A 72,089-nucleotide genomic window follows, 5' to 3' on the forward strand; every position below is an offset into this window, starting at 1 on the left:
TACAACTTTTTAGTAACTCCTATATGTCGAAATCTCCAGCTAAAAGAATCACAAATATCATACAAACATGAATCACAGATAAAACATACACGTAATAGGTATACATGCATGAAAAAGCCAACCAGTAAGGCGAACATGTAACAAGAATACATGTGAATATGAACAGGAATCAAAAATATCATACGAACATGAATCATAGATAAAACATACACGTAACAAGAATACATGCATGATAAAGCCAACCAGTAAGGCAAACATGTAACAGGAATACATGTGAATGTGAACAGGAATCACAAATATCATACGAACTTGAATTGCAGATAAAACATTCACGTAACAAGAATACATGTATGATAAGGCTAACCAGTAAGACAAGCAGGTAACAAGAATACATGTGAATGTGAATAGGAATCACAAATATCATACGAACATGAATCATAGATAAAACATACACGTTATAGGAATACATGCATGATAAAGCAAACCAGCAAGGCAAACAAGTAACATGAATACATGTGAATGTGAACAGGAATCACAAATATCATACGAGCACGAATCGCATATAAAACATACGCGTAACAGAAATACATGCATGATAAAGCCAACCGGTAAGAAAAACATGTAACAGGAATACATGTGAATGTGAACAAGAATCACAAATATCATACGAACATGAATCGTAGATAAAACATACACGTAACAGTAATACATGCATGATAAAGCCAACCGGTAAGGAAAACATGTAAGAGGAATACATGTGAATGTGAACAGGAATCACAAATATCATACAAACATGAATCGCAGATAAAACCTACACGTAACAGGAATACATGTATGATAAAGCCAACCGGTAAGGTAAACACGTAATAGGAATACGTGTGAAGTGTGTGAACATGAATCACAAATATAATGCGAACAAGCATCGCAAACAACATGCATAACAGATAACGTACAACAAGCAGGTACATCATAATAGCACACAATAACACACAATCGAGCACTGCTCGTAAAGCTTTAGCCAACGAGGCATGTCCTCTGAGGCAAACAAGCTATCATGGGAAGAAAAAGGGGATAGTAACATGTGCGTTCGTGCGCAAAGCATCAGCGTCGGGAAACGCGAGTTAGACAAAGCATGGGGATCTAATTGCTAGATCCTTGTCCACTTAATAGACTCGATAACAAGATCGGGGGGACAGTTCAAAAGCAACGGCGTCACGCGCTAATTGAACAACTCGATGAACTGGTGGGGGTCGATTGTGGACCCTTCCCACTTGCGTTCTCATGAGGACTTAATGATTTACCTTCAATGAGGTCTTATTGCATCATTGACTTCCTGCAACCACAAATATAAACATACAAAAACAAAACCTCCTTTGAGGACTTTCCAGCATCGCCTGCCAAGTGACATAGTCTCCCAATCCTACTTCTCATGTTATTGAAAAGAAAAAGATGAATGTCTACCCTATTTCTCATGGAAATAGATGATGCGAGAATGAGAATAAAAGGGAACAAGAATCGGTACCAAACGGATAGTAATTCGTAGAATACGCAAGCGGCAATAAAGAAACCGGAAAACTTCGCGTTGGTCACATTCTATAGATATTTAGGAGGTGCTTCCATACATGCAAGCAGCTCGAAGAATTTTTATTTGATTTTTTAATGTCTTTGTTACACTCTATAGATGCTTCCATGTTTACTTGTTTCCATGTCACACTCTATATATAATTGAGAATGCATTAGTGGTATCTACGCATATCTTATTTTTATCACATAATTGTAATAAAATTTCCATATCTACAACATAAAAAAATTAATTTTTTTTTTTTAGAAAAAACCTACTGGATTACTTTATACCAAGTTATCATGTTCACAATCTAGTATAGAAAATACAAACCGAAGAACACGCGAATAAGTTTTTCGAGAACAAAAAAATACAAACTAGAAAACATAGTAACAAGTTCTCTGGTAAAGAAAAAAATATACTGGATTACTTTAAGCAGAGTTCTCCAACAAACATATATGTGGTGCAAAGTTCTTCAAAATTTAGAAGACTTGAGGGAATGATAAAAGTAAAATTTTAAATTATTTGAGATGTCATCACAAGAAAAAGAAAGGTTGCGACGATTTTTTTTTGCAGTTATGGTGGTTCAAACAGCCGCATTATCTGGGTAGCGATGGTTATTGTTTCGCCTCAAAATCGTGTGTCGTCAGTCTGAACTGCGACAATGAAAAAACCACCACTCCAACCCTCGTTACTATTTGCTATGATTATATAATTTCCTTAAATCATTATCTGCGGCAATTTCTAACTGTCCTGAATTTTGTTAAGTGTTTCGTTTTCAATACTGATTGCAACGGTTTCGAACAGTTGTGAATTTGAAATTGTGACTGTTCTAACCGTCACAAATTGTTTTATAAATTCTTAACAAATTGTTTGGCCACATTTTATAGTATCACTAATCATTTAGTTTTATATATAGTTTTAGCGACGGTTGAACTATTATTAATTAAGATTTTTTCTCCGATATACATCTTGATTTGCAGCCCAAAAGGATAATCAATCATAAACTTAAAACAAGAAAAATTCTTGCACTTTCCATCAATGCAAGGTTCTCCACAAAAGTGTGTGTATATATATATATATATATATATATATATATATATATATATATATATATATATATATATATATATATATATATATATATATATATATATAATATATATATATATAAAAGATCATATTTCACCTTGGCCATTAAATGTATGATGTTAAATTTTGCTAACTGTGTCCATACAATACTCTCAAAGACAGAAACTCACATGTTTTAGTTTAGACATTAACATATACTTACCTAAAACTAGTAACTCAAGAACTCAGTGTCATTTCCCATGGCCTCTAAAATCTTACAAGGAAGGCATACTATAATGTCCATACTTCCCTCATCAGCCCCAGCAAACACACTAATCTTTCCATTGTCTTTATTCGCACCGCCATTTCGAACACCAACCGGCTTTCCCCAACCAAAATCATTACCATAAACATCAAACCTCGGAGAATTTGTTGTTGTCATGTAATAATACCTACGGGCCAACTCACCACCCGTAAGAAACTTTGGTTTTTTCAACCATCGCTCATAACTGTTTTTTATTTTCTCATCATCAGAATATAGAGAAATCGATTTGTTCATCTTCAAAACAACCTTTCCAATACCACTATCAAGAATTTCTTCTGCTTTCATTGTAAACGCACAAACCAAAATTGCGTTTCCGAAATATTCATCTTCAAGCGGAGGAATCATCTTTGCTCTAACCCCAATCAGCAAAAAATATAGAACCTCTTGTTGAGGATCAAGCCTTTCGCAACGAACCACGGAACGTAAAACATGAGATAGTACCGCTTGAAGCGAAGAGATTGTAATATTCTCAGTTTCAGTTTCGATGTTCGCTTTGGATTTCAGTTCCGCGATTTTCTCCTTTGTGAAATGGAAAACTCTTTCAGCTAAGTTGTTGGGTTTGGAGGTTTCGGTTAATTGATCAGTTGTGAAAGGGAAACGTATGGGAAGTTGATGAATGTCGTTCGGAAACCAGCGTTTAAGTGAAGGGAGTTTGTTTAAAGAATCACCTCGTGAGATTTGAGACCAAGAATTGACGAAATGCCAAAACGACTTACCGTCTATTACTGCGTGGTTGATTGTGATGCCAATGAATAAGCCGTCAAGTAACTCGGTTACTTGGACGGCAAGAATTGTGTGGGAAGTGGATTCGCAGTTTTTGACGCCGTTGAGTGGGAAGAAAGAGTAGACAATGGGAGGTACAATATAGTTTTCGGGTTGAAGGATGTCAGAAACAGTAGTGTTTTGTGCTGTGGCGTGGACGAAGAGTGCGCCAACGTTGTTGAAAATGACGTGACATGACGATGATGATGAGGAGGGGTTGTTGTTTTCTTCTTCTTCTTGGTGTTGAGTGATTACAAGACGACCGGCGAGGGGCGGGAAGAAGGGAAGAGTGGAGGAGAGAGTTTGTTTCAAATGATGGATTTGGTTTTTTAACGAAGATGGGTCAATATTGGGTTGGTGTTGGAAAATAAGGCCTTTTTGGTTGGTTTCAATGGGGAGGAATTGGAGATCCCATGGTGTTAAGTCTATTTTTTGAAAATCGGTTGAGTTGCCATTTGGTGCTTGGATTGTACTTGTGGAGATCACTTTGATTGAATCATCCATGGTTCTATTGAAAATTTTGGTGAGAGCTTCGTTGCAATATGTTATGAAACGTGTGGGAGTAGGAAGATGAGTTTGTGGATCATTGTAAGATGAAGCATTAATATAGGAACACTTAAAATTTGGATAGGTTTCCTTTAATAGAAAATTTGAGGGGACAGTTAGTTAGTTAGCAAAGAAAAATATGAGTAGATGAAAAAGCAAATCGAGCTAGGATCCTCCAATTTCATAAATAGATAAGCTATGCCTATGCTATCTTGAAACCATTTTTAGAAATTTTGAGGAGAAAGTTAGCAAAATGAGTTGTTGAAAAAGTAAATTGAGTTAGGAATCCTCCAATTTCAAGATAAATAGATAGGTTATGCCTATGCTATGTTGACATTTTTTTAGAAACTTTGAGGAGAAAGTTAGCAAAGAAAAATATGAGTTATTTGAAAAAGTAAATTGAGTTAGGATCCTTCAATTTCAAAATAAATAGATGAGCTATGCTATGCTAACACATTTTTTAACATCAATATTTCCATCTTACATTATTCTTCGTATTGTACGATATATAATGTTTACTTAAATCTTTTATTTAAAATAAAAATATATATTTTATAAAAAATATTTTTTAAAATTTATATCTAATATAAATATAAAATTGTATCATTAATAAATTTCATCATTGTACTAATCACATACATATAATATTATTAAATATTATTTTATTTATAATTTATTAACCTATTAATCAATAAAATAGAAAATTAATTCGCTGCAATAAAACAACAATGCATTCACATAGTGGAAATATTAATGTCTGTTGGATAAAAAAATCTAATGACCTAAAAGATTAAAAAAAATATTTAGTTTTATTATTCTAAATACTAAATTAAAATATGAACCGTCGAATTTTTATCGAACGATTACTAATATTCTAAATGCGCGAACGCATAATTGTAATAACTGCAAGCAAACTTGGTCGTATACGAAATCGAATTCAATAAAATATATAAAGTTAGTCATTTTCAAAAATTGTAAAATATATGAATCAACTTTATTTTACTATTTAAGTTTTTCTATATGTTGGAGAACTCATTAACCAAATTATGAATTGTATTTATCAAACTTACATGTATTGGTATTTAGACCCGTGCGAGGCACGGGTTAAATGCTTTATAATATTTAAAAAAACACTTATAATTTAAATTTATTATTTATTATTATTTATTAAAAATTTATTGAACTAATATAAAATTTATAGTAAGTAAATATTTTGAAAATTATAATAATAATTATATTATTATACAAATATTAATGCTTTAGAAAATTAGTATTTACATGTGTTAAAAGACGAAAGAAAATTAGTAAGACAGAATTTACACGTGTTAAGTTAAATATTTTATTATATTATATTATAATATTTGATTGTTATAACTGGAAAACAATCTGATATAATTTCAAAAAAGTTTATTTATTATTTTTTTTAAAAGAAAACAAAAGACCAAATACATATCTATTATGGTATTTTTTTTAGGGTTAAATACTATTTACCCCCCTGCCAAATTAGCGAGATTCGGTTTTCCCCCTTATTAAAAAAAATTTTAGCCTTTGCCCCTTAGAAAACAAGAGTCTGTTTTTGGACACCCCCTATCACCTGTTTGGCTGGCTGTGCTGGGAGAATCTTGCTGACTGGGCGCCATAATCCTTGTTTGGCTGACTGTGCATATGACGTGGCAGCTGGCTTTGAGAAGCTTGGAAAAATGCAAATTAATAAGTTTAATAAATTTTATAAATTATATAATTATAATACTTTATAGTTTTTAATAAATTTTTTTTGGAGTAAAATAATAATTTTATTTCCAAAACAGTGTGGTTACAACCGATCAAAGATGATCCAGGTATCAACAAATATCAAAACACCTAAACAACCAGTAAACTATCTAATTTCAAAAGTTCCTAGGTGAATATGGCTTTTCACACATTTGGCAGACTGTGCCCGTAAGGCCACAGCAGATTGAATTTGGGGAACAAGATCTCGAGTAGGTGGGATTTGATCAAAACAAAGAGCATTTCTTGTTTGCCATATGTGATAAATTGCTTCAGTAGCAGCCATGCGTAACAAAACTCTTCTCCATCCTTTCTTTTTAGTTTCCATACTGAGCCAAAAACTTTCTTGTCTCCAATTTCCAGCCTGCCTTCGATAGCCTAACCAGTTCAGAATGCAGCACCATATCTGGGCCGTGTATCTACATTGAAAAAATAAATGCATCATAGTTTCCTGTTCACCACAGAAAACACAAACCCCATCAGTGATGATATTAATCTTTGCAAGTCTGTCTTTAGTAGGTAGTCGTTCCCAGAGGGCCAGCCAAGTGATAAAGCAAGCGCGAGGTCGGGCAAAATTCTTATAAAACATTACTTTCCATCTCATATCAGTATTGCTACCATGGATTTCAGCATACATAGCATTAGTTTTGTACTTTTGTTCCTGAATACTCTTTGCCCAGTATTCACTAGCATTAGCAGTCTCTCTAAGTTTGATGATGCTCTTGATTATCCAAGAATGAGTATCTTTCACATGCCATTGCATAATGTCTTGACCCTTCAGATAATAAGTACTAAACCAGCGAATCCAGAGCTTATCAGCTTTCATCTGTAAATTCCAAAGCATTTTCAGAATGGTGGCCTTGTTCCAATCAGCTAGATAAGTGAGGTTTAGGCCTCCAGCATTCTTTGGTTGGCAAAATGCATCCCAGGCTACTAGAGATTTCCTGCCACTTGTTTTCCCCGACCATAGAAAGTTTCTACAAATACTTTCAATTCTTTTGATCACACTTTTGGGAAGTGGGAATATTTGCATCCAATATCCAGTTATGGCCATCAAGGTGCTCCTAATCAATTGATTTCTACCAGCATAGCTCAAGAGATTAGAGGACCAATGGTTAATTTTATCCACCATTCTACTAATGAGAGGCTGGCACTGGTTAATGGTAAGTCTCCTAGCTGCAAGAGGGACACCCAAGTATTTGAAGGGGAGTGTGCCAATACCATATCTGATCCCATTAGCTATGTGCTGCTGACTTTGGGTAGAAATGCCACCAAAGTAGATTTTACTCTTTGTTGGGTTTGCATTCAATCCAGTAGAGCTAGCAAATTGATCAAATCTCCTCATAAGGGCTTGGACAGATTTCTCATCACCCCTAGAGAATAAAAGCAGGTCATCAGCAAAGCATAAATTTGTGATTCCTAACTTGGCACATTTAGGGTGGAAACTATAGTCTTTGTCAGCTTTCAACTCTCCCAGAATTCTATGCAAATACTCCATAGTTAACACAAAAAGCAGGGGTGATATAGGGTCACCCTGCCTTAAACCTCGCTTAGCTTGAAGAATCCCACTTATATTACCATTGATCATGTATCTGTATGAGACGGTTCTGACAGTCAACATTACCCACTTTATGAACTGAGATGGAAAATTTAATTCAACAAGAATCTGCTCAAGAGCATCCCATTCAACCGTATCATACGCCTTCTGAATATCAATTTGCAAAGTACATCTAGGAGAGATATGTTGCCTATTGTAGCCCCTCAAGATTTCATAAGCCAACAAAATGTTATCATGGATAGTTTTTCCTGGCAAGAAGGCAGTTTGGCTATCATCCACCACATAGTTAATAACTGAGTTCAATCTCTTTGTGAGGATCTTTGAGATTACTTTGTAGATGGTTGTGCAACAGGCAATAGGGCGCATTTCCTTCATGGTCTTGGCTTCTTTAGTCTTAGGTATCAGTGTTACAACCGCGCAATTAACAGCTCGATGCATCCTATTGTTGATGAAGAAGTCCTGTACAGCTTTAATAATATCAGTCTTAATCAAATTCCAGCTAGCTTTAAAGAATCTTCTAGTGTATCCATCAATGCCAGGTGATTTGTTGTCTCCTAGGCTCTTAACAGCATTAAAAATTTCCTCTTCAGTCACAGGCCTGGTGAGTGAGTTTTGATGGTCACGAGTAAGCTGACAACCTTTCCTCAGGATTGAGATATCAACATGGGTTCTATTATGTGCAGTTTGTCCAATAAGGTTTGAATAGAAATCCAAGACCTCAGCTTCCAATTCTGCAGGCTCAGAAATAATCCTCCCAGTGGCATTTTGAAGTTGTTTAATCTGAGTTTGAGCATTTTTAGCTTTGAGTTTGGCATAGAAAAATTTGTTATTGCCATCTCCAAGCTTGATGCAATCTTCTTTCGCTCTTTGCTGTAAAATCCGTTCTTCCATGTCACTTTGTTTTAATACTTCCTCAGTCCATGTTTTAACCCTATGGCATAGATCAGGGTTGAGGGGATCAGCTCTCAGAAGGGCGTGAGCTTTGTCAAGATGTAACCGACTCTCATTCAAATTTCTAATACCTTCAGTAGTCCTCCAAGCCAGGCCTTTCATATGGTATTGTAGTCTATGCAAGTTCATCCATAAATGGTACATAGGATTGCCAGCTGCATGAGGAATCCAGTAAGTATTTACAATACTATGAAACTCAGGGTAATCAGTAACACAATTCAGAAATCTGAATCTGGCCTTCTTTTTCTCAAATGTTTGCGTGTTATCAAACTTGATCCTGAGGGGTGAGTGATCAGAAATATGAGGATTAAGTACCTCCACATGGCTCATGGGAAATTTATGGCACCAAGCACTATTAATCAACATCCTATCAATCCTCGACATAATGGGATTCAGAGTTTGTCGATTGGACCAAGTAAAGAATGCTCCTGAAGTCTCATGTTCAAACAGTCCACTACTAGCCATCATCTGTTCCATATCAATATACTCAGCAAGATGGACCTCATTCCCACCAATCCTGTCTCCAACTTTCAGAACATTGTTGAAATCACCTGCACATATCCAGGGGCCATTTATGTTCTTACTGATATTATCAATATCATTCCAAAGCTTTTGTCTATGTACAAGTTGGTTTTGAGCATAAACAATAGTTAGGTAATGAGAGAAACTCCCTGCAGCAGTCAAAACCTCAGTGTGCACAAATTGATCAGATTGTATTATAGCCTTTATAGTCCACATTCTAGGGTTCCATAGAAGCCATATTCGCCCATTACTATGATGCTCATAATTGTCAATGTAATCCCAGTCAAAACCAAGTCTCCTTCTAACCTGACTACAGTTATTAGGTCTAACACGAGTTTCCAATAAGGCTATACAAGATACCTGTTGCATTCTGAGGTGGGCTTTAACCTCCAGGCTCCTAGCAATTTTATTAAGCCCTCTTATGTTCCAACAAATCATGTAATATCAGGGGGTTGAGAACATTCCCCTATCAGCCCCTCAAATCCATTGCTGCAAGCTACTTCAACCACTTTTATCTCTTTACCTTTCCTCTTTAAGTTTGACACAACTGTCCATGGAGTCTCCACCCGAGGTTCAGCAGGGATACTTTCAATACTCTCAGCTTTCTTAGTATCTATAGGCTTTTCCTACATCACATTGACTTCTTTCTTCTGTTCCCATATTTTTTTAGTTTCCTTTGCTTTGCGAGGTATTTCCTCCTTTGCCTTGCACATATGACCAACTTTATTACAGCTCTTGCAGAATGGTGGTGTCCATTCATAATCAACCTGTTGTATCATTTTTTCACCTTGGGGGCCCCTGATCAGAATCTGGTGCTTCAATTCCTGTGTGACATCCACTTCTATCAGGACCCGAGCATATGATACTCGCAACTTCTTAGCCGTACACTCATCTGTCATTATCGGTTTCCCAATAGCACTAGCAATTTTACCAATACTTTGGGGTCCCCAAAAGTACAGGGGAAGCTGCTGGAAAATCACCCAGATTGGTAGAACCCTTAGCACATCATCTTGCAAGGTGAACTTTGGGCTCCATTCATGTAGGAGAATTGGTTTTTTGAAGATCGTATATGGGCCTCGCATCAACACAGCATCCCTATCTATTCGAGTCTTGAATCTGATAAGGAAGTATCCTTCTTCATTATAGTAAATCTCAGGGAGAGAGACAAAGTTCCACGTTGTAGCCATAAACTTTTTCACAGCATTCATCGAAAGGTCATTCCCAATAGCATACATGATCAAAGCGTTTCTCCAAAACTCCTTCTCTGAGGCCACATCTTGTTCTTCAATCTGGATCTCCATTTCCCCATCCACAACCACCGGTGCAGTGTAGGAAAGCTCAGTTCCATTTGACGGTAGTCTATTTCCCTGAATGATGTCAACCCATAGTTTTGGGGTTTCCTCTTCTTTCTTTCCCTTCGATGCTAGGTTTTCTTCTATCACAGGTTCCTCAACAATGGTCTCCAAAGTTTGTGTACCTGATGCCACTTTCCTCGTTGTATCAACAGTTCCTTTATCACTCGATGTCGGAGTTGACGAGAAAACTCTCACACTCGCCGGTGGAGTCGTTGCCGCCTTTTTCTTTGGCCGGCTGCGCCCCATCTCCGAATTCGCAAGAGAAACCAGAGACCCTAAATCCCCTTTGTCGTGGTCCCTAACCCTAAGGTTAGGAGTTTAAACCAACAGCAAAGGATCTTACGGATACCCTGTTTTCTCAATCAGAATCTCAGTTTCGCCGTGAAATGCCTGTTCGCCGGAAATCGCCTCACCGGAAATCGCCACAGCAAAAGGATTTTTTTTTTTTAATAAATTTTTTTAATTAACGTTTTAATTTAGTTTTTTAATTAACCTTTTCAATATTAACGTTTTTATTTAGTTTTTAATAAATTTTTTTAATTAACGTTTTTATTTAGTTTTTCATAAATTTTTTTAATTAACGTTTTTATTTAGTTTTTTTAATTAACGTTTTTATTTAGTTTTTTAATTCCAAAATTATTTTTAATAATTATATAATTATAAAATATTTAAATGTATTTTAATTAACGTTTCTTTATATAATTATATAATTATAAAATATTTAAATGTATTTTTTATAAATTTAAATTTCTGCTAAATTTTTTTAAATATTTTTAATAAAAATGTAAATAAAAACGTTAATAAATATATATAGATTTAATAAAAAAAATTTATAAATTTTAAAAATTTTATAAATATTAACTTTTTAACATTTTACAAATATTAATATTATTTTATAATAACTTAAAATTATTAAAAAAACGTTTATATAAATTAAAAAACCGAATAAAAATGTTTATGAAAATTATTTTAAAAAATGTTTATGTAAATTATTAAATATTACATTTATATAATTATAAAAAAACGTTAATTAAAAAAAATTATTAAAAAAACTGAATAAAAATGTTTATGAAAATTATTTAAAAAATGTTTATATAAATTATTAAATATTCATTTATTTAATTATTAAAAAAAACGTTAATTAAAAAAACTTATTAAAATGTTTTGAATAAAAATGTTTATGAAAATTATTAAAAAAATGTTTATATAAATTATTAAATATTACATTTATATAATTTAAAAAAACGTTAATTAAAAAAAATTATTAAAAAAACTGAATAAAAATGTTTATGAAAATTATTAAAAAAATGTTTATATAAATTATTAAATATTACATTTATTTAATTTTAAAAAACGTTAATTAAAAAAATTATTAAAAAATTGAATAAAAATGTTTATGAAAATTATTTAAAAAATATTTATATAAATTATATATATTACATTTATATAGAACGTTAATATGCACAGCAATAGTAAATATTACATTTATATGAATGTTAATATGCACAGCAATTATATGAATGTTAATATTACATTTATGCACAGCAATTAAAAAAAACGTTAATATGCACAGCACTAGTAAATATTATATTTATATGAATGTTAAGCTTGCAGCAATTATATAGAACTACTTGGCAACTATAATCAACATAACATGCATGGTTTGGTTGTAAGCTTGCAGCAATGTATCATTAGTAATCTGGGTTCGAATCCTAGGTTTTGCAACTTATTAATTTGCATTTTTCCAAGCTTCTCAAAGCCAGCTGCCACGTCATATGCACAGTCAGCCAAACAAGGATTATGGCGCCCGGTCAGCAAGATTCTCCTAGCACAGCCAGCCAAACAGGTGATAGGGGGTGTCCAAAAACAGAATCTTGTTTTCTAAGGGGCAAAACAGGTGATAGGGGGTGTCCAAAAACAGAATCTTGTTTTCTAAGGGGCAAAGGCTAAATTTTTTTTGAATAAGGGGGAAAACCGAATCTCGCTAATTTGGCAGGGGGGTAAATAGTATTTAACCCTTTTTTTTAATAATTAAAATTTATTAATAAAATTAAATCAAATAAATAAGAAATAAATAAAATAAAATAAAAAACTATCCTACAAAAGGGGAAGGAGCGCCCCATTTCTTAAAATATTTTTTAAAATTTGTTTAATCAATTTTTTTTAATATTTTGTTTAATAAAAACAACAAATAAACTAAAAAGGATTGAATTTTAATTTTTTTTCAAAATAATGAAATACAAAACTAACCAAAAATATTAGAAAAAGGCATCAATTTATTTATTTTATTAATGGCAAAAACAATGGCATTAATGTTGACATAAGAAGTGACAAATAGAACCAACACCACTCAACATTCCAGACTAAAAACGCTCATTAGAGTAGTCAAAAACAACCTTCAGGTTGTTCTTTCAAAGGTATTCCACAACCCCACATCACGATTTTCACAAGCGGTCATGATAACTTCGGGAAAGCGCAGTCGGGATGGTTTCGGGTAAGCAAACGATCTTGATAAGAAATTTAACTCATTTGGGATTTTGTGAGTCAAACGATTCGCTGCAGATCAATCGTTCCCAATTTATTTTTTTGAATCATTGTAAGATATATGATTATGGTAATTGTCTTAGATGGAGGATTTGTTGTACGACACATGCAATAATTTTTCGACCTGTTGATGAAACAATATATGTTGTTTATTTAAGAAATCCTCTCATTCTTCAGGTTTTAAGAAGTATGTATTTTAGTAGTTGAGAAACCCCCAAATTGAATAGATTAGGGTTTCTTTTGGATAAAATTAGGGTTTGTCCAAAAAAATAGATGTACTATATGAGTTGAGTTTCTCAAATTTGTTCATTGAAATCACAATAGGTTCAAGTACAGGGTTTTTGATTATCATTTTAGTAGTTAAATGTTAATCATGGGGAAATAATCTTTTATAACAGTTTTTAATTTTCTATCCTTGTACGATATACTTGTATTTTGCTATCCTTGCACCCCTAATAACCGTGATGTAACAATCAGGAAGGCAAAGAAAGCTGGAAAGAAATTAGCAACCAATCACGTTGCTTCTGTGAATGACAAAGATTTAAAGAAGAAAAAGGTTGCATCAGGAAAAAAGTGTTTACGCGGTGCGGATGTCAAAATCAAGTACCTGAACAACAACAAGTACTATTGTTGGATAAAGGAAATCGATTATGGACAGACTGTAGAGTAAAATGTTTTTGTAAGTATAAACGCAATTGAATGAATCGTTATAACTATCATAGTTTGAAAAAATACCATGTATTTATGTTATCTTTTATGTGTTATCTGCAGCAATTTCCACAAGAAGTAATCAAGAATTGCCTTTATGAGAGTCTCAGACGCATTGTGTTACGTGATGCCGATACAGAGGAGATATACGATTGCGAACTTCATTTTGCCCAAAAAAAGTATTCTGTCGAGAGTTTTATTCGGAAGGGATGGTATGAGCTATCGAAAGACAGATGTATCCAAAATGGAGAAAAGTTAGCAATAATCATCCAGGACCGTGCAGAGAAGAATGTTGACCCAGCATCCAAAAGGGTTTGCTTGACAGTGGTGAACCGGTCAATATTTGGTTAACAATGTTTGAAGTTTGTTGAGGGCGTAATCGTGGACCACGATGTTCTTTTAGATTAAAGTCAGTGGATTAAAATCATTTTGGGTAGTTATGTGTTTATGTTTTTGGTATAAATGGCCTAGTTGCCATTTATGACTTTTTTTTTTGTTAAATTAGAACTAAAATTCTGCTTGAACTACTTGATGTAAATGATGAAGAAATATGGTGTTATTGAGAAATCAATATAATGTTATGGATTTTTGTACTAAGGTTGTTATACCAACTTCCTTAATTATGTGTTGTATGGATATTTTTAAGTTTGTGATTGATGCAAGATTATGAGTTCAATATAAAGCATGTCTTTGAAACAAATTGAGTATAAATCTGCATTCTAATTATTGGTTCATTATAAAGCATGACTTATAAACAAATTGAGCATCATTCCTCATTCAAATCGTTAGTTCAATATGAAAATGAGTTAAAAAGAATTTTTTTAATATCAAACCTCATACTAATTGTATTTAGCATGTAGAGTCAACATCAATGTTACTTAATTAGAATTTATCATATGGGATAAAATCTTGTAAACAATGAAAATATGAGAGGATTTGGCCATAAGATTACGTGACCGTCTATTTGTTTTCTAAGCTTGTTAATGAACTGGAAACTTAGAATGGGAAGACATTTTGATTGAGCTATGTATTTGTAATACAAACAGCAGATATCATTCACAAAATTACTCGTTAAATAAAAATACCATTAAAAGATATAGAATCATTTAGTTTATTAAGAATTAAATAATATACAAAATATCACATGTTTAAGGTACCACACATGTTCAAAAAACAACTCATTTAGACACACATATAAGCAAACAGGTCAAAAGTGCTTACACGTGTGTTAAAAGTGCTTGTACGGTATGGAAAAATAAATTTTGAAGAGATGTTTCCAAAGGTTAGATATTATTAAAAAAACGCATCAGTTTAGAAAGGTAGCAGACATGTCAAAAACATTTCTTCGGCTTGTTCTCTCAAAGGTTTGGAAAAAACCCACAACAGAGTTTTCATAGGGCGAGGAAGATGTCTTCGGGATAGGGCGATCGTCATGGTTCCGGGTAAGTAAACAAACTGCATAAGAAATTTAACTCATGTTTTATTTTATCAGCTTAACGATTCTCAGATAGATAAATCTTTATCAATTTTTTTGAATCTATGGAAGATACATGATTATGGCCAATGTCTTAAATGGAGCATTTGTTGTAAGACACATGCAATAACTGTTTCCCACCTTGTTATTTATACTGGCTTGCATGGGTTTTTAATAATTTGTGTTGCATGTTTATATCTTTTGTAGATCTGGAATCCATAAGAAGCGTCATTTTGATGAGCATCAGCGTCGAGAGTTGTATGATATCTTTGTGGATTATGAGGAAGAGCGGGAGCTACGTACAAATAAGATAAGGAAAACGATGTCTTACGAAGACTTTTTCCTTCGTGTTCTGGAAGTTTCTGATGATGAAAGCAAAGATGAAGTTCTTGCCAAGGAATCCGGTATGAAGGACATGCAATCTTCTGTTGTAGAGCCAGGGAAAGGGAAAAGGATCATAAGCCCTGCTCCTTTTCACATTTAAATATCATTATCTGACACCGAAAGGTAAACTGCTTGACTCACTATTAGTACGTTATAGCGAAACGCATAGTTGAGGTATTATATCGTCTTTGTGTTGTTGTTGTAGAGAAATGCTTTGAGAGATGTACATACTATGTCAAAAGTTTCTGTTAACAATAGTTGACTATGATTTTTGTTATGAAAATGTAGTGTTGAGCAAAGGCTGGAAGAAGAAGGCAGAGTCGGTAACCCCCTGCCCGAAATGTGTGCAAGTGGACCAAATGTGTCAAGGACGCAGGGATTAATAGAAAAAACGTCTTGGTAAGATTCATTTAGATCATTAGAATGGTATACAAAAAATATTAGGAAAGTATGCAAACATTCTTTTAGTTAAGAAAAATTAGAAAGCATGTCAATTCTTAAATACTTTGTTTCACTTAATAATAAAAGGTAATATAATGTTCCTTTGTTTATTTTTTTATATCACTTATAATAATACAGAACAATACTTGATTACTGACAGAAATATAACATGCATGTTGGCTGAAAAAATTCACTCATGACTGTGTCTTCCAATTAATGGAGCAATAATTTTATGTTGTTTTGATTATATGTTAGGATTTGAAAGAGATGTCAGGATTTGAAAATTTATCTTAGATTTATATATCAATTTGTTGAGTAGTGTTAGGGGGATATTAAAAACCATGACATGGGGTGCAATTACAAAGTTCTTTGAAAAATATTTGACCAAAGGAATTTTTTTTTTTTGTGTTTGGGCAGCAATTTCCAGCTTGGGTGATAAATACTTGTTTTCAAGAGCCACGGGATTCAATTGAAGTCTATGACAGTGACAGGGATAAAAAATACACATGCAGGTTGAAGACCCATGAGGAAAGGATTGATACGTACATTTGTAAAGGTTGGTACGAATTTGCAGAAGCAAGGCGTTTGGGTCGTGGTGATGTGTTGAACTTCTCGCTTGAATACCCTCCTGCAAGCTGTTTGTCAGTGAAGAAGGCGTAATCGTGTACCATCAAGTTGTTTTAGAATAAACTAAGTGGTATAAAATCATTTTTGGTAGTTATGTGTTTGATAATGTCCATGACTCTCAATTAAGTAATATAATGCTTGTGTTTATGTATTTGTATCAATTGCCTAGTTGCAATTTATGACTTATGTTTGTTAATATGTAAGACATGTTTTATATGCGCTACTTGATGTAAAAGACGAAGAAATATGGGGTTGTTGATAAACCGTTGTTATTTTATGGTATTGTGCACTAAGTTTGACATAACAATTGCACAACTCATTTGTTTAATGGTTATGTTTCTGTTTGAAACTGGAATTTCGGTAATATCCCTCAAAGTTGCATTACAAATATGTATCGATGAATGATACCAATTTATAACAACCATATTGTTTAACTTCCACGTTTTTAATAGGTTCTTGACATTGGCAATTGAAATATTCAAATACCGAGGAAGTGGTATCATAGTAATTAACAAACTTAGTATGTTTAGTGATTCTAATTATTGTTGCAATATGTGGTATGATTTTAAAAAAACTTGAGTATGAAAATATTATACGAATCATAATTTATGTTTAAACAATGAATAAATTTATGTCCAAACAACGAATGCAAAATGAGGATTTGGCCAGAAGAGTATTATGTCATGGTTTAATTTTGTAAGTTTGTTAAACAACTGGAATATGGAAAAGCCATAATTTTTTAAGCTAAAACATAACAATCTCTTATATCCATGTAACATTCGATCACAACGAAGGCATGCTTTTCCGTTTTACGACACACCATCAATTATATAGTTTACAAATGAAGAAATTACTAATTAAATCTGACTAAACATAAATTTGTTACAATAGTTCCAAAAGTAAACTAGAGTTCAATGCATAGCACAATAATACAGCTTCAACACATTCTATATGCGCTTCGAAGTTAATCGATAGACGTTTGAATGAAATTGTAGTGTCAACCAACATCAGATGGAAATACGTTATCGATGTAGAGCTGCAAGAACATAAAGAAATAAGAATTAGCTTTTGAAAAGAATTTATATTTACACAATCAAAATTGCAGCAGCTAGAGAACTTTAAAATATAACAGTTGTAGACAAAATGGAAATATTTCAACATATTATTAACTGAATCATTTCACAATCTTACATGTTTATAAGTTGTCAAAAATCTCGCCATAAACAAAATTTGTAGTGTTCGCACACAGATTTTGTTCATCATCTAAAATAAGAATCTTCAATCCTTTTCTTGACTTTACCCTCGAAACAACCACATATAGCTGGCCATGAGTGAACACAGGGCGTTGTAAATACAAACCAACCTGAGAGAGATTGACCTTGGCTTTTATTAATTGTCATTGTGAAACACAACACAATTTGAAATTGTCTTCTCTGAAACTTAAATGGAAAACTCGGATCAGAAGGAATCAAATTCATTCTCGGAATGTAAATCTTTTCACCGATATTTTTTCCTGTAATAATAGTGGCACCAATAATATTTGGACACAATTCATTTATGAGCAACCTTGTTCCATTGCAGAGCCCATTTGATTGATCTATATTCCTCCGAAGCATAACTGGAACACCAATCTTCAACCTTAAACAGTGATTAGGCATTCCTGAACATTTCATGTCATTCAAAAATTCAGGTGTGAACCAATCAGCCTGCACTGCACTATTTTCATCAGATATAACAGTTGAGTCAGCACTCAAATAAACCTTTTCAGCACCCGGTATTAACGATAGCATAAAATTATTAACAATATCCACAGAGTCGTGAGTGGGAGAAAGTAACGCCCTCTCTTCATAGTATTTCAAATTGTTCCTGTTTTCTAAAAACTGTGGATATGTTAGTTCAACTAGAGACAATAGAGGATTATGAGAATCAGTAACCAATAAGTCGTTAGGAATATCAATTGTGCTCGCTCCACACTCATCTGAATCGTGTTTTCCATTGCCAATATCAAGCAACCAGTCTGCAAACCATTTCACTTTATTACAATCTCCACTCAAGTTTGAATTGGCCAGCCTCATGTTCTTCAACAATGTTAATACCTTGCAATATTTCCATAGTTCATATGAGTTAATTGACGCTGACACTATAACATGCCTACAACATTTTCTAACAACATGTAATATTTCTCTAAAATCTCCTCCAAAAACAACGACCTTACCACCAAATGGTTTGAATTATCTACAACCCTCATGATGTCCCTTAAAGAACGATCGACAGATTCAGCACAAAATCTATTTAGCATTGGTGCTTCATCCCATATAATAAGCCTAGCATGCAAGATTAGATTACATATGTCAGTGCGCTTTTTTATGTTGCACGTAGATGTCTCATTTGTAACTAAAGGAATACAAAACATAGAATGGGAAGTCTTTCCTCCAGGTAATAGTAAATCTATAATCCCACTTGAAGCAACATTTAAAACAATTAAACATTAGGATCTAACAGCAGCTGACAAAGTTTTCCTAATAAAAGTTGTTCCCGTGCCTCCATATCATGTAAAAAATAGAATCCTTCAAAATCAAACATCACAGAATGAACAATTTGATCATACACTGACCTTTGTTCAGTAGTTAAAGTTGACATAAAAGACATGTATCCAAAGCTCACATCATTTTTTACATCTATCTTAAACAGAAATGTTTGATCAACCAAACCACCAATCACTTTAGGCACAATGGTTGGCTATTTCTTCCTAAAAAAACAGATTTTTAAGTATTGTTACTATCAACTAATATTTTAAGTATAATAACAGTTGATAATATGTAAAAATTGTTTACTTTATAAATACTCATCCTGTCCATTTCAGCAATCAAATCAGAACATGTCATTTTGGTCAAAAAATAACAATCGCGATCAAAAAGCACGAAAGTAGCAGAATCAGTTTCATCAATTACTCTGAGTTTGACACGGAACCTACATATTTAACGAAGTGGGAAAATTAAATATTAAATATTTGTTAAATAGAGAAATTAGCCATGAATATTTGAAACAATTGAAAAAATTTACAATTAAACACCTTGGGACAATTGTCCAAATATGCTTGTTACACTTTGAGCTGAACAACCTTCTGGAATCTACAACAACACCCTTGTTGCAGACACATGCAGCATACCACCAATCATTGCCACCCATAACATGTTTGATCGTGCCTAACACAACACAAACCATATTCTGTAGACATAAAAAACAAATAACAATGTCAAATAAACCTATAATATAGTAAGCATGTAAGGAAGGACATGAATGAAATAAAAGTAAAATGCAAATTACATCTTGACAGTCTTTCAGTTCCTCTATTGTTTTGCGTTGACTCATATTTAAGAAATCTTCTTCTAAACTCATCTCAGAAGCATCCTTCATAGAACTAAATGGTTGAGTAGGCGATCCAATGTTATCACTAATAAGAAAGAAAAAAGTAATAATCAATTATCAGCATTCAGAAAATTCAGAAGACTTAATTATACAAATTGAACAGATATGTGAATCTAAAAAGTATTTTCTTCAGTTTTAAAGAATCTACCTCGGGTGTTTTTGGGTTGAACAACCGTTTGGTACAGTTCCTTGCATTCTGCATCTGGATTTTTCCATTATACAATTTGACTTTCAGAAATTGAGCAAGAACAACAACAGTGTCAGTGTTACCATATTTGAGGTATGCATCAAGTTCATCAACATATGGTCCAAACAGTGTACAGTCAAGCTTCATCCTACACGAAACCAATTAATTCAAAAGTTATTGGACTGTAACTCTAACTGCATATAAAAGTATATAAGTTTTTTATCATATAACTTACCCATCGAACTGTAACTCAATAACCTTAAACTTAGTAGTTACACCATTCCTTTCATAGACCCTTTCACGTCCAACAGCAGACAAAATGGCCACAACATCTATTACATAAATTAGACATATTAATTGAATAAGAACAAAAATTTAAAATAACAAAAAAAATAGAATATTTGTTTTGAAGTAATAAAAGTTTTACCAATCAAGTAGTCCATATCAATTTTCCCAACGATCTCTGGGAAGGACACAAATTAGTAAGGGGATACTGTTATAAGATCATCACCAATTTCTGTAACCACAGTAGAACTCTGCAAATTCAACTTGAATTGGTGTTTTGTGGTCCTATACCTCCAGTATTAACGACAATCCCAAAATATTGAAAATTATAAACAATACCCTCACGAATCTTATTCTAAAATCGAGACAGCAGAGCCTTACGAATAGAAGCTTGTATCTTGAAACCCTATAAATAATAACGAATCAAGATCAGAACAAAACAATATATAATAATATGCAAAGAAAAAAATTGCAAATCAAACAACAACAACAACCTTCTCATCCATTAGAACCATCTCCATCGCATAATACTTTTGTTTCGAATTCATGTCTGGCACAAACCACAATCGAATAACTCGAACAACAACATCCCATGATTCTTTTGCTGGTATGATTTCAGAAACAAAATCGCGTCTTGCAGCGGCCATCGTAAAATAACGGAAAAATAGTAAGGGTTCAAAAGGGATGATGAATTGGAGATGAGATAGGTCATATTTATACATGTAGAATAAGCAAGTCATACAAAAAGTTGAAAGAATAAACCTTCAAATTAACATTGATCATGCACTGATTAGATTTTGGGAGATGAGAAACCAGCATTCAAGTAATTGCATCGTGAATGGAATTGAAGATCAACCGTCGCACATTTAGGGTTGATTGACATTTTTGAGAAACCTAATTTGAAATTGGTTAAGGATCGAGAAAGATTCTTGAAAGTGTAATAAATTTGGACTGCTATTGTGTGTGAAAACTGGAAAAATTGGGAAAGGAGAAATGTATCTGAAACGACCTGTGCATTGAAAGTGAACAAAATAGGGAAAGGGTTAATGTATCCTAATTTACATTTACATTGAAGATTTATGAGATATTACGTGGAAATAAAATAAATAAAAACCAAAATTAAGTAATTAAAACAAAAATAGGAAAATTGCTTAAAATGGAAACTTTGAAAATAGCATGACACCTAGAATGATGACACTTGACAAAGTTGTCAAAGTTTTCATCTTGCTATTTTCTATTGTATGATTACCCAAAGTTGATTTATTGTGTTAGACTATTTTTTTTTTTATGTTCAAGGCAAATTATAAACTGTATTAACCAATTTAATAAACTCAATTAATTCAGTTTATTTTCGCACTTAAGAATACTTTTTAATGTCAAAATTATACATTTTAGTAAAAGTTTTTATACACCCATAATCAAAGTTGTTTTTGGTGAGAGAGAAAAAAATATAAAAAAGTCACAATTATAAATGTCACTCCGTGTATATGAATAGAGACATATGATGTAAGTGTATGATTTTGGTGTCAGATTTTTTTGTAAATAGTTATCAAAAGTTTTAATTTAAAAATTAAAATATTTTTATATTGGATTAGATTGAGAATGTATTTATCAGTCAATTATTAAATTTTATGTCATTATTTATTATTATTATTATTATTATTATTATTATTATTATTATTATCTTGAGTTGATTAACTTTTGACTCTAATAAACCTATATATTACCATATATGCATATCCTACACTAGAGTACTACAAAATTGCATTCATGAATTGGCATGAGATAGGTGTCCTCTCTAGAAATTTGATATGGAACCATATGATATGCCATTTTTAGATTAAGGCATGCCTACCCATTTTAATTTACAACCTATTACGTATTAGGTGATCTCTAAATTTATTGTGTGGTGTGAGACTAAAAGCATTTGTCATGAAATTAGACCTTTTTTTACTGTCAAAAACCTCAATGAATCATGAAGCAGTATTCTCACAATTTTGTCATCATCAATCAAGCATGGTGATTTACAATTAATTTGACTCACTATTGTCCGCTAATAATTTCTTTTCTTAATCCAGAAAAAGAAAATTGAATAAAAAAATATAAACTAAAAAAATTCAATTTTTCAAGACAATTAGTAATGTGATTTTTTTAAAATAATCACGTTTTGCAAAAAAAATTCAAATAATCATATTTTAAAATTATTTTTTAAACTAATCACTTTTCAAATAAAAAATCGTCATGTGACGCATGTTTCTATGTCATGTGAGAGAGACTGTAGACATTTTTATTACAAATTTACAGTTTTTTTTTTGGTTTATCACCACCGGTTTAGTCCGGTTCGGGGGTCACTTCTGGCATCAAGTAGTTCCACCCCCCTCCCGATCGCATACAAATTTGACTTACTATTGTCCACAAATTTACAATTAATTTGACTTTTTATTGTCCGCTTTTAATTTCTTTTTAATCCAAAAAAAATAGAATAACAAAAAAAAAATAAATAAGAAAATTCATTGCTTTCAGTAAAAACAAATATATTATGATGCCAACTTATGATAAAATATTTTAAATATACATGTATTATAAATTATTAAAATTAAATTATAATCTAATTTAATAATAGAGGACAACAAAAACCATTAAAAATGTATGAAATTTAATTCATTAATAAAAAAAACCATTTTCACATATTTATATAAAATATTTTTAATTAATTTATAAATGACAAATACTATTTTCATCATATAATTATAAACATTTATGCAATTATTTTTTAGTTTTATAAATTTTAATCAGTAACATCATACAATGTAATAAAGCAAAATGAGATTTTTGGCAATTTTGACAAGTGTCACCATTATAGAGAGTTTACTATTTTTATTATTTCTACTAGGGGTGTAATCGGATCGGTTTGGACCGGTTTTTGGTTGAAAAAAGGTCCGAACCAATGATATTTCCATCGGTTTGGTTTGGTTCGGTTTTCAACATTTTTCAAAAATGGAACCGAACCAAACTAACCGGTTTGGTTCGGTTTGGTTTGGTTTGGTTGATCGGTTTACAATATTTATTTTTTTAAATATTATATTCATCCGTATATTCTCCATTATCGTGTTTTTTGGTGTATTTTATACTATTATTTTTTTAAACATTATATTCATCTGTATATTCTCCATTATCGTATTTTTGGTGTATTTTATACTATTATTTTTTAAAATAATATGTTTCATGCTATATTTGTTCAAACAAATTACAAGTTGCTCTTATTCCATACGAAATAGTGACATCATTTCCTTTGCAAGTTTCCTATCAAATATAAAAGTTAACACTTAGTATCAGAAAGTTGAAAAGGGATTTCAAAGCTTAACATATAGAATATAACAAAACACACATTCATTAACATGTTTCACACCTCAAACACACATCAAAACTATTTTGTAACAAGATCTAAATGAGTTTTGATGAAGAAAAAGAAGAAAAAAAAGGTACAAAAATATATGAAAATTAACAAAGAGAACTTGAATACGAAGAAGACGACCATAACATATCATAATGACAGTAGTGAAAGGAACAATAGTTGTGGGCAGCAAGAGCAGCAGTTCTGTGAAAGCATAACTTTTGTGACTTATGGTTTCTATTGTCTATGCTTTAGAGTTTGATTCTAGATGCGTGTTTTGCTTAAAGGAAGGAAGTGTAAACAAAGATGGATAATAGTTGGACCGATAAAAAAATTGAGTTTAATGATGGGTAGAATAAAATATTTAAAGCGTCATTATTTCCATTGGTTCGGTTCATCGGATTGGCGGTTCCTAAAAACTAAATCCGAGAACCGAACCAAACCACATCGGTTTTTATTGGTTTGGTTCGGTTTTTAAACCAAACCAATAATAATCGGTTTAATTTTGGGTTGGTTTGGTTTGGATTGTCGGTTTAATTGGATTTTTTTGACCCGCTTACACCCCTAATTTCTACATTTGGAAATCTTACTATAATTGTTAATTTAATAATTCAATTTTTTTTAAAATTATTGTATATTCTTTTTGGTATAATCATTATTATTTATAATTAATTATCACCCTATTTAATATACAGATTTTTATAATAATTATGGACCATTTATTTTCTCAAAAATTGTTTCAACCGTGAACCAACCCATTTTCACAATTCATCAGTTCCAAAATGATAGATGTTTACGGCTAAATCAATTCAGTTATCCATTTCCAACAATTTCCATGTCTTTTGATATTTCCTTCACACATTAATCAAAATATCCATTGATTCAAACAATATTTGATGGCTTTTGGATTTTCTCATACATTAAAATACAAACTTCTTGGATTCTACCATATTCCTATATAAACCCTAGAGAGAGCCCTAATCCCATTTCAGAGTCGTTTATATATTACAGATTGGTTTTTTTCTGAAGTTCATAAACTTCTAAAGTTTTTGAACAACAAAGATAAATCTTGGTTCTTGATTATTTCTGTGTTTTAGATATCTTAGTATGCTGAGTTTTTTTTTTTGAAAATTCTGAGTTGGTTGTCTCTTTTTTTTTCTATGTTTCAGATCTGTTTATGTTATGGAATTCGTCGCTGCCGTTGCAACACTCTTTGTCGGTTTGTTTTCTTTTTGTTTACCATGATTTGATTTTGGTTACCGTTTGAGTGTAACCTGAGAGATTAATTGTGTCTTCTTTGTAGACCAGAGTTTGCGGTGGTGTCTTCGTTATTGACCGAAATTTTGCAATTGGAAGAAATTGAAAAGGTTTTGGTTGGTCAATTGTTAGTAGACGACACTTAAATTGAAATAACAGTGGAATCCAAAACATTACTGATCGGAATGTTCAGTTACCTCGACATTTTTTTAAAATATAATTCATCCTTAGCTTTATTGTCGTTACCTTGCAGATATACCTCCTTCTCAATACATTTATCATTTCAATTTTATATTAATTTTTGTAATAAAATATGGATTATTATTATTATTATCAATAATAATAATTATTAATAATAATTGTAATTATTATTAATGTTTATTATTATTAATATTTATTTTTATTTTTATTATGTTCCAATAAATATAATTAAACAATAACTTTTTTTGTGTGTCATAAAAACGTTAAAAATAATTATTTACATTGTATTAAATTGAAATAGATCTTTTGTGTCATATCTTTTTAGTGTTTTTTATTTTTTTTCTATTGACCATTACATACAAACTTAGTTTGACTGACATATCTTTTCTTTTAAACCTATAACCAAGGTATAAATTTAGAGCAATAATTAAATAATTAATTATATTTAATATCATTTTGAGAATTTGAAATTTGTTTAACATAAAGTTTACTTTGCATCAAAAATAAATTTTATCTTATTAAAAAATATATAAAATAATATATAATAATTTGTATCTATAAACTTTATTTATTTGTGATATTTTTTGATGAAAAATATATGTAATATATTAACTATAATTACAAACACTATTAAAGTGTAACAAATAATATAGAAATATTAGTTTATCAAAAAAGTTTGTATTTTTTAAAATAGAATGTTAATATTTATTCTAAATTTTTTTAAAATAGTTGATTAATACGCAAATTTATTACTATAAAATTTGATGCGGTAAAATTTTGACATTTTTATTTTTGTTTTATTGAATGAGATGATATAGTTTTATTACATAAAACATATATTATTATATATTATTATTGAATAGATTCATATTAAAACGAGTTTTAGTTAATAACTAAAATACAAATTTAGTATAGAAATATGTACATTGAAATTACACATAATTATATACCTCTATGCAAATTATATTTATACTAAAAATTGTTATAAATATTTATTTTAGACATGAGACAATTATGATGTATGAAAAACACAACTTTCTTATGAAAAACACAAATTTGTCATTCTTTTTATTCAATTTACTTTTTTATATATTAAATAAAAGATCTATTTTATATATTTTCTACGGGTCGAAACTACTTAAAATAGACATGCCCTAGGGACCGAGACTATTTAATTTGTATATTTAATTTTATTGAATTAACACAGTTTCCCTTTAAAAATTAATAAAATAATTCAACATTATACAATTAATTCATATTTGGCATGAATTGACATATTTTTATTTATTATTTTTAATAGTATATTTTTTATCTATATTTTTTAATCATTACTTTAACATAATTATTTATTATTTATAATAACGTTGCGCGACCCGCCGTCCTCCAAATAGATTTGTTGATTTCCTTCTTCTGCAAGCTTTCCCAACATCAATGCATATTTATTAAACTCTTTTATGTAATTTAAAGATTTATACTATACTTTTAATTATTATTTAATTGATAATACTCATATTTAATTTTATGTGAGATATTTAAAATATTAATTAATTAATTCAATTATATAAACAGGAATAAGTTTCAAATATTTTTATAAACATGAAAAAGTTTACTGTTGATGCAATTATTATTATAAACTGTAATAAGTTATAAATATTTTTATAAACGGAAAAAAGTCAACTCATGATACAATTATTTTTATAAACGGAAATAAGTTGCAAACATTTTTACAAATGGGAAAAAGTCAACTGTTGATACAATTATTTAACGAATTAATTTTTTTTAAAAACATACACAAATTATTAATAAATTAGAAATGACCAAATTATTTTATAATTTGCAAAAAAAATTAGTTAAATAAACTTTTTTATGTATATTATTAATAGCAATGACATTTTATCTATATAACAGTAATCTAACTATAACTAAAATTTGTAAAGTATAAGTGTTTTTAAAATGAAATTTCTTTTAGAAAACATTTAACCCGTGCCTCGCACGGGTCTAAGTACTAGTATATTTTAGTGTAAAATGTTGAGCTCACACTGAAAAGTGACATGTTTTTTCTGCATCGAATTAATAACTCATTTTTCTATGTATTTTGTTGTACTTGTATCGGTTACTTTAAATGCTAATTTAACTTCACCCGTATGAGACAACATATAATATTGAAATTGCATTGTCTTTCATTCACTAAAACTATAATAAAAAATTAAGATGAACTTGAATATGTTTAAAATTACTTTATAGAAAACATATATGTTACTCATATTAAAATCAATAGTACACTTTATAGTATTTCTAAAAGATTTGCATGGGCGGTATGGGGACCAATCCTCATTAGGCGTCTGCTCCGTAATGTATTGTCTAGGCATGATTTCCACTCATTAGATGCTTCGCTCTGATGTGGATGGTGACGTGCATGCATTCTATAATCACGTGGGGAAGTATCCGTGACCAGGCGGATTCCCTAAAAAGTAGATATCAACAAGTCTCATGGTCAAGGAGGACAGTTGTTATATCTTAGGAGCCCCTGAATCCGGGCTCATAAGCCTTTATAAATATCCCAATCTTAGGGTTGAGGAAGGACAATTTGATACACAAATAGAAAACATTTCTAGAACAGAGCTTCCCACTCTCGTGAGCTTGCTTTAACACAACAAAAATACTAAAGCCTTTGACAACCCATATCATCCTAGAGTTGCTACGCATTTGTACTTTTTAAAGCAAGTACAATGGTGTCCAATGTGGTGCCCCCGTAAAGCTAACATGTTCCATAACTTTCATCGTTACCACAACCTTAACACTCGCCAAAGTCTATGCTTATAGTCCTAACCATTTCCAATCATTGTTTCTAGAAGGGTGCAATCTACTACACAGGAGGATAATGTTGGTGGATAAATGGATCGAAATGATCTAGAGGGCGGCGAATAGACTATTCCCATAAAACCATTTTCAAAATCATTTCCTTTTACAAAATTAGAGTTTTACCAAAAGATGCACAAATTAAACGCTCTAAAAGTGTTTACATTTGATAAAGGAAAAAGAAAATACATAAAAACCATAAAGCTTCCATCTTATTCTTTTCAAAATCACCCTCCTACAACTTCCATACACTCGCCTCCGTCTTCTTCACTGTTCACACCCTTTAAATCGTAGCCCCCAACCTCAAATTTTCTGCCGTGAACACGACAACTCACCATAATTAGACATCCTAACCTCCGTCCGACCATGAAACCTTCACCGATCTACCATCTTACACCTTCATCTCACCAAAAAAACACCTCACAACACTACAAAGTTGTGATAGTCTTTGCTCCACCTTCAACTCGTAACCTGAAACCACCACCATCGAAACAACCAGTTCTGATCCAACTACACTTGCAAACAACCCACAAAATAACCTGCAATCACTATCCATCCGCATATCATGGTTGAAACACCCAACAACCGAACCATAACACCAAACACCATTTCTCCGCCAACTACACTCAAAGTTTAGAGAACCATCACTTGTAAACAACCAACAACCGGCTCACTTTTTCACCTTCACCACTCAACACCCGAAAAAACACCTACAACCAACAAAATTGAAATGTCCCTCTTCATTTTCATTCCTTTTCGACCAGATTCAACAAAGCATTGTGAGCTAGCTTGATCTCAATTTTGATTGGTATCTCATTTTTATTTCATTTGTATTGCTATTGCATTAATTTTGTTAGTTTTTGTTTGTATTCGTATCGATGGCGTTAATTTATGACTTTGTGTTGGACTTTCACTGCATGACCATTATGGTTTCTTAATATCATTTTTTGCTCGACTTCTTAAAGAGTGATTCCTAGATGAATCCACTCTAAGTTATTATTCTCATAGATTCTTAATGAGTCATCCTTTCACTCTTAAATGAATCTGAGGGGCAACCCCACACAAATTCTCTTTTTCAAAATTAGAAATGGGCTTGTATGAGGTGTTACCTTTGCTAGTCCAAAATAAATTATTCGAAAATCGTGTCTTACATTTATTCGAGGAGTAACCCATGTCATGTAACTTTTTATTTTATTTTATTTATTTATGCATTGCGCGAGATTTTACCATGGCAACGTTACTTTTTTGTGACAGGGCTTTTATCCAAACAAATAACCTTTTGTTTTATTGTAGCAAATGAGCCCATCCACCCATTTTTTTGCTGATAGCGCTCTCTTGTTCGCCAAGGCCAAAACGTGCCAAATCAAGAAAATAGTCAACCTTTTTGACCATTTTAGTCGTGCCTTAGGACTCAATATCAATAACCAATTTCCGAGCTTTATACTCCTCTAGTATCATATTATCCAAAAATCACCAACTTCTTATCTCTGGGGTCTAAAACATAATCATCCTAGACAAATACTTATGATTTCCTATTCTTAAAGGTAGAGTCAAGAGCGGTGATTTCAACTTCACCATTAAGAAGATGTAGGCTCTCTTGACTTTATAGAAAAACAAGCTCTTAAACAAGCATGGTAGGCTGACTTTTGCCTCCTCATTTCTTACTTATATCCCTTCCCACTACATGCAAAGAATATGACTTCCTCAAAGCATTTGTGACACCATTGATCATATTACATGCAATTTCATCTAGAAGGGTGACACAAGGGTAACTTGAGAATTCAATCAGTTAGAGATGGCAACACTTCTCTTCTTAGCAAATTTTTTGGGTCATGCTTCAAAGAACAAACAAGTTTTGGGTTATGGTCTTATTCAAGATGTGTGTGTCAGACACCCACATTCTCTCTCACTCTACAACTACAAGTTCCCCCACATGAAATTTCATCATCAAAGCCAATAATATTTTAAAATATTATTTTGACTTGACGCGGTAAGTACTAGTTCTTCATCCTTTTTGTTTAGTTACTGGACCTCCCTTAATTCCAATGTCTTGTATGTTCGTTTTCATGATCTTGCTATAACTATGAATTGTGTTTGCTTTACAAGCCTGTCAATTTTCAATATCTTGTACACTTAACTCCCTCATGATGTTATTACATTGATTAACAACAAAAGTATTAGCTTCAACAATGTCACGAAATACATCTTTGTTTGACATAATCACACAAATGGTAACTACACAATGAAAACGAATACTTACGAGTTCTTAACAACATAGAGGGTGCCATTAATATTTACATTACTTTCCTCTAGTGTTGGTTTTGCATTTCTAAGCTTAACCTTTTAGAAAAATAAAATTCTTGCTCTAGCTCACAACCACAACTCAATCCCTACTCTCTCCATGCTTCACCATCATAATATGGCCACCTGTTTGTTAGCTGGAGATTTCGTTTGAAGAAAATGTTCTTTGAAGAATTAGAGTTCGAAGAAGGATGGTTTCTGATGACCATTTCTGAGAATAAAAATAACTCCTGATGGCCATGATTCAAGGATGTTGTTTAAGTTGAAGTAAAGATGATGGAAATCGAAGCTGATTCGAGACAAGTTGTCTTTTAGACTTAAGCGTTTTCTCGAAATACGAAGGGTACTGAAGCTTGGCGTGTTTCGTAGCATTCTCGTTTTTGATCACGTTGCCATGTATCGAAAGAGAATTCAGGCGGGAGGATTTGAATTTCGAAATAGTCTGTGTAACCGAACAAGGACAGATGGCGCCCCAGGGATTCGAAGCGTATGCATGTGAGCAACGTGGCATTTCGTTAGTGTAGGACCGTTAGGGTCGAAATTAGTATAAATAAGGGTCTTAATATCAGGATCCAGGGTGTTCATTTTGTACAAATCACTCACAAATTATTCAAGTATCAAGTGTTAAGAGAACGAGTTCGTTGAGAAATGTACGTATGACACCACCAATTTAAATACATTTGTATTCATCTTTATGCAAGTATCTTTCCAGTATCTTTTATATTTCGTTACATTCCAGCCATTTACATTCTTGCACTTTTATCTTTCGTTTAACTTTATTTCGAAGCATCTACATTCTGCAATTTATGTTCCTGTACTTTAAGTTTCTTGCAAATTCATATTTACTTCATCTTTCGCCAAAGTTGTATTTACGTGTATAATAAGGCGATTGTCAGTCTTTACATTTCGTTTATTTATTTCTTATTTCAAAGCCAGACAACTAACAAAATATGAACCAAATTATCACAAACGACAAGCTTTTTGACTATGTCCTAGGATCAATCTAGTCGATCCTGCGAGTAACCAAAGTATATTTTTTATAGTTTGGAAGACTAGCGGTTGTTTACCGGAAATCACCGTAAACACTGTTACAATTTAGAAGATGAAATATTTCTCCATTGTGTCAAATACTACACGTCTACACCGACTCTAAAAAACACGTGGCATAATTTTGAGTTTTCGAATGCTGATTTTTTTTACAATACACAACAAAATTAATTAACTTAAAAATAACATGTCTAACACTCACTACAATAAAATTCCATTTGCATCGTTTACGAGAATATTCATTTATATTAACTTATTCCTTCTGATCATAACTATAAATAAATATTTTCTTTTTAAATTCATTTAATAATGAATGTATCTGATCTTTATACTTTCTCAATCAACAATGATAAAAGTTGCCTCACAATACATTTCACCACAAATTCAAGTTCAAAATTTTCCTAATCGATGATTACCATAAGAGTTTAAGATATAAGTAAAAAATGAACGAAAAAATAAAATAAAAGTAACAAAGTAGTTATGTGGGTTTGTTGAGTTAAATCAAATGATTAAGGTGTGAAAATGATGCAAATCAGATCCCTTTATCATCAGCTGTCACTCAACCTCATCTGTCGGTGGCAACATTTTAGTTCATTATTATAACTTCGTAGTTAAATTGTCACTCTCATCATGTCTAACTCTAATCCCATTTTTATTTTCTTTATCTATTCATTTACAGCTATACATACACATAGTAGATAACTACTAGTATAAATTAAACAAACCAAAAACATTCAATGCAGAGAGATAGAGAGAGAGAGAATAACAATTTTTTTGTTTTATTGTTGTAACTCTCTTTCTCTTTCCGTCGGTCAATTAGATTGGATCCGAATTTCGGTTATTAAGTTCTCTTTCTCAATCACAATTCATTTCTTGCTTGCAACTTAATTCTATCTATTTCTCTCACTTTCTGCTTGGAGTGATTCATCTACTTAGATCTCTTTTTTTTGAGGTAATTCTTTGTTGAAATGATGTAGAATTTGGGGATTTAGGGTTTATGCTATAGTAAGTGAAACTGAAAACATGATAATTGTGTAATTTTGAATTCAGTTTTTGAGTTTACTGTTAATAAATTGAATGGTTTATGGTTTTAGCTTAATTTGATTTGATGAACTTTTTCTTAGTGATTGATGAGAGTTGAAGAGATCTGAATTATTTTTTTTCGGTTTACGAATCGTTGAATTGAGAATGTTTACTGGATAATTGGAGAATTGGAATCTAGTGATTTGATTCAGTTTACTGTTTTGTTGTACAGATCTGAGGTTTGATTTATATATTAAAAAGAAGGAGTTGTTGCTTCTGAAGTGGATTAGGAATATTTGAAAGTGGTGAAGTGTTTGAAGTGATGTGTGTGACTTGTTGAGTTTGGATTACTATTTGATTCCTTAATTGGATCTGGGAGGAATTGAGGAGGAGACTATGATGGACTCAGAAGGGGAATCTGGGGTGAGTTTTTATTTTGATGTGTATTAATTAATCATTTGATTTCAGTTGAATAGTATAAAATGTTTGTTTGGGATGAGATCTTTGAAGGTCAGACGAGAAAAATGAATAAATTAAATGTAATCATAAGTGTTGGTGTCGGTTTCGGACACTGACACGGACACACCTTTTTTAAGAAGTGTTGATATTACATAGGATGAGATTATTATTCATTGATGCTAACTGGCAAATTTTGGTACTACTTGTGATACTCAGGATAAGGCAATGAAGGTGATGGGTAGCCAAGTCTGCCAGATATGTGGTGATAATATTGGTAGCAATGTTGAAGGCAGTCCGTTCATTGCTTGTGGTGTTTGTGCCTTCCCAGTTTGTAGGGCGTGCTATGAGTATGAAAGGAAAGATGGGAATCAGTCTTGCCCCCAGTGCAAAACTCGGTACAATAAGCACAAAGGTAAAATAAGGATAAAAATCTGTTATTTGTAATACTGTAATTTTCAGTTTTTTAGAAGTATATTGTTAAAGCTTTTATAAGACGAAAGAACACGGTTTTGGTGTACTAGACAATATGAAGTTTTCTTGGAAGTAAATTGTCCTCTTTCGTGTGATATATGAACTGAGTGAGAATGATGCTAGGTTCTTATTTTTGTGAAAATATATTCTGAATTAAGAATTGTTTCAATGAACATATTAAACCTTCTATAGCTAGGAGATGATTAAAATTAAAGTAACTTAACAAAGCCAGTAAATGAATCTGGTCCTTCACTCTCGGAATCGGATTTAATGAAGGGCAGTGTTGGTAATGGTAGGTGCAAGCTGTGGCCCTACCAATAGTAATACGTGTTATCACCTTTGACTCGAGCTAAATCATTGAAGTGTGTAGATAGTTCATAGAAGAATTTATTCGTATTTGATTTCCTATTTCAATTGCTTGTATACCTGCAAGATAAATATTATTAATGCGAACAACATATTTTCTTTGTAGTTTGTATCATGTTTTCTGTTTTCCTCTATTTTTAATGTTACTAACAATTACCATGCTTATTTAATTGATTTCAGGTAGTCCTGCAATTCTTGGAGATCGGGAAGAGGATGGTGGTGCTGATAATGATGCCAATGACTTCAAGTACAATTCAGAACCTCAGAGCCAAAAGCAAAAGATTGCAGAACGCATGTTGAGCTGGCAAATGGCGTATGGGCGAGGTGAGGAGGTCGATGCTCCAAATTATGACAAGGAAGTTTCTCACAATCACGTTCCTCGGCTAACCGGTGGACAAGAGGTTGTTCAGCTAGTTTCATCTACATTGTTTTTTCCATAATATGAACTTGAACAAATATTTCGTAACAGATTTTGAATTAAATATTCTTTGCTAAATCTTCATTTTCAGACATCTGGAGAATTATCTGCAGCCTCACCTGAGAGGATGTCTATGGCATCTCCTGGAAATCTTCGTGGGAAACGAGTTCATAATCATCTATCATATTCGTCTGATCTTAATCAATCACGTAATTCCTCTCCCTCTCAAACTATGCACATTCTTATATAGTGTCATTTCTATCTAATATTGATTTTAGGTGTTAATTTATATTCCTTGAGCAGCAAATATCAGGGTTATTGAACCAGGATTGGGAAATGTAGCATGGAAAGAAAGAGTTGATGGCTGGAAAATGAAGCACGATAATAAGAACACTATTCCAATGAGCACAGGTCAAGCTACATCTGAAAGAGGACTCGGAGATATTGATGCCAGTACTGATGTGCTTTTCGATGATTCCTTGTTGTGAGTACTTCTATTTTTCTTCATAAGAACGTGTGCTTCTTCATCTCTGTTGCAAGCCTCTTTGCTACTACCTCTGTCACGACTGATACATTAAGAGTTTATTATCCAAGTCATTGTAAAATTTTCTTTTATGGTTGTCTATTACATAATCAAATTCGTTCAATTGTGTCGCATTTTACTTTAGCACAATGCATGTGTCTTGTTTTTAAGCTTCAGTGCTAAACACCTTGTTTTGATTATGCAGGAATGATGAAGCCCGGCAACCTCTTTCGAGGAAGGTTTCAATTCCCTCTTCCAGAATAAATCCATACCGTATGGTCATTGTTCTACGGCTTATCATCCTCTGCATTTTCTTGCACTACCGAATTACAAATCCTGTACCCAATGCGTATGCATTGTGGTTAATATCAGTTATATGTGAAATTTGGTTTGCCTTTTCTTGGATATTGGATCAGTTCCCCAAATGGCTTCCTGTGAACCGTGAAACATATCTTGACAGGCTTTCATTAAGGTAGAGCCTTGATTTGTTCATAAGCTTTCTCATGTAACTTGTTAAGTTTTATAAAACCTTTTTTTGACGGAATACCCTATAAATTTATGTTATTTTAGAAACTGTCATAAGCTAGAATATCCAAACTGAGCCATAATTGACATGACTTGCAGATATGATCAGGAAGGGGAAATATCGCAGCTAGCAGCAGTTGACATTTTTGTCAGTACTGTTGATCCGTTAAAGGAGCCCCCAATTGTGACAGCCAATACTGTACTATCAATTCTTTCTGTTGACTACCCAGTGGATAAGGTCTCTTGTTATGTCTCTGATGATGGTGCTGCTATGTTGACATTTGAGGCTCTTGCCGAGACATCAGAATTTGCTAGGAAATGGGTTCCTTTCAGTAAGAAATATGCAATTGAACCGCGAGCACCTGAGTGGTACTTTTCAAAGAAAATTGACTATTTGAAAGATAAGGTCCAACCATCGTTTGTCAAAGATCGTAGAGCAATGAAGGTAAAACTGATTGAATTGCAAATCAATTATATTTATTCTTCTGTCTTGGCATGCATTTGTGTGTGATACCATAATCCATGCTTCTTAGCACTTACCAGCATCTTTTAATGGTCATTCCTCTTTGCTTCACAGAGAGAATATGAAGAATTCAAAATTCGTATCAATGGACTTGTTGCAAAAGCAACAAAAGTTCCTGAAGAAGGATGGGTGATGCAAGATGGTACTCCTTGGCCTGGAAACAACACCAGAGACCATCCAGGAATGATCCAGGTAATATACTTATTTTTCTTTTTAGTTGGTTGATTTTTCATGACAAAATCTTAAATGGCCTGCTCCTGCTTCATTCACTGCTATTTTCCCTCGATAGTTTCATCAACCTAGATTGATTAAATATTAGAGGGGTCAACCTAGGTATATTGTCGTTTCTAGTGCTTACTCTTGTCATTTTCAGTTACAAAATAGTTTACTCTTGCAAATAATACTTCATCTGCACCTATTTATAAGACCTTTTTAGGCTTTATAGTTTATACACATATTAAGAAAAGTTCGTAGTGTAACTAATTTGTATAATTTGTGTATGCCCATTAATAAATTACTCTTTGTATGTAAATGCATTCAATATTTTCATATTCGAATGCAAATTAGTAGTATTAATAAGGGATACATTTGCAAAAACAGTAATAGATGTATCTAGAAATTTGTGAAGTGTTTCTACAAGGGTCTTATAATTAGGGACAGAGGGAATATTTACTTATGCATATTTTTGACGTTTTGACAAATGGCAAGTTTGATGCAATGTGTGTTGTTGGATTTTGGTTGAGTTCGAGGAAATTTTAAGCATTTCATTTACTAAGTTTTCTTTTTCTATCTGTAGGTTTTCTTGGGCCAAAGTGGAGGACTTGATACTGATGGTAATGAACTTCCACGTCTAGTCTATGTTTCTCGTGAAAAGCGTCCAGGGTTCCAACATCACAAGAAGGCTGGTGCCATGAATGCACTTGTGAGTAAACTATAGAAAATGGTGAAATCTTATTTTTCTCTACTAGTGTACTTATCTAACCACTATCTGTTTCAGGTTCGAGTATCAGCTGTCCTTACCAATGGACCTTTCTTATTAAATCTTGATTGTGATCATTACATAAACAACAGCAAGGCCTTGAGGGAAGCTATGTGTTTTATGATGGATCCCAACCTTGGAAAAAATGTTTGCTATGTCCAATTTCCACAGAGGTTTGATGGTATTGATAGAAATGATCGATATGCCAATCGTAATACCGTTTTCTTTGATGTAAGTATCTTACAGGATATTCATCTGATATCTGTTAGGTTTTAGGTTTAAAGTGTTTTCATAATGATATTCAACTTCTTGCGGAATCGGTTACCCCCTATTGTCACGAGTCATCTATCACATGAACACCTTTATATCAAATATGTCCCCTCTTACAAGAGCCATTTGGGCTCAAAGCATGAGGAGGAGTTTCCACACCCCCAATATCACTTCTGAGCTATGGATTCGGAAAAAAAACGTGAATTTTATGCCGTCTAGAAGTACATTTCCAGAGACATTAGTGGTTTTATAGAAATGTGAGGGTGGGGAAAGTTGCTTCACAAAGCGTGGACAGTGCACAGGGGCCCATGCAATTATTTTGAGCTAATTAATATCTTTGTTTTAAAGGCTTTGAAGCATTGTCATGAACAAACTTCCCCAAAAGCTTACGTTATCAAGTGAATACAGTATACATGAATTGTTTTTTTAATAATACTTATCTTCCCCATCTTGTCTCTTTTTACAGATTAACTTGCGAGGATTGGATGGCATTCAAGGCCCTGTTTATGTGGGTACAGGATGTGTCTTCAATAGAACTGCTTTATATGGTTATGATCCTCCTATTAAACCCAAGCATAAAAAACCTGGACTTATTTCTTCACTTTGTGGTGGAGATCGAAAGGGCTCAAAATCTGGCAAGAAAGGCTCAAAAAAGAAATCTAGCAAGCATGTTGATCCAACTGTGCCCATCTTTAGTCTAGAGGATATCGAAGAAGGGGTGGAAGGTATAGTCTGCTCGTTGAATATTTACTTGCTTTCTATATGATGTTCATTTTCTTTTGTTAAACAATTGCACAAGGGGGAAATTATCATTTTCTTATCTAATACAACCATTTTATTCAGGTGCTGGATTTGATGATGAGAAATCCCTACTCATGTCACAAATGAGCCTCGAGAAAAGGTTTGGTCAGTCTGCTGTCTTTGTCGCCTCTACACTTATGGAAAATGGCGGCGTTCCTCAGTCTGCAACTCCAGAAACTCTCCTTAAGGAGGCAATTCACGTTATCAGTTGTGGTTATGAAGATAAATCAGAATGGGGAACTGAGGTATAACACAGAATGACACGAATCCATTACTTTTGATGCTCTCTTTTGTTTCTTGTTCATAGTCACTCTCATCTCGGATTATGTTCGAGTATAATCAATATTTGTCTTGTATTCCACAGATTGGATGGATCTATGGTTCTGTCACAGAAGATATTCTTACTGGATTTAAGATGCATGCCCGCGGTTGGAGGTCTATATACTGCATGCCCAAGCTTGCAGCATTTAAAGGTTCAGCTCCCATCAATCTTTCTGATCGTTTGAACCAAGTGCTTCGGTGGGCTTTAGGTTCTGTCGAAATTCTACTAAGTCGACATTGTCCCATCTGGTATGGTTATAGCGGAAGGCTAAAGTGGCTCGAGAGGTTCGCCTATATAAACACCACAATCTATCCAATCACTTCCATTCCTCTCCTCATGTATTGTACCTTACCAGCCGTCTGTCTCTTGACTAACAAGTTCATTATTCCACAGGTTCGTGATTTCTTCTCAAACAAAATATAGTATATTGCTTGTTGCTTCTAGAGTCTCAATTTGTGATTCCTCTTTTTGCTTGCAGATTAGTAACATTGCGAGTATATGGTTTATATCTCTCTTTCTTTCCATCTTTGCAACCGGTATCCTAGAGATGAGGTGGAGTGGTGTTGGAATCGATGAATGGTGGAGAAATGAACAATTTTGGGTTATCGGTGGTGTTTCAGCTCATCTTTTCGCCGTGTTCCAAGGTTTACTCAAAGTACTTGCTGGAATTGACACAAACTTCACCGTTACCTCAAAAGCATCAGACGAAGACGGAGACTCTGCCGAACTATACATGTTTAAATGGACAACACTTCTCATTCCACCAACAACTCTTCTCATTATAAACCTCGTCGGAGTCGTTGCAGGAATCTCCTACGCCGTTAACAGTGGCTACCAATCATGGGGACCACTTTTCGGTAAACTTTTCTTCGCATTTTGGGTGATCATCCATTTATACCCTTTCCTCAAAGGTCTTATGGGTCGCCAGAACCGAACGCCGACCATTGTGGTTGTTTGGTCCATTCTTCTTGCATCCATCTTTTCGCTTCTATGGGTTCGAGTCGACCCTTTTACAACACGAGTCACCGGTCCTGATTCTCAGATGTGTGGAATCAACTGCTAGAGAAAATAAAAGTTGGCAGATTGAATAACTTGTCAGTTGCCAATTGCCACTCCACTGTTGTGATTGTATTGCAATTCTTTTGTTTACAGGTTACAGTTATTTTTCTTTTTTATATTTATTTGTTCATGCATGTTGTTTAAATTATGTGCAGTTGTTGGACTATACAGAAGATAACAAATTAGAATCAAGTTATTTATGAGGGTGTTATTATTTTAATTTTTTTTGGGTCTGTAAGGGTGTTATTTTTTGTATAATTATTATTTTGAACACACCTCCTATTTTTTTTGGGAGAAGCTATTTATTGTTGTTAAACTATTTAACAGAAGAGCACACATGTATACACGTTTATGTTATCATACATATTTTCTTCTTATATTTGTTTCAGTAGCATAAGACAGGTAACTTTTGCATCTGCTATCACATAGTTATATGTTTTGTATAGTTATTGTTCAATCTGTTTATGAGCTTAACTTTCAATGAAATAAGTATGAAAATATATCTTTAACAAAAGTTAATATTGCTTTTGATTCTGGCTATACGGGGCGAGGTCTTAGTATTGTTCAACCATAGAATCTACATGTCTAAGCCACATCTAGAAGGAAAAAATATGTTCCCTGGGCAACACATACTCATCACACACATTCCTTTATTTTGTCCTCACTTATTTACTCTTTCACATTTGAAGTAGTATGGTATATACATGAGTCTTCTCTTTCATAAATTCACCATTTAACCAATACACGAGTCTCCTCTTTTATAAATTAACCATTTAACCACTTACATTTACAACCAACAATATATGAGTCTCTCCTCTTTTATAAAATCACCATTTAATTTAACCACTTCCAACCAACAATTCCCACATTCTATAAAAGATGGATCCCACATAATCAAACTCTCTATACCTTTGATAGTATTTGTTTTGTTGGAGAATCTTGGGAAGTCAGGAGCAACAATGGAGATTTAATGCTTCAAGATCACAAGGGAGAGATGCTAGATTTCCATTCTGTAAGGCATTAGGTTCTATCTCATAAATTCAATGTTCAACTCATTCATTGGCAATATAATACTTAATCATTCACACTTGCAACCAACAATCTTCTCCATAAGTCTTGGAACAATTGAATGTTGTTGGATCTTGTTATAGGATGTGGAGACTCATATTTATGGGAGAGATTATTGAGTTTAAGCGAGTGGTTAAGTCATACGTCGCCTATGAATGACTTCAACATTGAATTTATAAAACAAAAAATTTATTTAACTAATAGCTTAAGGTTATCAGTGGAGATGTAACGTCTTCCTTCCTCTCTTGCGATTCTGGAACTAATGTCTCGTTGTCTCTCCCGAACTCCCCAAAACAAGGTTAATAATACTTTTTTTATTTATCAAAGTATCCTTTATCAAGTATTGAGAATCAGAGGATAAAATTGAAAAAAAATTATTAATATTTGACACAAGCTTTTGCATCTATTGTTCATATATAATTATCAACTAAGTTGACTTAACGAGACAATTATAATTAATTTTTACAAAATCAATTATTCAGTTTTTTTACCCTAGAAAAAAATACACACTCATTTTACTTTTCATAATTAATTTATTTAAAAATATAATTATAATTTTTGGGATAATTTTATCTTGAATTTTAATTTAATTCTAGTCTATCAAAAATTAATTTAAAAAAAACAATTTATTGGGAATCAACTCTTTTCTAGCGGAGAACCAATTAAAATACTGATACATCAGTTTTTCTTCCCCGCCCCGATCATTGTCTTCTTCCCCATTTCCAATATCCTGTAACAAAACAATCACCACTATATCCCCATTCATGGCAGATTGGTCTCAACTCCCAAAAGACCTCCTCCACCTCATCTCCCAAAAACTCAACTCCCAATTCTACCAACTCCGCTTCCGCTCCGTCTGTTCCTCATGGCGCTCCTCCACCCCCCCAAATCACCACCACCATCTCAATCTCCCTCCCAAATTCCCATCTCCCTCCAACAACGATGATTCCACCAACAACGATGACTCCACCTTCCCTCTCTCGAAACGAACCCTCTTCCTCATCTCCCCACCCCCAAATCAACCAACCCCACAACCATGGTTAATCAAAATCGGCCCTGACTCACGTGACCTAACTCGCCTCTGGCACCCTCTCTCACGTGACAAACAACTCCCTATCCATTTCCCTAACTTCATCGATTTCAACCACCTCCCTATCGTCGATCTCGGTTGCGAATTCGTCATCGGTAACTTCCCTTCCCAATCCTCCTCTCTCCCTCTCAACAACACCTCACTCTACATGGAGAAGGTTGTTGTATTTGATGCTGACACGTGGCAGATCGGAAAAGGTCGCTGTTCGGTTCTTCTCACTATTCACATTTCCGGAAAACTCGCTGTATTCCGATGCGGTGATGAACGGCATGATGAGAATTCGGATGCGAAATGTGATGAGAAGTGGATGATAATTCCTGATATGCTGACGCCTTATGATGATGTATGTGTTTATAAAGGGCGGCCGGTTGCGGTTGATTGTACCGGTCGGGCGGTTGTCGTGGGACCGGATTTGAGTGTGGAGATGGTTGCTGAGCCGGTGTTTGGCGGAGATAAGAAATTCTTGGTGGAAAGTGAGGGTGAATTGTTGTTAGTTGACAAATATTTGTCTTGTCTTGTGATGAATTGTTTGAGGGATGATGGTAATGGTAATGGTGATGGGGATGGCAATGGTAATGGTAATGGTGATGGTGATGGTGATGGCGATGGTGATGGTGAGTTTTATGAGATTGGAAGGGAGAGAGCGGTGAGATTTGATGTGTTTAGGCTTGATGAGAAGGAGAAGAAGTGGGTGGAGGTGAAGAGTTTGGAGGATAGGGTTTTGTTTTTGGGGGAGGATTGTGCTTTTTCTGCTTCGGCTATGGATTTGCGGATTGGATATGGGAATTGTGTGATATTTAGGGATGATGTTTATAGTGATTCTGGATCGAGTGAGCTTGGGGTTGGTGTTTTTCAGTTGGGTCAGTTTAGGATTGCGCCGTTGTCTTGTTTTCCGTGTTATTCTATGTTTTTTTGGCCACCTCCGGAGTGGATTGGGCTGCATTGACAATAACAGGTTGGATTGAAAGGTTTGGAAGTTGAAACTGATGAATTGTGCTGGAAATAATCGACACTTATTGGTTAGTGCTGTTACAGATTTAGTTTTATGAAATGCAAAATGATATTATCATTACTATTTTCATGTTAATGTTGTTGACATTTGATTTGTTTCTGTTGATAGGTTGGATTAGTTTTTCAGTAAGTACTTGTAGAAAAATAAATGCTGAAATGATTCTGGGCCCTTGTATAAATTGTAATTGTTTTCTGCACTTCAACTTTATCAAAAGATCCCTTATAGTGTTATCTAACTTGTTTGTAAGCATAGGAACTAAATGCTTAACTCACTCAAACTGGGTCATACTACTTATAGGTAAGGGATTGACAAGTATTACATAAGATTTACTGTAAGGAGCTTAGGTCTTTGCCATATTTGGTTCGTAAGAACTTAGAAGGGACGTGTAATTATAAGCTGAAATTTCATAATTGAAATGTGGAGTGACCTAGAAAAGTATCATGCATTTTACCTTTATCTTGATTTAATTTTGTTGTTCCTAGTAGTGTTGTTGATGGCTGTCTATGGCAGAGAGCCAAAATTCCTCCATATCAGAAGGACACTTTCCGGCGCCGTTATAGTGGATTATGGCGGAAAAACCTGCAATATCAATCGAAATTTACCATTGTGGCGAGCCCAAAAACCGCCAGTATATCTGCTGCCATAGTGCCACAATTGCGGATATTTAATAACACTGGTTCCTAGTGAAATGAGGTTGATTTCATTCTGAATAAGAATCAGCCATCTGCTGTAACATGCCTTTTCGTATAAGGCTTAATCTGCTGAAATTAGTTGTACCTCCTGCCACAACAATGGGGATACTTGCATGCTGTCCCCCTTTTATATTATGATGCAACATTTCTTTCAATTGTCAATTTTATCATCTGGCTCTTTCATTTTTTCTCCAATTAATCCTAAATATCAGCTTGTGCTTTCTAACTTTGCACAAGACTCCAACATTACCAAGTCTTCAACATTACCAAAAAACTACGCAGTGTCAGCCAAAGATAACAATGTATATTTTGAATTCCATCCTATTCTGTGCTCTGTTAAGAGTCATTCTTCCAATGAGATTTTTCAAAAAGGACTCCTTGACAAAGATGGGCTTTACTTGTTCCCCAACCTTCTGCAGCATATTACACCTTCTCTTCCTACTGCATGTATTTGTAATACTGCTGGATCTCCTCCTGTTAATACCTCCTTTTCTAGTTCTATTACCTTTTCTACTTGGCACCCCTAGACTTCGGACATCCAACGTGTCACACTCAAACTTTATAATATTCTATTTACTAGTTTATAAAGCACATCACATAGATTACCAGTTCATTATATATCGAGCCTTATGGTTTCCTGCTCCCTTTACCTTCACAACTTTCACTTACTTCATTACCTTTGTAAAGGCATTTACACATTTTCTTCTCCTTTGACCATACCAGAACCACAAAATCCAATTCAAGTCTCAAGAGTGTTTGTTTGTTAGGTATTTAACATCCCACAAATGCTACAAGTTTCCTCCTGTACATCTCATAATTTTTTTTTTTTAATGAAGCTATGTTTCTATAGGATGATCTTTTTTTGCTTCCATCACCTCATCCTCCCAAAAATTTTCCCTTGCATTGAGATCATTATTGTCAACCTATATTATAGATACTGTACCTTTTTAGTGGAAAGGGTCCGAGTCAGTGTAGGACACCGGTACTGACACTTGAGGTTACGTTTAATTTATAGATTTTTTTAAATTATTATCGGTCTCACCGTGTCACTTGAGGTTACGTTTAATTTATAGATTTTTTAAATTATTACCGGTCTCACCGTGTCAGGGTCTTGTTCGCTTGATAGGTTTTTAAAAGGTTTAATTAAAAGTAATTAGGAGATTTTGCAATTCAATCAGGCCAGTGAAATGCACACGACTGTCAAGTACTAGCCACATTTCAATTGCTGCAATTATTTTATCAGCTATTATCACTTTTTGTTAACATTGTTGTTTTGCTTTGATCTTAGGCTGTTTCAATATTTTCTTTTCTTTGGGTTGTTTGGTAAAAAAAAACTGTTTTTATCTCTTTTTCATGAGAAGGGTGATTTATGATCTATTTTGACTTAGAATCATCTATTGAATATTTATGTGTCTTACGATTAACTCACAACTTCAAAAACAAAAAAAAAAAAAAAAACCCAAAAACAGAGAATCTATGGAAAAGAAAAATCAAAATCAAAATCATTATGAAAAATATCACCGAACCAGTCACACCTTCAATAAATATAATGCCAATTTTTTACAAAAGAGTAGCATGTCCAATTGATTTGGTGTTAGATACAATTAGTGCGGTTCATGGATAGAGTAAGACAATACACAAGAATTTTATCTTGATTTCTCCTATAAATCAGGAGTAGTCCAATCCTTTTATACTTCCAAGAAATTTCCACAATAATCGATTCTGGTTACAATTTGCTCAAGCACACAAGCAAGAGACATCCAATGCCCAAGCACACAAGTAAGGAACTTCAATTCTCAAGCACACAAATAAGAGACTTCTGATTGCTCCAACACACAAGCAAGAGATTTTTGACTGCTCAAGAACACAAGCAAGTGACTTTACAAATGTCCACGCTCACAAGCGAGAGACTTCAAACACACAAGCAAGAGACTTCAGTAGTCAAGCACGTTGGCAAGAGACTTCACTGTTCAAGCACACAGACAAGAGACTTCACTGCTCAAGTACAGAGGCAAGAGACTTCAAATAATCCATCTGATCGATAAATGAGAGTGATAGAGTGATGATAGTTACACTTGATATTCTATTCAATCAGAGGTGTAAACTGATTACAACATAGAAAAACTCTAAGACCTAAGAACTTCTAAGAATGTACAATGGTAAGAAGTTCTAAGCTAGCTTGTGCTCTTTATTTTGATAGAGTAATTTCTCTTTTCTTGTCCAGGCGCAGTGTTGTATGTTTCTCTAAATCTTCGGTTTCTTTTATAGAGTTCCATGAAAGATTCGTTGGAGAAATCTTCAAGCACAAGAGAGACGTTGTAGAAAAGCATCAACAGATCCGTTGCGAAGCTTCCTCAAATGGATAATACCGTTGTAAGCTCATTTGAATTTCCTTTGTTGCAAAAGGAATTATCAGTTGCAAACGATCACACTTCTACAACTTTCTGCTGAGATATCACGTGACCAGAACAAGACAAATTGACCTCAGAGTCTTATAGCGACATGTCAAGACTTCCTTGTTTCTTGAGCTTTGACTAGGTTCAGGTTCCTGTCCTTTAGAGTATGGGTCTTGGCTTCAAATGACTTCAGATTTTTGACTCTTTAGAGGCTGGCTTGTTCAGAATCTGAAAACATCAGATTCTGATCATCTTCAAAATTTGATCCTTTAGAATCTGATCTTTAGAATCCGCCTCTAAGAAAGCTTCTCTTTCAAGGTTCAGTGAAGCTTCAGAACCGATTTTCAATCAGTATATTGATCTTTGTACCTGCACATTTGAATACATGTTAGTCTATTCAATTGTTCTCAAATACTTTGTTATCATCAAAACTTAAGGAATACGGTATAAACCAATTTTATTCCCGTATATTTTTCATTAGAATAGAAGCTGTTGGAACCAATTTTGGCTATACATACTGATATATTTTTGGAATATAATTTGTTGTAACCAGTTCATAGTCTATACTTCTGATTATTTTTCTTTAAATTATGAATTCTTTAAATCAATTAATGGGGTATATCTGCAGTTTAATTATGTTCAATGTATACTCTATAGAATCCTATTGGAGCAACACAAGATTCATTGGCAAGTGTTCAACAACACATAAATTATAGTAATCTTGAGATAGTGAAAGTGTGAAGATCTAAATAAAGAGATTTTACGGCTTAGAAATGATTTCAAAGAAAGTCCATGTTCGAATCTAGGAGATATGTTTTTTAATTGTTCAAATCTAGTTTTTTTTTTGTTGAATTTCTTTCTTTTATGACTTTGTTAGAATCTAGGATTGTGGCAACAAGCTTCGCCTTCTTTCCGTTTCTTTAGTTTGTTACTAATTTGATTTTTATTTTTCTCTTTAGAAATTTTTGTTTGTTCAAATTTAAGTATTCTTAAATATCTAAATCATAGGATTGAGGTAAGCAGATTCATTAACACATAAAAAAAACCATATACACAAATTTTCACTGTCTCTCCGTGAACTAGCTCTACAATACTATCCTAAAACTCGGTGGCATTCCTACACCTAAAGAATTGTCACCTCATTTTATTTTTAGCAAGTACAATAACCACTAACACTTGAATCCAACGATCTTCTCTTCAAGTGTAAACACGCTCATTTATATTCCTCTTAAATGAAATATTTATTGAAATTTAACTTAGACTCTAATATCACTTATTAGGACTCTAAACGTCCGGCAAAATATTAAGACTGCCAAAGAACTAAACGTCAACAATTCTAAGAGACTTTAACCAAACATATCCATCAAAGACCTTATAGGTTTTGATAAGTCAAAAGAACCCGTTCAAGTTCGGTTACAATCTCTAATGTGGTCCGAAATAATTGGTACCGTCTCCCCCGAGATGCTTTAGAGTATGGAGGTGACAACTAGTCTCTCTATTTTTGTGCTGGAGTTACCACATCAAGGTTAACTTTGCGTTAACGTGTTTAAACTTATGGGAGCCACAATTCGGCTACATACTCATACTTGTTCAGAACCGGGTCTGCAATCTTAGTCTTTATGCCTTTCTAGTATCCAAAAGAAAAAAAAAACTTACATAATGAGTACTCATAGAAAGATCATATAGTTAAGTTCATTTAAATAACTGTCAAACCATGCAACTCTATTAAAATGTCCTAACCCATATAATAAATTAATTTCACATAGACACACACACAATAGTACTCTCAAATTAAGACAGACACACATTAATGCAAGAACTCAGTATCATTTCCCATGGCCTCCAAGATCTCATAACGAAGACATGGTAAAACATCTATACTGCCTTCTTCCGCCCCAGCAAACACACTAATCTTTCCATTTCTTTTATTCGCACCCCCGCATCGAACTGCCACAGGCTTTCCCCACCCGAAATCATTACCATAAACATCAAACCTCGGAGAACTGTTCGTTGTCAACGAATAACAACTCGTCAAATCACTCCCACCTGTAAACAACTTTGGTTTTCTCAACCAAGAATCATAACTGTTTTTTATTTTCTCATCATCAGAATTTACAGAAATTGTCTTGTTCATCTCTACTGCTACCTTTCCAATCCCACTACCAAGGATTTCTCCTGCTTTCATTGTAAAACCACACACCGCAATTGCGTTTCCGAAATATTCATCTTCAAGCGGAGGAATCATCTTTGCTCTAACTCCAATCAGCAAACCGTAACAAACATCTTCTTGTGGATCAAGTCTTTCGCATCGAACCACGGAACGCAGAACGTGCGATAGTACCGCTTGAAGTGAAGAGATTGTAATATTCTCAGTTTCAGTTTCTGTGTTTGCTTTTGATTTCAGTTCCGCGATTTTCTCCTTCGTGAAATGGAAAACTCTTTCACCTAAGTTGGTTGGTTTGGAGGTTTGGGTGAATTGATCAGTTGTGAAAGGGAAACGTATGGGAAGTTGATGAATATCGTTTGGAAACCAGCGTTGGAGTGAAGGATGTTTGTTTAAGGAAACTCCTCGTGAGATTTGAGACCAAGAGTTTATGAAATGCCAAAAGGATTTTCCGTCTGATGCGAGGTGGTTGAGTGTGAAACCTATGAAGATACCGTCCTGTAACTCGGTTACTTGGACAGCAAGAATTGGGTGGGAAGTGTATTCGTAGTTTTTGACGCCGTTGAAAGAGAAAAAAGAGTAGACAATGGGAGGTACAATATAGTTTTCTGGTTGAAGGATATCAGAAACAGTTGTGTTTTGTGCTGTGGCGTGGACGAAGAGCGCGCCAACATTGTTGCAGACGATGTAACATGATGACGAGGGGTTGTTGTTTTCTTCTTCTTGTTGGTGTTGAGTGATTACAAGACGACCGGCGAGGGGTGGAAAGAAAGAAAGAGTGGTGGAGAGGGTTTGTTTCAAATGATGGATTTGGTTTTTGGATGGATCAATGGTGTGGTGGAAAAGAAGGCCTTTTTGAATGGGTTCAAGTGGGAGGAATTGGAGATCCCATGGTGTTAAATGGATTTTGTGAAAGTCAGTTGAGTTTGTATTAATGTTGTTGTCACTTGGTGCTTGAATTGTACTTGTGGAGATTACTCTCACAGAATCATCCATGGTGTTAACTAATCTATCTTCTGATGAAGCAGTTTGGAGAGAGTTTCTTCGTTGCTAACATATTAGGTAAGTGTGCAAGTGGAGGATAATAGGATATGACACAAATTAATAAAATAAAGTTGTCTTGGAATGAAAAAGAGTGAGGATAATTGAATTTGACACTAATAAATAAAGTAAGTAAAGTTGTATTGGAATGAAAAAGGGTGAGGATAAAAGAATATGGCACTAATAAATAAAGTAAAGTTGTCTTGGAATGAAAAAGGGTGAGGGACCGGGAGCCACTATGCTAACAATGTTATGTTAAGGATACTTTTCTTGTTATGTTTTTTTAATAGAAGTTAAATATGGTATTTCTCTCTATAAATATCTTAAATTTGACTTTTAGTTACTATAAAAAAAATCATGTTTTAGGCTCTGTAAAATAATTTTTATATGACGTTTTAGTTATTTTACATGAACTAAAACTACATGCATAAATAATTTAGTAGGGACGAAAATATGATTTTCTTTTATAAGAACTAAAGTCAAATTTGATAATTGTATGGAGACTAAATACATATTTAACCATTTTATATAATAGAGACTAATATTATTTACATAAAAATGGTATCTCTTTTTAGATGAGAAAACCAATTGTTTTGGACTGTTCACCAAAAAACAAAGGTCTGACGAGGGAGCAAGCGAGGTATGGAATACAGAGTAGATAAACTCCTTCTCTCTATAAAGTAGCCAATCTTTCACCCGAAAATCATGCTAACTGCACTGATCATTCTATGGTTGTTCTACACGCGTGCAATTATCAACCATTTCTCATATTTAAAGAGGAAAGCACTTCACTTCAAAAGTTTTCAAATCTTTTCTCATTCAAAAACCTGTATTAAATCTCATAATTACTTGGACATTGTAGTGATAACATTGTAGATCATCCCCCTCTCCACAACATTGGAAGCTCTGAACCACTGCAACAAACTCCGAATTCATTCTTTATGATTAACTCTAGTTCCAAAACGGAACATCAGCGCTGTTTGTGGGAACCGACTTCTGATTCCTATAAATTTCCAATATTAAATTTCTCTTGATTCAATCGAATCTTCTCTGTTATAAATCCACATCTCCCTCGATTGAAGCAAATATCTCAATTTCTTTATCACTTTTATCAGATTTAAACTCTTACCCTTTAAATCTTCCATCAGGTCTATCGACAATGGCAAATTGTAATGCTACTCGCTCTTCCATCTAATGGCTAGCCAGCGTTGTCGTTGAAGTGGCCAAGAATGCTCCACCTCCTCCCCCTAAAGGACGAACAATCAAGTCCTGACAACTTCTCAATTAGTTCCTCTAACTCATGATCCTTTCCAACCTCGGGAACACAAGGGAGTTATTCAACCTCCGTCATTCCTTGAATCTACATCAAAGTTCCACAAAGGTGAATCTTCATTCAGAGCTACACCATTTCCTATAATGCTTGGGAAAGAAACGCTTCATGAATTTCAACTCCCGCAAGCTATCCTTGGCATGCAGGGAGCTAACGACATACAAAACAATGTCTACCACATGGTATAACAGTAGAACTCTTAGGCCATAGTGGAGAGCATGTCAAGCATGTAGAAGATCAGTTGGACTACCATCATGCCAATGAGGCTGTGAACTTCACACTCTTTGCTTTAACCCTAATCAAATAACATGCATGTAGCCTATTATAAATCCCTCCAGGATGGGATTATTGACTCTTGGACCAAAATGTATGAAGCTTTCACTGCCCACTTCACATCTAGGAAGAGACGACTAATTAATATAACCGTTCTTAGCGGAATCACGCAAGGTAAGAAAGAAACCTTACATAGATACATTGATCAATTCACTAAAGTGGTTATGCCGTTGGAGGCTCAGATGGAAGTCTGAAGTGTTGGATCTTTGAAAAGGGCCTGAGACCAGACTCTAATTTCCAAGAGAAGTTAGGGTGCAAAATGGCCCATAACCTGAAGGATTTGCGGAGTAGAGCGCAACCCTACATAAACCACAAAGAAAAATATTGTCGTTTCCACAAGAGTCTCAACCACAACAAAACAATTGCATCTAGCTAATATGATGCAATTGAAAAGATGACTAAGAAGGGGAGGTTGATCGGCTACACCAAGGACGATAATGAAGGTGAGAAAAATACAGAAGAAGGCGGGTTAAATTGTGTATCTGATAAAATTTTCTTTTCTAGAAACATCAGCTTCTGAATCTTACCAAGTTCAAATTCTAAGCTAAAGTATGCAACAATGAAATAATTTAAAGTTCATAAGTAATAAGTAAATCACACACGTAAATTATACTGGTTCCCCTACAACGAGATTAGTCCAATCTCCTAATTGCATAAGAGCTTTTGACTATAATTAGAACTTGATTACAACTTTCTTAGACACACCATTCCAAGACTTCCTGATCAATCACACCTGAAAGAGACCTCATTGCCTAAACACACCCGTTCAGGACTTCCTTGCTCAATCAAACTGAAAGAGGCGTCCTTGCCTATACTCATAGCTCAGGACTTCCTTGCTCAATCTAACTAGAAAGAGACTTCCTTGCCTAAGCTCACAACTTAGGACTTCCTTGCTCAATCCAACCAGAAAGAGACTTTCTTGCTCAAACACTTAGTTTGAGACTTCCTTGCTCAAACAAATAGTTTGCGACTTTTATAAATTCTAAAAAAATTATTAAGGATTACAACAAGATGTACTGATATCAATCAGAGGTACAAATAATACGACACAATAAAAGATCTTGTTACTTGAGATTTGTTGGATATACAAGTGTAAGAAACTCTCAAGTCTATGTATAATACAACAACTATATATGAAAGCTCAGAGTGCGAAACAGTTCCTGTTCTATCTTGTTGTATTTATTCTTGTTGTTGCTTCTTTTGAATCTTCACCTCCTTGTATGGAGGGAACAAAAGATACGTTAGAAACTTGCTTGTAAAAGTATCTTTGCTAAAGAAGCAATTTCCAAGATAGAGACGTTGGAGTAGGTACGATAAGGATCTTCATCTTCTGAATAATCTCTTTATCCATTATGTATTTCTTAAGTAAGGCATCCATGGGCATGCCAGAGTAGATTGAAAAAATCGTGTCACACAAGCTTGAGCCTTGCGTTAAAACCTCTAGTTGACTTTCTTCATAATTCTGGCAGTTGACAAGATGAAGCTGCTTTTGCACAAAGTACGGACCAAAAGGCATTGTACTACGTTTCTAGTTTTTTAGAGGCTGAGTCAATATGGTGTTGAGGTTCCATTTGAAATTTAGATTCTGATCTACTAGAATCTGAATTATATACTTCTTCTTTACAAGCCATTTAACTGGGTCAGAACCTAGTGAAATATCAACATAATGATCATGCACACTTTAACAAATGTTAGTATACCCTATTATTCTGTAAGTACTTTATTTTCTTCAAAATCCAAGGAGTATGAACAAATTTTGTTCTAGTAGAAAATAGGGGGCGAGAAGACTCTCCAAAGAGAAAACAACCCCCTAAAGGATTTGTTGAAGCTGTGGATGAGGGAAAATGCAAAGATGTACGCAGCGAGAAACCTATCCTATCATACCCTAAATTTTACCCCTAAGATTCCACCTATCATATAATTTTTATCTAACAACGGAGCACAAGCTCCTCTTAATCCCTAACCTTTTTGGTTTGACCTTTATGGGAGATAACCAAGCATCCTTTGTGTTTCTTTTTGCATCTATGATTGTTTATATTTAACTTTGCTAACCTTATTCAAAATACAAAAAATTGTGTTGTTATCTTTTTTTATTGTTCAAGGTCGGGGCTTGGAATGAAGTGATCAAAAGAGTATCTAATTCCTAAGAAGATCTTATTCAATGATCAAGAATGATTGGAGGTTCAAGGTTACTTGGTTTATGGTTGAAGATATTAAAAGATCAAGGTTGGTTTCTAAATTAGGGTTTTTGTCCACATAGTTAAAGTTTTGGTCAACAATTGGTCCAAGGAGCTTTTTACTTTAAGGCATGACCTATAATCTTAGGTCATATTCATGTCAAGCTTCTTTCAACTTCTTTTGGTTAGGAAAAGTTCAAGTTTGATGCATGTTTTCAATTTTAATTCAAGTATGGTTCATGTGTTTATTTCTATGCCATATTCATCAAATTATCAAAGTTATTCAAGGGACAATCAAGATTTATTCATTTGGTATTCAAGTGTTCATTATTAGGCCTTTGGATGCAAAGAAATAGAAAAAATCACAAGTTAGTGCATGGTTGGTTGATCTAAATTCAAGTATGGCATGCCACTTGGTAACAACATCATAACTCTCTTATTTCTCAATATTTTTGAAATCTACTCCGAGCCAAATGTCACATTTGAACTCCTCTACAACTTTAATTCAAGGGTCAACATCAATTATGCCTCTAATGACCTCAATTTTGGAATTGCTCAAGATTGCCATGTGTGCACAAAAGCTGGTCCAAAACTTGATTCGACCTATTGCTTGACCCAGAAATCAGGTCATCGCATGAACTTGTCATCCATTCCATTTTCAACTTAAGCATCCTTTTGATTTGAATCTTTTTGTTAGACGATGACAACTTATCTAGAGGGGGTTGAATCGATCCCCAAGTTTAAAAACTAGATTTTAAAGGTTTTGAAAACGTTTAAACTATGGAAAGCGAAAGTATCGTGTTTAGATCAAAATTTGTCTAAACCGAACCGGTTATTGAAACCTCATATATGCGTATAACTCGTTGTTTGGAATAACAATGATACAATCAATTAAGAAAATAAAATTATCACTTAATAGTTTTAATATGATCACAATGCAACCAATTTCCAGTCAATTTAAACACCTTGATCGAATCCAATTGCGTAACTCTTGTTGAAAAACCCCAAATCAACACATTGATCTTGGAGTAGAAACCTTCATAATTTTTCCAATGAAACCCCCTATGATCTTAACCCAACCTTAGGTTACAACTAACCTAAATTGAACATTATCAACCAAGTCTAGATGGCACCCAAACAATGAATGATTATGTGTACTTTGTTTGTGTTTATGCATAGATGGAAGGTTGAAGATGATGAGCAATTTTAGCATGTGTTTATAGTTTCATCAACTTGAAAATGATGCATGTGTGATGTATTTATAGTGGTGCAAATTGGAGGCAAAAGGGAAACATAAAAACGTGAAAAAGAATGCAAGTTTTCTATCCTGTCCTTGGTGAAGGCGGTGGTGGAATGACCATAGTGTTTCACAAAAAAAATTCTAGATCTTTATCTGACATGGTTAAGTGTTTGATAACAATCAATACCAAAATCGGAGCTCTTATGCCAATTGAAGGTGCGTGAGACACAAGAAAGGGGGGCGGGGGTTGAATTGGATTTCGAGGTTTAAAATAAAATTCTTCCCAAATAAAAAACAAAGAACACAAGAACAAAAATAAATAACACAATCATTTTTATCATGGTTCAGTTAATGAAATTAATCCAGTCCACCTGCCAAGGTGATTTTGCCTTCTCAGCAAGGACTTTATCCACTATAACCAATCTGATTACAGATACCCAACAAATACCAACTGCCAATGTTGCAAACTACAAATACTACCGTCAATGTCTTCTTGAGAAATCCAACTATAACCTAGTCTCTCAAGGAGCTATCAACTTACAAGTTGAATACAAATGTTTGTGTTTACAAAGATGCTTCTTGAAAGCAGATTACACAAGTTTAAATATAATCAAATAACTCAAAACTTGATAAGTAAGTATATGAATAAAAGCTCACTTGGTGCAAGTTAACGAACAAAAGTTCACTTGCTTACAAAACTATATAAAGAAATAATCAGAGAGATTTGAGCATCGTTTCAACGTAAGTTTTGTAGAGAATCATTGTTATCTTCAATCTTCCAAGTCTTTCTTTTATATCCAAAAAGAAGTCTGTTGAAGGGTGGAATTGGAATACTCAATTTCAGTTGTTTTGTCTGCAACGGTCAGGGAGGGAGTGGTCTACAAAATAGTACAGTCCTTGCGCCACCAAAACAGGGTAGTGGGAACGAATGTACCTCGTAATATTTTCTCACGTAAACCAATTTTGAACTTATCTTATAATCTTCAGAGGCATCTGATAGTTGTTGATGAAGCATGCTTAGAAGGACCAAACTTGAATCTTCAGAGCCTAAGTCTTCAGAACTTGTTCATCTATAACCTTGTCTTCACAGTCTTCAACACTTGGTCTTCAGAATATATGTCTTCAGAATCTTTAGAACTTGTTCTTCCAGAACCTTGTCTTCAGAATCTTCAGAACTTGGACAACAAAATCACATAACTAAAGGAGTCTCTAGAAGCTCTTCAACAAGAGTCACAATCAGAATCTCTATCAGTAACGTTCATATGAACTATTGTTATACAAACATTATTGATTGAGTCTGTAAACATGCATGGTTTCTTCCAGAGTCAGAGTGTGTTGAGTTCAAAACCTAATGATGTCACACGCCTCTTCTTCGGAGTCAGAACCTGTTAGTAAAAGCTACACATTAGACAGAAACCATTTGAGTACTAAATTGTTCTCTAAGATATCATGTAATGTTATCATCAAAATATAAGGCAAGACGCAGAACCAAATCTTGTTCTTAAAATTCTAACCCTTCAAGAGAACAAGAAGCTGTGTTAGGATCTGGATTAGTAGCTCTAAGTCTCTCTAAAGATAGATCCCAACCTCACACAACCAACTATCTTAGCTCTCCTCCTCACGTATAAGCCATAATTGAAGAATTTAGGACTGATATCTTTGATAAGGTTCATGATCTGGTTTCTGAGACTCCTAGCATCTTATTCCATTTCACATGCTGCTAAGTGGGATACTCTCAAAACCCATGTGGATACAGTTCTGTAAAATTTGAAAAGTTTCTCTACTGAGTCTATAGCTTCTACCAGCTAAAAGCAAGCACAATTAGAAGCTAAACTTACTTCTATTGTTGTTAATCAAGAGGATATGGGTGCTCAGATTTAGAATGTCGTTATTACTCAAGGAGAAATGGATGCTCAAATGAAGATTGTGGTTGCAAGATATAATGACATGGGTTCTAACATCAAGGCCATCCGAGAGCTTCTGCAGAAACCCTAGGTTTTAGGACTTAGAACCTTTTGTTATTTTTTTTACTGTATTTAAACTTTTTTTCATGTAAACCTCATTTTCGTTGGTTTAATGATATTTCTTTTCAGGATCTTTTCTTATTTCCTTTACTCTTTGTTTTTGTTGATGACAAATGAAGGTGTAAGATACATGAGTATATAAGCACTTGAATATGATAGTTAATTTCTTACTTAAATTATGAAAATTATTTTATTGTACTTTAAAGTTCAAATTAATTAACTTGGATAGAACTTAGGGGGAGCTTACAAACGTCACTCTTTGGACTATTAGACTCAGGGGAAGCTTACAAACCTGAAACCCTAGAGTCAACTTGTTAATTAAATGAAAAACCATTGTTCTTAAATACTTGTGTTTGTCATCCTAAAAAACGGGTAGATTGTTGAAACATAATTGGTTTGTACCATATCCCTAACGTTTTGATGATAACAAAGCGTTTAAAGAACAACTGAGTATACTAATATATGTTCAGGTGTGCAGAATCATAGACTAAAGTTGTGATATAAATTAAGTTCTAGCACTAAAAGTTGAAAATAAAGAGAAGCTTGAAGATCCAGAATCTAAGCATCAGACTCAGAAGACTCAGACTCTAAAGGAGGTCAACTTCTGAAGATCAGAATCTAAAGAGAGTCAACATATAAAGATCCATACTTTGAAGACTCAGACTCTAAAGGTGGTTAACACAAGGATTAAGAAGACTCTGAAAGGTCACTCTCAGACTCAGACGTCATTTTGTTTTCTTCTGATCACGTGCATAACCAAACAAAAAATTGCACATACAACAAGGATGGAATGGATAATTCATTTTGAAGCAAAGGAAATTCAAATGTCTTTTGCCAGGCATTAACCATATCTAGTAACATTCCAACGTCTATGATCAAAGCTTCTCCAAGACTCACTTTTCCAAGAACTATTCTTCAAGGACTCTTCTCTCTCTCTCTGTCTCTGTCTCTCTCTCTCTCTCTCTCTCTCTCTCTCTCTCTCTCTCTCTCTATTTAAGGAGCTAAAGACTTGAAAAAAACTAATAAACTATTGACAAACAAATGAGCTATTTCTCTGTCAAACCAAAAGCGCAAGTTTAACTTAGAATTTCCTAACACTTGTATATCTTTGAAATTCTTAAGTCTTAAGAGTCTTTCTAAGTTGTATTTTACTTACACCTCTGATTATATATCAAGTGTAATACTCAAACAATCTCTCATTTGTAAGTTAGATTGTTAGAAGTTTCTTGCTTGTGCACTTGAGCATCTAAAGTCACTTGCTTGTGTGCATGAAATTAGAGGTCTCTTACTTGTATGTTTGAGCAATAGAAGTCTATTGCTTGTGTTCTTGAGCAATTGTAACCAATAGTGGTTAGAGTGAAATCCCTTGGAAGTACAAAGGGACTGTACTACTCCTGTTTTATGGAAGGGACCTTGATAAATTGCTTGTGTCTCTCTTTCTCTTACTCTCTAACTCTGATATTGCTTTTATTTTCCGCAAACAACTAACCTTGAATCAGATTCTAGACATTGTGTTCAAATTGTGATAAGAGTGTTTTTGAAAAAGAAAGAAAACGCCTACATAATTCAACCATTGCTTTTTATGTTTTTCTCACCTTCAGTAAGGTTAGAGAGTAAACCTCAAAAGGAATGTTTAAGAAAAAGGGGATTCCCTTGTTATACACCAAATAATGATCTTCCTAGCCTCTTTTATGCCAGCGTTCACCAATAAACATATATCAATGTAACACTTTTTCTCATAAATATCCATTCTTAAAGACGTAAGTCCTAGAGTCCTCCAAGAATTTGGAGATTTTTTACGAACATTGGTAAGGCGGCCTAGGTTCTATGGTACACAGGTTAGCATGAGCCATCTCGGTGAGGAGAGAAACCAAGTAGAACTGGTCCTTAAAATGCTTCACACTTTGTGGATAAATGTTACCCTACGACGAATCTGAGGAGTTGTATTGGGCTTTAAAGAGATGGAAGAAAGACGTCATTGTTGACACTTCTCTATTGTTCTTGCATAAATTTTAAAAGAGTTTGACGTATGCCAATTCACTGAATGCAATTACGTAGGAGAAGTTAATAAATGATTAAGAACTATAACCTCTAAGTCGTTGAAAGGAAGACATAAACCTATCAAAGAAAATAGAAATTCAACAAGAGGAATTACACACATGATATTTGTTGCATATCCTTTTATTTTCCTCAGGGGGATACACCTATAACCTAAAGAAGAAGATGCCACCTCGACAAAGGCATGGTTCAAGCCGCCTTCATCCATAAAGGTGGGGGTGGTATACAATGGCTCTTCATCCATCAACTCCGTCGAGTTGTCTCCATTCGCCTTCCTGATTATGAGTTGACAATTCCTCATTTTAAAGATTTTTGCCAGCACATAAAAAGAAATAAGTATGAGTAGCATCCCAAAACAGATTTAAAGATAAATTTGCCCCTATCAAAATACATATTTGACAACGAGGTTAATTTAAATGCAAATCACAAAGACCGAAAATCTTGGGACACTCTTCTCCAAAAACACTTGAAGAAAGTAAAAAGAGAAGGGAAGGAGGCATGAGTGTTACCTCAAAGAAAAAAATGTTGATGTCCAACGCGTTGTAGATCCTTCCAAAAGGAGCAGATAGAATATGTCAAATATAAAGAACAATGTAGAAAGAATGGCTAGAAGAGGTAAAGTTGGAGACAAGAGAGGAGAAGAGTTCAAAAATTCTCAAATTACGAAGAAAGAGATACTGCTAGATCTAGAACTCCTTATATGTTTCTCAACCAGTTGTCCCACTCTCACATTACTTCTCATACTCTCACTGACTTGATTTTTGGAATACTAACCTTGCAAGTCTGTCTCACTCCGTTATATTAGAAGTATTGTTCCACCGTAATGAGAGACAACTTCATACCTCATCTTCATTTCCAGTTCCCAACTGAATAATTCTTACAAGGGACTGAATAATTCTTACAAGGGATAATATACATGTACAAATTTCTACGAATAGCGGTAATATGTATTCTTCTGCATAATCTTAAAATAAGTAATGAGACGTACAAATCATATATATATATATATATATATATATATATATATATATATATATATATATAGCAAATCATACAGTAGAAAGCTCGGGCAAATCAGATAATCACCAGCAAAATAACAATAACTAGTGAAACATTATTGAAAGTAAAATAACAACTTCACTTCAATCTCTAGTTTCCAATATGGGACTGAAAAATTAGATAATGATGCATGCAAACAACATAGTAAACTAAATCTTCTATAAATGAAAAGAACAAAACTTCATATATCTCCATAGAAGAACTTGTTGAAAAGCTCCAAATGTGCCATCTGAAAATGCAAACACACAATAACAGATCCATCTTCATCTGGATCAAGAAGAATTAATGCCCTATCATGTGGAGACACACAAGCCAATCCAAAGTAAACAGGTTTCCCCCATCCAAAATCAGCTTCATAACATGGCATTCCCATCCAACTAGTTAGTTGAAAATTTGGATTCCCAAAATATGGTGCATTCTCAGTTTCATCACCTAAAAACAAATCTCTTGCATCATCCATATTTTCAAAACTCCTAACAACACCAATCTGTGACCTTATATACTCATCTGTTAATAACTCACTTGCTTCCCTTAACTTTTGTGAAACATAACCCAAAGGCTTTGATGTGATCTCTCCAATATACCCTTTTGTTGCTATTAGTGCCAAAGCATTCATGAAAATGTTCTTTGGAAGAGGTGGAATCATTCTCTTTCTAATATCACCATTGAATCTAACAACACTTTCTTGTTTCTCTTCAAGCTCACGTGCCTTCGATGCACATCTCCATATATGTGCACCAACTGCTTCATATCTACTAAACGGCCTTGAGCTTGATCCTTTTTGAAATTCATTGGCTTTTTTCTTCAACTTCTCAACTTGTTCTAAAGAGAGTTTCAACGATTTTGCCGTTGTTTTTTTCTTTCTTTCTTCACTTGTGTCTGTTCTTCCTAGAATGAGTGGAAGAGGCTGCAATTCCATGTGTTGAAAACGCGGTACTTTCAACGGTTTGTGTGAGAATCTGAGTATTGTTCTATCTAAAAATGGAAATTCATTAGGCTCTAAAGTTTCTCCTCTTGCTACTTTGGCCCATGAGTTGATGAATCCAATGGCTCCAAGTCCATCCGATAAAGGGTGGGAAAAAGTAACCCCAATTGCAAAACCTTCATTGTTATGAAACCTTGTGAGTTGAGCAAGAAACAATGGAGTTTCTTCAATAGGTTGAGTGTAATCGATTATCGGAACAAGCTCTTTGGTTAAATCAGAAGGTGAAAAGTCACCATAATGATTCATTTCTTTGGTAGTTTCAGCTTCAAGCAAAATAGCTCCTTTTGAATTGAGATTCAATTCTATTCGACGACTAGCTTCTTCTGCGTAACACAATCTTCCAGCTATAGGATAGTAGTGAACTAGAATCTTACTGAGAGAGTTTTTCAAAGTGTGTATGGCATTTTCATGGTTTTGTTTTGGTTTGTAAATATAAATAGTGGGTACATGGCGAAGACATACTACTTGGTCTTTATCGGAGAGCCATAAACGACCTTGTGGAGTTGATTCTTCTGGAGTCACAGTGTAAGAAGCTGTAATGGTAACCATTTTTTTTGCTTCTAACTCTATAAAGCTGTGTTGAATATGGCAATAGCAGTATGCATGTATATGTACAAATAAGTCATGTTTTGTGCAATGAAAACCGGACCACTTTGATTTTGACGGAAAAAGAAATTGAAGAAGTTTGATACGTAGATGGTTTATGATTCACCATATTACTGAAAAATCAGTCACTAATATAATAATTATGAGAAAGAAAATCGAACACATGTCATGTCATGTGTGTGTAGTCGATGATTTCTGTGGTAGATTCAAGAAAACGTTACGTTACATCAAATTTTGAATGTCAACATCCATAACAAGCTAGGTGAATGAATGAATGCATACTGCATTTGAGAAGTCACACCCAATTTCTCTAAAAGGACCTGCATTGTTGCAGATAAAGAATTGGTTTTTCTTGACATTAAGAAATACGTACTCTACTACATGGCATTGAGAAAACTAGGGTTTGGTCCATATAGGGCAATTTTTTTTAAAGAGAAATGCTAAGCAGTGACCTTGAGACCATTTACAATGGGGGTGTTGAAAAAATTATTCAATAGTTGAATGTCTATAATGGTTTGTTGAATGAGGTGTTTAATGTGATGTGGATTAATTGGTGTTGAAAAGATTCAACATGTTGAATGAGAAAAAAGTGGGGCCACATGCAACACTTTACACAATTTTATTGGTTGTTGTGATTATTTAGATTTTATTTTCTTTTAATCATTTAAAATTAATTATTTCATAGTAAATAAATTTTTTATTTATTTTTATTTTTATCAAAATTCATTATTTTTTTTCCTCTATAAATAGAGACTTGGTTCATTTGATTTGGACTCATAAAAAAAAATTCACTTTTAATTGATAATAGATATTAATATATAATCATAAAAACAAAACTTTAAAAGAAAATAAGAATATGATGTGGGGTAGGGTGTTGAATTTTATTAAACAAAACCATTGTAGTGAAAAAAAATTGAATAGGTGTTGAATTATTAGGTGGAAGAGAGAAGATGATGTGGAAGATAAAAAGTGAAAAAGTAGGGTGTTGAATAATGTAACTATTGTACATAGTCTGAGGCACTCTTTAAGTGATTGAAGTGATAAGTTTTTATTAAAATATGTGTATTCAATGCATTGAAAGTGTATTGGGAATTGAAATGTTGATTTTTATAAAGAATATTTTTTTTATGTAGTATGTTTAAATAGTGCCTTGAGGGCATTGGTTAGCACACCCATTTTTTTAATGGTAAAATAATATAATATAAAAAGCTAAATCTCCAAAAATAAAAAATAGGAAAATACTTACATAGACACAACCATAACACATGTATTTACACACAACCAATCACATTTTTTTATTAATTAAAAAATAAAAAATAAAATTGTCTCACTCCTCTTTTATCTCAACCACCCACATGATGCCAATTAAAAACGAAATTAAAATTTAAATAAATTTATATTCTCTCTCTTTTCATTGGTTGTGCCTAAAAATATGGGTTTAGGTTCGTATCCATGCAAGTATTTCTCTAAAAAATATAACGCGAATGGAAGCACAAGAAATGCCAAGTCATGATACAATTGTCAAAACAACAACAATCCACACCAACAAAACAGAGAAAAGAACAAGAGAAAAATAAAACCACAATCACAACCAAAAAACAAAAACAGTAGAGAGAAACCACACCAACTACCCAATAGCACGACACCCTAATATTACCAAGCTATATCTCAGATCATTGATTCACCGAAAGCAGAACCAGAGCCTCAAGAAGTAACACCAACCATATAAAACCGGGAGGCCAAGCCAAATGTATTGAGTCACTATTGGATCAAACCATGATATGATTTTGAAGCCAATCATTGAAATATAAAGAGTTTAGCTGGAACTTTTTGTGGAGCTAAGTCCAAGCCCAAAAAATATATATTTATCCTCCAACTCTTTCACATAGATGATACATCGGTGAAAAGCTTATCATAACAAGTCAACCAAATAATCCACACCACAATATGCCAAATCAGAATAAGCCTACCCCAAATCTTAGCCCTACAGAGAAAAAAATTCAAAGACAAGACAAAGTTCCCTAGATAGAGCCAAATGCACACCTAACCACCCAAAAATTCTATACCAGACACTAGCAATCAAACTACAAGTCACAAACAAATGAAATGTCAACTTTACATAATCACAATAAAAAGTTTTCAAAGTCCCTCCAAGATCAATAATAACATTCCGCTTAAATCATTTTTTTAGAAGGAAATCTATCTTGCAAAAGTTTCCAAAAGAAAACTTGCACCTTATGTGAGCTCAAGTATCACAAACAGTATAAAGGTTTGAGCGCGCAAATTCAAAACTTTCACCTACTCTCAACAAGGGTTTATTAGCATAAAATAAAGAGAGTAATGGTTAAGGAGAATGCATCATATATTTAATCTGGTTCGACCAATCGTTGGCCTATCCCGAAGAGTTCTTCTTGAGATTTTCAAGCTTATCACAATAACAAAAAAAACTAGAGATTTTCTCACTATTTCTCAACTCTAAATCCCAATATCAGCACATATTTAATGAGAACCAAGACAATGCTTTATAGATCAAATTTTAGATGGAAAAAGAGCAAGGCATTAGGAGAGCAATAATGGTTATTAATATTATTCTTTCATCATGTATTACTATAGAAACTTCATAGTAATCTCTTTATTTACTAGGAGTAGCTAATTTATGTAAGATCAAAACTTTGAGATTTGCCTTTTTTAGATCTACTTGACTCATTTAATAGTTATAGTATTTGTTTGGGACAACCAAAAGACCCAATAGCTATGGCCCTGAGAATACAATGATCTCCTACGCCGCTCACGGAGCATGCTATCCTAGTCAAGAGTGCTAGGGAACTAAATCCAAGATCTGTCAAACATATATCTGTTTTCCATGCATAAAGATTAGAAAGTTGTTATAGCTGCCCTACATTTTGAATTCAAACTTCATTCACTCATCTTACTCTCATACTGATTAAAATATCATAGTGCTAAACATGTAGGACATCCCATCTTCCACCACAATGGAAGCTCAAGTCCATCGTTGCAATCCATATCTCCGGATCACTGATCGATTCTAGTTCCACCACAAAACAATGGAGTTGTCTATGGTAATTGATCTCTGATTCCCGCATTTTCCATGATTTGGAAATTCTTATCTCAATTCAATGAACTAAGTTTTCCTCAACCTAGATGTTCATATTTCCTAATTTGTTACCATAGAACTTTATTCTGGATCTTCTTTGATAAAAGATCAACACCGTTCCTCAAATCTCAAATATATCCACCTGAAATGGCAAGCTCTAGAGTCCTGTTCAGCCTCCCCGTTTGTAGGTTTTGCCCTACTATTTCAACATGGAGAACTATCATTCATGCCTCCAACACAACCAGAACCAGTGGTACCAAGACCGAATCGTTACCTGGATTCCAATTGTCGTAAGCCAACCTTGTAATGCAAGGCACTAACAAACTACTGAATAAAGCCTGCAAAAACAAAGTCCAAAGAAAGTCGCCTCGTCAACAGTAGAATTTGAAGGAAGTGGAGAAAAGGTTGTTTTGAATTGAAGAAAGTCCGCAAAACGCAAATCCAAAGGGAAATAGAGTGCAAGAAGCCGCCATCGGATGGAGTCATATTTTCGTCACCAAAGCTGCCCCATCTTATTAGAACGTATCTTCGAGTTACCCAAATCAATGGAGAAGTCAAAGATTCTAGACTCCCCCTCCTTGCCCTAGGAAGAACAAGGAAGTCATGTTTCCTCCAAGTAACAAATGGAGAAGCGTCTGGTTAAAAATGGTATAAGCATCCTCTTTCATCTCGTATCCTAAACATATGAATATCGAAATCATTAGAGAAACCTCTAAAGATGAATAGTTACGATGGAAATTTAGATCTAGATGAGCATGTACATCATTTTGATGATCATCTGAACTACTATCATGTGGATGAAGAGGCAAATTCCAAGCTCTTTGCACTAACTCTGATTGGATCAGATATGGCCTGGTTCAAATCTTTGGCCAACGAAAGGGTTAATTGATGGACAAACTTGTGTGAGAAATTCATTGTTTGCATCACAAGCGCGGAAGAGGAAACCAATAATATAACCTCTCTCAATGGAATTACACAGGGCAAGAATGAAATTTAACGATCAATAATTGATTGTTTTACATAGGTTGTTGTAAAAGTGGGAGGCTACGACGGGAGCCTCAGATGTTGGATTTTTAAAAAAGATTTAAAGTATGATAGCTCTTTCAAGGAGAAATTAAGGCGCAAGAAGGCCCACAGTTTGAAAGAGTTATTACATAGGACTCATCCCTTTATTAATTTTGAAGAGAAACATAGTGTCAAGGAAGAAAACCATGCATCAGGGTATACATGCCCCAGTCTGTCATCCAAGAAGGAATCTAACATGCGTCGGGAATAAGTTGACCAAGGGACCCGTCATCGGTTTACCAAGTACACTTTGCTCAATACTTCCCATGATAAAATCTACAAAGAATGTGCTAACATCGACTTCCAGAAGAAGGTTGGGTTAAAGAATAACATTCTGGTTAGGAAGTTCTTCGGGACCAACAAGTCAAAGTATTGTTGTTTCCAAGAAATTCAGGGCCACACTATCAGTAATCGCATTTTGATGAAAGATGTGATTAATGGCTTGATAAAGAGAGATCATCTACCTGAATATACCAAAAGAAGGAAAAACAGACTAGGAGGACTCCCCAAAGAACAACTCCCCGACCAAGATGATTGATGCCATGATCGACAGTAAAGAGGAAAGTGGCAAAGAGGAAGAGGCGCATAAGGGGATTTGCTACCACATTGAACGCATCACGGGAGGTGCCCCGTGGGAAAATGCTCCGTCCAAGGGGAAATCATGAGGAAGATCACAGAGCTGATGGTTGTTAACAAGAAAGGTGGGAGTACCTCGACTAAGGGTCTTGAACGACTGATGCTCTTATTTTTAATGAAATCCAAAATGATATATTCCCATTGTTCATAATTTTCACTATCGGTCCTTCTGATGTGTCCTAGATATTGATTGATGGTGGCAGCTCTTATGACATAATCTACTTAGAGTTGTTCTAGAAGATTGGCCTAAAGAAGTAAAATCTTGTGGCCGTATGAGGGATTTGATTTGCAGGAATTCAACAACACGACGACCCATCATTAAGGGTACATTGAATTGATGATTACCATGGGGAAGGGGAAATATATCAGAATTGTTAACTCGTAGTTCATAGTGGTCCCTATAAAAGAGTATACAATTTTATCCTCGACAGATCCTTCATGGAAGCCCTAGACAATGTAGCATCCCCGCTTCACCTCAAGCTAAAGTTTCACAAATTCCAAGGTAAACCACTCACGGTCAATGCCTACCTTGTCGAGGCTAATAGAATCTACCAAGCATTGCAGCAAGATTATAAGGAACGGGAATGCAAAGCCATAAAGATTAATGTAGCCTTCCACACATGCTAATTAAGAGACATGTTAGTACGCCCACTAGTAGATAAAATAGATTATGTCATCCAATGGAGCAAAAATGGATAACTCCAACAAACGAAAAATGACTGGACGAATAAGCGGTGGCAAACCCACCAGGCAATGTTCATGATTTTATTATGCTAATGATTTTACGTAAAACCAAATTACATCGTGATATTTTACTATATTTTTATTTGTAGAGATAAGAATATACTTCTAAAATATCTTCTTTTATTTTGTGATTGTGAAAGGTAACAATAAGTTCGGGGTATGACCAAGGAAATCGAAGCCCTGCCAAAAAAGTCTCCGGAGTGTTATAATAAACTCTACTTATGTACGATTAAAGTAATAAAAACCTCACAATGCAAAGCACACACACAAAGAAATAATAAAACCACTAAATTGGAAATAATCCATCCACACCCCTCTTAGTAGCTAGTCACTTCAAATGCTGCCTTGTGTCTGCTACACATCATCCTTGTTCCAAGTTTTCACATGGGTGGGGAAAGTGGTACCTACATTTGGACGGGCACAACTCCATAGATGTCCAATAAATTTTGAGCGAAAACCTCCTAAAGTTAAAGCAAAGCGTAGAGCAATAAACTCGGGATCTAAGGCGCACACCTTATCAAGTGAAGCGATATCCAAATTTCAAATTCATATATACATGTTCTCTAATGCTGGATGTTACATTTAAATAAACGAATTTGGAAGGAACATAAAAAAGTTTAGAAAAAAAGGGGGGGAGGCATGGCTAATCTCTAAGTGAGACAATATTTCTGTCTTTAGAAATATGATCTCGTCATATTTGATCCCTCAAAATTCATAAAGGAGAGTAAAAGTTCTCTACTTGAATAAAGCATTCCCAAAAGAGTTAGAGATACAGAAGGACAACGTCAGTTGCTTCACCCAAACGTTAAGCCAAAGAGACATTCTGAGGGTACAAATTCTTGAGATCCACTTGAGCGATGGAAAGAGATGCCTTTGTATTAGATAGTGAAGCCTGAGTAAAAGCTAGATATTTATCTTTCTATGCCACTTCTCGCACTAGAAACTTTACCTAGCCAACTAAAAAGCTCGTGAAATTAAAAGCATCAAGGTGTCACCTATCTTGGTAAGAGAAACATAAGCCTTCTGTACTTCTTATATGTACATATCACCCGAAGAATTAGATCACTAACATTTTCCTTCAACGATTGTCTCTCCTTATGATGCCAATCAACTAAAAGAACATCCCTACGACCAGCTCCACCAACAGCCAGAACGGTAGAGGCTCATCGGGTGTAATACACCAAGGATATGACTTATGGATGTACATACTCTACAAAATAGGCTATTAAACAGGTAAATGTACCATGTACGCTTTCAAAAAGGCCAGTCCAGGCTTAAAATAAATCATTTGACAAGTAATATGCCATGCTTATGTCTTGGTTTTCTTAATTAGGTATGGCCTTAAAATAGATGAAAGGAACTAGAAAACCACGAATCAACATGAAGAAAAAAAAGGAAAAACAAAAGCCATAAAAAACAGAAGGCTCGCTAAGCCCCATCTATAGGCGTGCTTGACGTAGAGTGGGTCTAGGTGGCAAACCCAGGTGCAAATACTTCATGGTAAAGCAAGGGTTTTCTTGCTTGTCGAAGAGGTGGTGCGATGGACGAGCTAAGGTGGTCGAAAACACGTGGAAGGCATGCAAGCATTTCTTGTTGAAAAAGAAAAGCTGGCTCATCAAAGTTGTAAGAGCAGGGTATGCACATTAGGCATAAAAGTAATGCGTCTAGCGAGAGCCTTAGAATTTTGCCTATAAACAAAAGTTTTTCAGTTTGGGGAAAATGGGGTTTTTGTGGATCAGAGGAGTACAACTTTGGTGTAGATTCACTCAGGTTTATAATAAAATGATAAAATAAGAGGTTTGAAGGCGAAAATGGTGCTCAGGTGATAGGGAAAATCCTACTTTCAAAGTCAGAATCCTGAAGTTACCTGTTGTTACGCTAACCATGAGTAAGCATAACTAAAATCTCTAATACTGGGTTAGATATAGTTATTATATTCATGTACTAAATAGGTCATGGAGTTCTATGTAAATCTATTCATATAGTAATATTGCCGACTATAACACCCTTCTAACCCACAAGAAATATTCGAAATATAATACAAATTAAATCAAAACAAAATCACCAAAAAGGGTGTCACATCGTCATAAAAACTTCAAAATATAATGTCCTGCTCCGTAACACGGGTTCTCAACGTTTATTCAAACAAAATTTTATTTAACATCTCAAAACAAAATAGATTATCTCTCGGAGGAATTCATAATTTAGAACATCTTAATAATCTTCATAAAACACCGATTAAACCTCATGGTTCATGAGTTATAACTCAAAGCATCAACATCAAAATCCTTTGAAAGGTAATTCATCAAAATGCAGTTCAAATTCAAATTGTCAAAGTGAATATAATAGTTCTAAAACATAATGACCCCGACTCCAATGTTGCATATTAGAGCAAGAATCCCTTCAATCTAAATAAATGGTAAAAGGATGCTATAAATCTATCCTCTAAATTCAACGGACTACTTCTGATTACCTCCGCATTACCCATGTGTAGGTAACATTCAAATATAAAGGGTGAGTATTTCATAAATATTATATAAGACATAAGGAATAGATATAGTAGTGGTATACAAATAACCAATCACACATATATCGATATGACATATTCATCATGTTCGCATACTTATCCAAACCTGCACATTATCACCTATTCACAATATCATCTCATGATTCAATCACAATTATCACTTAAGTTATTCACATAAAAAATTAGAAGTATAAGCTCGGAGAAAGCTCCTTCTGGGAGCTCTGTTAAGGGTCACCCATCTACCTTTGCCGACACCTTTCACCTCAAAGAAAAAGAAGAAGAGACGTAGGATCGGGTCAATATTTAAAACCTCGCAAATAACTTCAAAGGATTTAGTGAACCCCTAGCCATTTGGACGCAATTGAACGGGGCTATGTTTAGGGTGGTTAGGAGGTCGGCCTCAAAATCGGAGAAGGGAATTTGGATTTTAAAGTCGTCAAGAACACCAAGGCAGAAGTAAAAGCACTCTTCATCTACGTCTTTTGGATGGAAGAGGAAAATCGTCTCACCTTCCTCACAAGTCTCTAGTATCACACCCTCTTCGTTCTTAGTAGAGGAAAGGTTTTAATGGCCCGGAGTTTGCCTATGTCACTGTAGTTGACCACACTGTGTTTGTAGCTTATCACTTCTGTATCTACGTAGGAGCCACCCATCTCCATTAACACTTGAACAAAGCATGATGATTTAGATTCCGAGTCAGAATTGCTAAAGGATTCATATAGGTCTCCATAAACCTCTTTGATGATATGGGAGAATTCATTTCGCCCTAGGTGCCCCCTCGCATGATTTGAAGCATTGCTCCTAGAGAGTTTTCCTCTCTTGAGCATTGCGGGGAACAAACGTGCTCCCCGATTCATCATACTTCCTAATAACAACCATTGTCGCAAAAAAAATAAAATGCAGAGAAGAGGAATGGTGTTACCTGGGAAAAATGTGCAGGTGAGGGGAGGAAGAGAACTCTCTTAAAACTTGAGGAAGTGTTACTTTTTGGAGTAAAGAGTGGTAAGCGAGAATGAAGGAGAAGCATTTAAATAATAAAAACCCCATGAACGACTATGTAGGAGAGTTATGGGGAAATACACGTTTCCCATAAAAATCATCATTACATCGTAAGGTGAGGGGACATGACTTGATGGCTTTTAAAAATCCATCAGCCCACGCTAAGGCCTTGATTAGCGTTGGATTGTGGAAAGGCTAATCTCCAAAACTTGTAAATAAACTAAAACTGTGCAGTTTAAAATATAAAGATCGTATTTAACCACAATTTAATAATGATAAAATATAAAATTGTAGACTGTCTTACATAAACTCATATATAATCGTGAATTCTATAAGTTATGTTTTTTGAATTGTCTTTTGAGTGAATGAGGTGTCTGAAGTGATATATGATAGTTGGATAATTTGTTGGTTGAAGGTTTAATATTCAACGACAACATTTATTTATATTTATGTACTAATATGTAAAGAAATTGTCAATAATATTTTGAAGAAAATTAGAAGAATAATATTTATTTATGGTGAATTCTAATGTGAGGGTTCAGTTAAATTCCTCACCGATAGAGCATTAAAAAAACACCGTTAAATCTAATTGACAAGTTAGATTTATTTTTAAGAAATAGGAAACAGTTGTATTTTTTCACATACAATTTTATTCTATCTCTCTTCTCCTTTATCTATCCAACTCATCTAAAATTGATTCTAAAGGGACCAGTTCTATTTTTATCTCTTTTTAATTTGTTCTCTAAAACTTAACAAAATTCGTAGATATTTAATGAAAACATAAACAATTTGCGAATGCACAACATAAAGAAGATGGAGAGAAATACGAAAAGTTGGATTGATAATGTTTTTTTTTTGAAAAAGAAGAGAAGTTAAAAAGATGGTTATAATAAATCTATTATTTTAATCATAATAATGTTAAGCAATAAAAAAGTTGTGTTGTATGTATCAATTTTCAGCATTTTTCATATATGAGATTGTAGAATATATTAACATGATGATAAATAATTAACACCATCAATTCAATTGTCTATAGATGCTCTTTTCTAATTAAGTGTTTGCAAACGTTATTTTTATCATATTTATTTGATTATCAGCGGCAAGCATGAGTTGTAGAGATAAATAGATAGAGTGAATTTGTGTGTGAAAGACATATTTGTTTTTTTTTTTATTTTAAAAGTAAATTTGATCCACCAATTTTGGGTCAGTTTGTTTCAGCTTTAAAAAAATAAATTTTTTCTTTGTATTTTTGAAAATAGATTTTCTAAAACCATTTTTTAAAATATTACAAGTTTTTTTATATTCGTTTTTTCTAAAATGAAACACTTAATTTGACATCCTATAACATAAACATACATAATTGAAGACCAAAACTTAGTCAAAATCATAATTTTTTCAAAAAGTTGTATTTCAAAAATGATTTTTATGAAAATCTATTTGAAATAGCTTCAAAATTAAGTGATTTTTTGAAATTTTGATATCCAAATTTTTTCCCCATAAATAGATGAAATACCTAAAATCACATTTTAAGAATAACTATTCAAACAGATTTTTCATTTGAAGCTTTTATAAAAAGTTTTGTTGTAAAAATTTTTTTTGCAAAATTTGGTAAAACTATAAAAATCATTTTTAAAAAAAGCCAAAACAAACGGGCCCTTTATCTGATCCATCTTCTTTATGGTATAGTGGAAAGTCAATTCATTAAAAAGTTTAAAAAAATCGGTGACATCAGATTTTTTTAATGATGTAACCTGTTAAAGGTTCAAACTGAAACATTTAAAATTTATTGAGGTAATTATTGCAAATTTTTTTTTGCAGAGGAATTTTTTAAACCGACCTCATATGTATTCATTCATTCATAATTTGCAGAGATGCAGTTGTGAATGAGTTTTCATTACTATCGTGGTTTATTACATTAATCGGTATTGATATTTTGAGAGATCGAATCTCATATCGGTAGAAGTTTATCTAATTTGATATGCAGACATGAGATCTAGTTTGAGGATAGATGAAGATGATGATTCAAATGATGGTTCACTTATGATTTAATTAATACGTTGTATAGGAATAGGTTGATGAACCCTAAAGCTCAACATATCTCTCTTATCGTTAAACAAGTTTCAGCATTCTAGTTTTAATATTTGTTTAGATTTAATAGCATAATTGAAATAACAAAACAAACATCAACTATATTTTCTCACTCAAAATAATTTGTTATAAAACGGCAGTGATATTAAACCAATCCCTGTGGATACGATATATAGAAAATATTTACCCACAAATACTTTCAACACTAACCCACAAGAAATATTTGAAATATAATACGAATTAAATCAAAACAAAATCACCAACAAGGGTGTCACGTCGTCATAAAAACTTCACAATATAATGTCCTGCTCCGTAACACGGGTTCTCAACATTTATTCAAACTAA

The 72,089-nt window shown here is 33.8% G+C and overlaps 6 protein-coding genes across 7 annotated transcripts; 2 read left to right on the forward strand and 4 right to left on the reverse strand.

The window, feature by feature from the left end:
* Nucleotides 1–2,767: 2,767 nt before the first annotated feature.
* On the reverse strand, nucleotides 2,768–4,276 carry LOC131635691 (uncharacterized acetyltransferase At3g50280-like). The gene has a single exon (XM_058906329.1). It carries the CDS (start codon nucleotides 4,221–4,223, stop codon nucleotides 2,862–2,864), a length of 1,362 nt encoding a protein of 453 aa, XP_058762312.1. The 5' UTR covers nucleotides 4,224–4,276; the 3' UTR covers nucleotides 2,768–2,861.
* A 5,413-nt stretch (nucleotides 4,277–9,689) lies between these two features.
* LOC131635682 (uncharacterized) lies at nucleotides 9,690–10,664 on the reverse strand. Its single transcript, XM_058906320.1, has one exon. The coding sequence runs from the start codon at nucleotides 10,662–10,664 to the stop codon at nucleotides 9,690–9,692; it is 975 nt and encodes a 324-aa protein (XP_058762303.1).
* Nucleotides 10,665–32,269: 21,605 nt separating this feature from the next.
* On the forward strand, nucleotides 32,270–39,491 carry LOC131635686 (cellulose synthase A catalytic subunit 3 [UDP-forming]-like). The gene is made up of 15 exons (XM_058906324.1): nucleotides 32,270–32,508; nucleotides 32,812–33,002; nucleotides 33,255–33,450; nucleotides 34,056–34,276; nucleotides 34,385–34,502; nucleotides 34,597–34,777; nucleotides 35,022–35,288; nucleotides 35,441–35,786; nucleotides 35,919–36,056; nucleotides 36,661–36,786; nucleotides 36,862–37,074; nucleotides 37,580–37,838; nucleotides 37,957–38,159; nucleotides 38,279–38,629; nucleotides 38,715–39,491. The coding sequence occupies exons 2-15, from the start codon at nucleotides 32,976–32,978 to the stop codon at nucleotides 39,297–39,299; spliced, it is 3,231 nt and encodes a 1,076-aa protein (XP_058762307.1). The 5' UTR covers nucleotides 32,270–32,508; nucleotides 32,812–32,975; the 3' UTR covers nucleotides 39,300–39,491.
* A 1,533-nt stretch (nucleotides 39,492–41,024) lies between these two features.
* Nucleotides 41,025–45,965, forward strand: LOC131635693 (F-box protein SKIP23-like). Of its 2 annotated transcripts, XM_058906333.1 has the most exons (3): nucleotides 41,025–42,472; nucleotides 42,574–45,316; nucleotides 45,426–45,965. In XM_058906333.1, exon 1 carries the CDS (start codon nucleotides 41,128–41,130, stop codon nucleotides 42,397–42,399), a length of 1,272 nt encoding a protein of 423 aa, XP_058762316.1. In that variant the 5' UTR covers nucleotides 41,025–41,127; the 3' UTR covers nucleotides 42,400–42,472; nucleotides 42,574–45,316; nucleotides 45,426–45,965. The 2 variants fall into 2 exon arrangements, with proteins under 2 accessions (XP_058762316.1, XP_058762315.1); XM_058906332.1 differs by having other exon boundaries at nucleotides 41,025–45,316.
* Nucleotides 45,966–47,254: 1,289 nt separating this feature from the next.
* On the reverse strand, nucleotides 47,255–48,860 carry LOC131635675 (protein ENHANCED PSEUDOMONAS SUSCEPTIBILITY 1-like). The gene has a single exon (XM_058906313.1). It carries the CDS (start codon nucleotides 48,711–48,713, stop codon nucleotides 47,361–47,363), a length of 1,353 nt encoding a protein of 450 aa, XP_058762296.1. The 5' UTR covers nucleotides 48,714–48,860; the 3' UTR covers nucleotides 47,255–47,360.
* A 10,136-nt stretch (nucleotides 48,861–58,996) lies between these two features.
* Nucleotides 58,997–60,640, reverse strand: LOC131635683 (spermidine hydroxycinnamoyl transferase-like). Its single transcript, XM_058906321.1, has one exon. It carries the CDS (start codon nucleotides 60,511–60,513, stop codon nucleotides 59,161–59,163), a length of 1,353 nt encoding a protein of 450 aa, XP_058762304.1. The 5' UTR covers nucleotides 60,514–60,640; the 3' UTR covers nucleotides 58,997–59,160.
* Nucleotides 60,641–72,089: the final 11,449 nt, after the last annotated feature.

Source organism: Vicia villosa, unplaced genomic scaffold (assembly GCF_029867415.1).
Source record: "Vicia villosa cultivar HV-30 ecotype Madison, WI unplaced genomic scaffold, Vvil1.0 ctg.001531F_1_1, whole genome shotgun sequence".
NCBI classification, from domain to species: domain Eukaryota; kingdom Viridiplantae; phylum Streptophyta; class Magnoliopsida; order Fabales; family Fabaceae; genus Vicia; species Vicia villosa.

Excerpts from the sequence above, each read along its gene's own strand:
- LOC131635691 (XM_058906329.1), bottom strand. The coding sequence starts at position 4,223 with ATGGATGATTCAATCAAAGTGATCTCCACAAGTACAATCCAAGCACCA.
- LOC131635682 (XM_058906320.1), bottom strand. The coding sequence starts at position 10,664 with ATGGGGCGCAGCCGGCCAAAGAAAAAGGCGGCAACGACTCCACCGGCG.
- LOC131635686 (XM_058906324.1), top strand. The coding sequence starts at position 32,976 with ATGATGGACTCAGAAGGGGAATCTGGG. Across the intron at positions 33,003-33,254 it reads ACTCAGAAGGGGAATCTGGG|GATAAGGCAATGAAGGTGAT; the intron begins GTGAGTTTTTAT and ends TGTGATACTCAG. Across the intron at positions 35,289-35,440 it reads CTTGACAGGCTTTCATTAAG|ATATGATCAGGAAGGGGAAA; the intron begins GTAGAGCCTTGA and ends CATGACTTGCAG.
- LOC131635693 (XM_058906332.1), top strand. The coding sequence starts at position 41,128 with ATGGCAGATTGGTCTCAACTCCCAAAAGACCTCCTCCACCTCATCTCC.
- LOC131635675 (XM_058906313.1), bottom strand. The coding sequence starts at position 48,713 with ATGGATGATTCTGTGAGAGTAATCTCCACAAGTACAATTCAAGCACCA.
- LOC131635683 (XM_058906321.1), bottom strand. The coding sequence starts at position 60,513 with ATGGTTACCATTACAGCTTCTTACACTGTGACTCCAGAAGAATCAACT.